Below are 71,757 nucleotides of genomic sequence, written 5' to 3' on the forward strand. Positions count from 1 at the left end.
ACCATATCCTTCTGTGTTAGGTCTCAGGAGTGCTGCAGAAAGGATGGTCACAAATTCTGGCTTTGGCAATTCAGATTTTCTCCACTGAAGTTAACCTAAGTAACAGAGCAAAACAAGCCAAGCGGAGTGGGGGAAGTTTGCATTGGCTACAGAGCACAAACACATGCACTGTGCAAAATCGACTGTAGGGTTTGTTGTTTTTTTTTTTTGTTTTTTTTTTTTTTCCCCACAGACTTATGAGGATGTTGCAATGGAAAGCATTTTCTCGTGGATGGAGGGAAAAGTTTTAAAGAGCTCAGAGAACGCTTTAGAAAGATGGAGGAGCTGCATCCACGGGCTTGGATCACCACGTGTACCGAGTCCTGGGCCAGGGAGCACAGGGTGCCCGAGGGTAACATCTGTGTAAGCCTGCGTGTGAGTAAAGGCTTCAGCGCCGAAGCAGGCAGGATTGTAGAGAGGAGCCCAAAAAAGGGCACTGCCCGGGAGCTTTGCACCCTCCCGGTGCCACGGGCACGCAAGCACATACAGAGCACTTATCCCTTAAACAACAAAAACCACAAAACGCCCCTCTCCACAGCGCCGCACCGCACACCAAGAAGCGCCCATAAACCCCAGGGGCCGCCGCGGGCCCCTCCCCATCCCCCAGCCCCCCGTGACCGCCGCGGGGCCTTGCGGAGCCCCCGCACTGCCGCCGGGGGGCGCTGCGCGGCCTTGGCGGGGCGGCGCGGAGCGGGGCGGGGCGGGGCGGGGCGGGGCGGGGGGCGGCGGTGCCGATATATGGCAGGGCCGGGCAGCGCCGCCGGACAGATGGGCGCAGAGTCGCGGAGAGCGGAGGCGGGAGGCAGCCAACAAAGAGAATTAAAAAAGAAGGGAGCCGTGTTCGCTTTATTTTTATTTCCCCCCCCCTTTTTTTTTTCTTTTTTCTTCCCCCCCACCCCTGCTCTTTTGATTTTTTTTCTAAGCATTTTTGAAACAAGTTTTCTTCAGACCGTCTGGGCTTTTTTACTATTATTATTTTTATTTTTTAATTATTAATTTTTTATTTTTTACTTTTGGAAGCTTTTTTTTTTTCAGTGTTGTGTGTGGAAAAAAAAAAAAAGAAAAAAGCCATCAACGTTAGTTTCAAGCCAAGTGGTTGAGGCGCTCTGCAGGGAGGAGGGGGGGAGGAAGCAAAAGTTGCCTTTGTTGTCAGCGAGTTCTTCTATTACCTTTATGTTACCAAAGGCCGGCGGCTGAAGAGAGGGGTCGGTGCGAGCGTGCTGCCGGCACATCCTTCTTCCCTCGCGCCGCCCGGGCTGCGAGAGGCCGGTGACTTCACCTGCCCGCAGCGTTCGGCCGCGGGGCCCTCCTGCGGCGCCCGCCCTGCTCCGGGCGAGGAGAGGCGGCCGGCGCTGCCGCCCCGAGTCCCGTGAGCGGCGCAGCCCGGGGCGCTCCCCCCGGGGCGAGCTGCGCGGGGGCGCCTCCCGGCGGCCCCGGCTGCCGGTTGCCATGGTGCCGCGGCCCGGCGTGCTGTGGGCAGTGGCGGCGGCGGCGCTGGCGCTGCTAGGCCGTCGGGCGGCGGCCGCGCTGGCGCTGGCGGGGCCGGTGGTCCGCTGCGAGCCCTGCGACGCGCGGGCTCTACAGCAGTGCAAGCCTCTGCAGCCCGACTGCGCCGAGAGGGTGCGGGAGCCGGGCTGCGGCTGCTGCCTCACCTGCGCCCTGCGCCTGGGGCAGCCCTGCGGGATCTACACGGAGCGCTGCGGCGCCGGCCTCAGCTGCCAGCCGCAGCGGGAGGAGGCGCGGCCGCTGCAGGCGCTGCTGGAGGGCCGCGGGCTCTGCACCAACGCCACGGCGGACGGCAAGCTGCGGGCCTTCGTGCTGCCCGGGCCGCTGGCTGAAGGTAAGCGGCTGCTTATTTCTTTCTTCTGGAAGTTAAAAAGTAACCACCCGCTCCAGGGAGGTCGGGCGGGGGGGCACTGGTGGTCCGCCGGGTGCCCGCGGCTGGCTCCTGCCCGTGCCTCTCCGGTAGCCGCGCAGCCAAGGCTGGGGTCGCGTTTGAAGGAGAGATGCTCTGTTTTTTTTTTTTTTTTTTTTTTTTTTCTCCTAAGTAAAGGGAGGTTAACCTCTTGTGTCTCTTACCACCGTTATTTATTTATTTTCTTCACCCCTGGTGCGGTGAAGTAATCCTTTGCGAAACAGGCGAAGTTGCTCTTTCTGAAAGTAGTCTTGGGGAGGGAAGGAGTTGCGTGTTCCTCGCATGGGTTCCTGAGGCAGTCGGGCTGAAGAGGAGACAGATGAAATCCTCACGATTTGTGCCTAGTATTCCTGGAAAGAGCATGTGAGAAAGCTAGAGGGTGTGGGCTAACTCTTGTGCTGCAGCGTGATTACATCAGGGCAGTGATAAGCCCAGGATTTTTTTTTTTTTTTAAAAGTTATGTTTTCCTGGCCCTTGAAGGTGGTTGTTCAGAACAAAGCATTTGCACAGCGGTGTTTAAGAGGATGTTGTTTTTCCCTGCATTGCAAATAAACCTTCGGACAAACGAAAGCTTTCCCATACCTTACACATCTTGTAAATGAGACATTCACCGGGCAAGTTCTGTTTGGTTTGAAGAGGAAGGGGCAGCTGGAAAAAGTTCTGTTAGCATGCACATTTGGAAACTGTGGAGGCAGGAAGAATTGGGATTCGGATCAAGAAAACTCAGCCCTGTGCAAACATTTCATTAAACTGTTTGTTAGCCAACAGCAAGTATGTTAACATTTATTTAATAGAAAAGTGTGTCAAAAGGCTTTCCACTGTTTGCATTTTTAAAAAGCCAGGAGTTTTTTTTGCTAGGTTACAGGGACTCTTTGGCTGGCCTTTTCTTAGCTGAGGAAGTGGCACCAGTGTTCCAGTTAACTGGCTGCTATGAGACTAAGAGATGCCTTATTATAATTATTTATGTGCTGTTCCCAGGCTGTTCATACTCTAAATGAGCAAGAGTTCAGAGGTACTCACTGAAGTTTTAAATCTCATTGGAACATGGAACAGCTTCCTTCGTCACATGAACTTGGCTTTGACTATTCATCCTTCAAATGAAAAACGGAGGGAGTCTCCTCGATACGTGAGACTTGGCAGTGTTGCGTGAAGGGGCAGTGCTTTTAACAATGACTGTTAGAGGAGGGGAAAGACAGACCTGAACGTTGGTTCCCTGGTGAAAATATTTCCATTTTCAGGCTAAATAGTCAGAATGCTGAGTTCCTGTTTTTGCATTCTTGGCACAGGGAGAATTCCTGTTTTGAAGTCAGTAGGAGCTTTGATTGCTTAAAGAGTGCAAAGTAGGTCTCTACAGTTCACATTCAAGGCATGAAGATTGAAAATTCAGGGTGCAAAAAAGAAGTATTATGCTGAACCTGTGTGTACACGTAGTATCTGCCTCCTTGTGGGTGCTGCTCCAGTTTCAGCTCTAAATCCAATGCTTGGGAACTGAGACTGCGTGGTACCCTCCCTCCCTGAGCAGGATCACACCTCCTCCCTTTCATGTAGCTTCGTCCTGCAATATGTGCTACGCTTTTGGTCTTTACTAGAAATTGCTAGAAATCAGTATGGATGGTGTGTATTGCAGGAACTTCTTAAATGCCAGCTAAAGTAGGCCAATGACTTTACAGTTGAGGTTTTGGGGCACAAAAGTCCTAAGTATTACTGTTCGTATACAAACCTCCTCATCTGTTTCTGAAAGAGACGAGGTAACTTTTGTAGCAGTTTTGTTTCCGTTACAACAGGATGTAGAGGTACCATGACACCAACTTTTGTAGAACTGAGTTAGTGGAATATGCTTTAAATAATAAATAATAAAGTGTGGCATTATGACCATTCTGAATTCAAGTGTAAAAAAAATCCTGTCGTGATGGTCTGTACAAACTGTGAAATGATCAGAGTGCTGATTAGTTAATGCACATTAAGAATACTTTCTACTTTTTTTTGTAGTAGGTAAACTAAAAAAAAAAATAATGAACAGACTAGAGAAAACACAGTAGGCACAGTATTTATATCTAGAAGATTTAGGTTTATAACATTTTTTGTCATTTATTGCAAAATTCACTGAGAATGTGGAAAAAAAATACCACTGTTTAAAAACAGGACATTAAACCACCAAAAATATGTTCAAATACTGCTGAGAGTCTGAGTTAAACCCGCAAAAGCCAGGAAATTTAGACTTAAGACTTGAACTTCCTTAATCCATTTGCACTAGGAGTTGGATTTTCCCGGTCAATTATGTTCATTGCCAGCAGTGGCTACACTAAAACCACCAGTACCAAGATGTTAACTCTGATCCCGCCGCCTCCTCCTTGTTTTCCCTCCCTGGTTCCTGTGTATGGCCAGTGCCAGGATGCTGTATGTGTTGAAATAACGAGACTCAAATGAGCTATGTGAACATGGGCTTTCAGTTTTAGCACTAAATTTCTTGGCTTTTGTGGTTTTCCAGTAAGCCATCAAGAATAATTTTAATACAGATTTTCAGGATGCTTCTTGCACATGTTATCATTGTGTGCTCACAAAGTGATTTCCTTAAAGGAAAAAAAAAGAGAGAGAAAAAGTGGCCAGCAGCCAAGGCACTGAAATGCAGCAATCAGTGGGACTTAGCTGACAGTAGCGGGAGTATCCTTACTTGAAAAATTCCATGGAGGAAATGCAGCCAGTTACTGTTACATTGCAAGAGTCTTCTAAGAGAGAGAAATGCTGTGTAGACAAATACCTCAGAAGGTACAGGAACGCTGGGCTTATGCAGTATTTTGGAAAAATAATCCTGTAGTTTCCTGTAGTTTTGTAGATGATAGTTTAAAGAAAAAATATTTTTGAAGCTCATAATGGAAGTAGATATTTGTCCTGTGACACCACTACAGAATGAATGGCAAATTTTTTATCCATTACCCCTAAAATATATTTTATACACCTGGAAATATTTTTGATTTTAATAGCAGAGGAATGAAAATGTGCTATTTTTTTTCTTTCCTGTTCTGTATGTGGAATAAAACTCAGAGAAAAACAGTGTTAAAAATAGTTAATTAGAACCATCAAACTCAGCATGGTAGAATTTTTTTAACACTTTTTTAAAAAAATTTACTCTCTTGGGGAAGATGAAGAGTTGCTCTCCATCCAATAACTTAACTCATGTTAGCTGTATTAAATTAAAGTTGTTTAAATCTGTTCTGGGTCAGAAGTACATGATTTGAATGCTCTGGGTGACCCATGTTGGTCAGGCTGCTAACAGAGCTCTGACTCGGGGCCAGGTGCTGGCAGGGCTCCATACCTGGCAGACCTGCCTCCTCCTGCCGGGAAGGGAAACCAGCAAAAAAACAAGGAGTGAGAAACTTGGGCGGTAGTGGTTTGCAAATAGTTTGAAATGAAGTGAATGTAAATACTTTTCAAGTGATTAGCAAGGCAGGATGTACATTCATAGGCACCTAGCACAGGTGGTGGAATAGTATACTTGACAGGTTCACTAGGATTGAAGAGATTTTTCAGTCAGAAAATTCACTGCAGTTCTTTACACTTAGCCTAGGGAGATCCTGATGCATGCAGAATACTGAATTGCTCATGTTTTTATATATGATTTTTGTACAGAAAAACTAAAGATGTAGACTATTCTAGTGGTCTGTTGCCCTTCCAGACTCAGCTGGCAGTTGACTAACTTTTTCTTCACTGAATTTGTTCTTTTCATAGGAAATTCCAGTGATTCAGAAGAAGACAGGAGTACCAGTAGCATAGAAAATCAGGCCATCCCAAACTCCCACAGGGTGCCAGATTTGAAATTGCATCCACCGCACATCAAAATAGATATCATCAGGAAAGAGCAAGCCAAAAATACACAGCGCTATAAAGTGGAATATGATTCACAGAGTACAGATACACTGAATTTCTCTTCCGAATCCAAACAAGAAACCGAATATGTAAGTGATTTTGTAAAAGCTAAGACATTTCCCTGTATGTGAGTATGTGCCAGTGTGTGTATGTACATGTTGTACACTTGACAAGATAAACAAAAATGGTTATTGTTGTACCTACTTAGGGTGTTTTGGTTGTTTGGCCAATATAACCATTGGATCTGCAAATGCAGATAAGCAGCTGACCAAACGGATCATGTTCGGAAGACACAGAGGCCTAATGCACTGGTGTTTATTTTAATATAATTTTCACTATGTTAGCTCTTGTTAAAAATTCTTGTTTCCACATGTTTCCATGAGTGTTTTCTGTGACATGTTTAGTAGTGTCATTGTTTGGTAAACTTGGTTGCAAACAACATTATTGGGTTGCAAAACAATGGAAAAAAGGAAGACATTTGACGTTTGGTGTGGTAGCCTTGTGTTCATACTCCATGAAGCAAATCAAGGGAGATGACTGAGCTTCAGTTGAAGCTAAGTCTCGAGTCATTATTTCTGTGACGTGCTGAACACCACTTCCACTTGCAGTAGTTGTTTAATGCCACTGCATAAATGTAATGGCTCACAGCACACAAGCTGCTATTGCTTCCAGCTTACTGTGCCCCGTAGAAAGAGTATTTGCAGGGCAGCCAGAATGTGGTGAATCTGATGGGAAAATAATTCCTGTTTGTGCATTTCTTGGCTGCTGTCATGGTGGATATCCTTATGCCTATGCCAGCTGACTCCAAAATATGGATGGATATATTTTGGAATCTCATCAGAACAGTTGCAGTGAAACCAGACAAGGCTTCCCACCTGCAAGAGAAGGTTTTGAAACCTGTGTGAGGTGGAAAGCTGTGTCTGAAGAGTGTGTGGCCTCCAAGTTAACACACTTTGTTCAGTTTGTCATTGATGGCCAGCGGTCTAGTAAAAACACTTAAGTATCCAAGTTTTAGCATGCCTTCCTCCCAAAAACTCGAAATAAACCTCTTCCAGTAAAAGAATGAGCTTTGGTAGCTCTGAGGAAATAAGGTTCTGGCCTTAACTAGGATAAATGTTTCACTTACATGGTAATCAGGCCCTGTGTGTGAAGGCACACTGATTTACTAAAACTGCTCATATCTGTAGGAACCAGAACCAGGTCCATTTGAGGCAGGTACCTTTGCAAGCAAATGCCCTTCTGCCTATGTCTGTCTTAGCTTCTGACAGTCATCCCTTTTACTTTTGAAATCTGCGTCAAGATAATAGTTAAAGAAGGCTGTTGTTCTTTTTGTAGGCCTAGCTCAAAACCAATCTTTGAGTGTGTTATTTCTAGTTGGTGTCTGAACAGTTTCATTTATTTAAGGAGTTGCCAATTTAAATAGCTTATTTAGAGCTTGTGAGATTGATACTGAACAAAAATGTATGAAAGCAGCAAGGAAGAATTTTGTGTACCAAAAAATCAATTTTAAACTTCAGCAGAGCTGTGGAGGTTATATGCTTTCAGACACTTACATGAAAGGCACTTTATATCAGCAAACCTAACTTTTATGCTTGCAAGTAGTAATATCATTACTAATTAAGAATTGTACTAGTGGGTCTCTGTGTTGATAGAACAACTTAAGCATTTTAAACCCCTGCAACTGTGAAAAATAATTTTTGGGGGTCTCTATTGAAGAACCAGGCTGGTGGATTAAATCAGTAGTGTGCTCAGAGCAGCATGTAGCTAAACACAGTATATAGGCTGTGATTCTTGAATTCTGATCCTTCTGCTGATAGTGGCTGCCGCCTTGGCCTCTGGCAAAACTTGAACTCTTCTCCTGGATTTCTGGCTGTAAAATTGGTCTGGTAATGTTTTATACCGTACCCTAAAGGCCTGCAGTGAGAAACAATTAGTTTGGTGTTTGAGACATGCTTTTAGAAGTGGTTCTGGAAGTTTTTATGTCATTGTCTTAGAGCTAATCCACACTACACCATTGTCTTCCTTTTGCATATGGAGAAACTGGTGCAAAAAGTTATGTACTTATCTACTGAAAATGTTGTGTGCAACCATTAATTTGCATGAGTGCATACATTTGGTCCAGCTGAAATTTGGAATTGTTGTCCAAAGTTGCAGTATATTTATAAAGGCATATACAGTATGCCAAACTACATGTTTTCAATTTAATCCATTGCATTCAAGCCTTTAAATCCAGCAGAATCACAGAAATAAAATGACATTAGTGAAGATTTACAAAGCAGTTTGTTCTCAATTGTCTGCTTTCTTTTTCCACTTGGTGAAGATCAGCTTTTCACAATATGTTATGTATGACTGATTTACATAATGGTCAAGTCTTCCTTGCAGCTGTGATTTCAGCTGGAAATGCTAGTCTGATTGTGAGCATGGCATAGGGCCTTCAGTGCTTAGAAATCAGTTTTATCCTGAATAATGTCAGAATTCCATCTGATTGTTTTGCTTTTTGACATTTAACAGATTTGGTTTTGTGATTCTTACCCTTTGAAGATTTATTAACTCTCCTGTGAAAAACAGGATTCGTAAATGAAGTTTCATATCTGTTCTTTCAAATGTGCTTACTAACAGGGTCCTTGTCGTAGAGAAATGGAAGACACTTTAAATCACCTAAAGATCCTGAATGTCTTGAGTCCCAGGGGTTTCCATATTCCAAATTGTGACAAGAAAGGGTTCTACAAGAAAAAGCAAGTAAGTACAATGTCTTGAGCATTTCAGTGAATACACTTATTCTGTGTTTCCATTGAAGGATCTTGCCAGCAAAGTGCATTATATATCATTTTATATATCACTTTAAAAAGCCAGTTTAATCCCAATTTTAGGTCCTGATCTGATACTGTTGAACTTTGTCAAATGGGGATTGTGTTTTTATTTTCTGTTGGTTATGACAGCAGATTAATTTGAGAAACTTCATACCTAATCACACACAGGTTGGCCAGTGTCCTAGTTACTAATGCCCTTCAGTTTAAAAAAAGCAATGCCTCTGTAATAACCCACAGAGCTAAATGTTGCAGTTGCCATATGACTGCAATAGATCAATGCTTTGAATTGTAAATAGCTGCTTGAAAGTTCCTAGAAGAACTGTGTTGGTTTATATTACAAAAAGCAATTTGAGAAAGGCATGTGTCTGTCCTTTATGCACTACACAGATCACTTCCAAAATCCAGGTCATGTTATCATGGAAGTCATACATCTAGTAGTTATTCTGTAGCAAGGTCGGCTCCTCAGCCCACTCTAGTTTTCCTCCTTTTTTTAATATTTTTTTTTTCTCTTCTGCAAATGCAGACCTCAGTGGAAGACATATATGCAATGCTTTCATGCTCTAAAGCAGCATTCTCCATTTGGTGCTACCCTTGAAGCTTATTCAAGAACTTGCAGAATTGCAAGACATAACATTCTTTGCTTTGTATGCACATTTCATCTAATACCATTGTTTAGATAGTGACATGTCTCCAAATATATTTCTTGTTATAATTCCAAAATTTCCAGAATTCAAAAGTCTTTGAGATTTTCTTCAAGGCAAACCTCCATAAGGACAGATCGTGTTTTATGTCTGGTAACCAAGAGTGTCTGACTCGGTGTGTTACTGCATAATAGTTTGTTAGAAGTGAGAGACCAACCTCAGAGGAGGCAACCTTATTGCAAGAGTGTTAGCTCCACGTTGTTTGGCTTCCAGCTTTCTTAGAAACAGTCTTAACCTTTCAGGTATTCCCTGGAGCTCTGCAATGAGCTGGCAGTGTCAGGTGGGCTGTTTGAAATAGGGGTGAGGTTTCCAGTGTTCCCTTCTGCCATCAGTCCAGCAATTGACTCTGTTGTTTGCCTGTGGCTGCACATTGCTGAATTTGTTTTACTCCCAAGCTTTTCCCAGGCAGGTGCTGGTAACTCCCAAGCAGGGTGAATTTCTTTTTCTTTAGTTTTGGGAACCCACTGTCAATTGATGTCTCACTGCATGTAAATTAGCAGACGGCAGGGCACAAATCCCAGTCTGCAATCATTCAGGAAATGCCACAGACTACAGTGTGAACTACTCTATGGAGCATGGCTGGACTGTTTTGTGGCTGTGCTATAGAAGTATTTGCTTAGCTACTTCAGAACAGCATGTTGTGTAACTGCACTGAAGATATGCAAGCATCTTGTAGTACTAACCCTCCTCTAGGTATTATAGAAGACAACAGATTGGTATTTACTTTGTTCAGTAGATGTTCTTCTCATCTGTCTTCAGACTTCAAAGTTTTAGCTTTGTCAGCAAAAATGTGGCGGTTTGCACACTGTCCCTAGTGTGTATATATGGTAAATGAGATCCACAGTGAGCACATATTAAAGTGCCTCTCTGTGCAGTTGTGGTTCTGTAACTGAGGCAGAAAAAAATTAATATGGATACTCTTTTCTAGTCTTCATTCCTGGAAGTTCATTTACCTAAAGTAAGGTGTTGGTACAGAGCAAAGACAAGCTTCTGCACAGCACATAGTCTCCATGTTATCTAGAAACTTTCAAGCTGCTTTAGAAAAGGTTGATGTGCTATGTTCAACAGCCCCTCTGGTCAGCAAACATACATGCTGAAGGAGCACTTTCATACTTGGCCAGCCTTGGCAAGCACTGTGCCAATTTGCACAGCTCCCAGTAGTTTCATGATAGTTTGGGACAGCTCAGGATCTTGTAAGAGATGCCTACAAATTGAGTCTATATCAGTAAATGTTATATGTGTAATGTAGTTCAAGTGCTCTTCCTCTAAATGAATCTTAATCAACCCCTGGCACAAGCCTTCACAGATAGGACTTACAGAGAGAGGCTGCTTCTCACATTTAGAAAATGTAAAGCAAAAAGAATGTATTTGAGTTACCTTTGTATAGTTAACTCCTAGGAAAAAAAAAGCATCCATTTTAGAAGTGAATGAGTCCTGGTCAGATTGAATCCACTCTCTGCAAGACAGTACAGCAATATCATTTGTTTTTCTTTTTGGAGGATCAAAATGTAGGCCTGATTTTGGTAACTTTGAGCAGGTGTATCTAATCTGATTAACAGAATGCTAGGCTATTTTATTAATTTCCTTCATTGCTATTATTAGAAGCATTCAATCTGTAATTCAGCTTAGTCATGACAACAAAATTCAGAAAAAAATGTTAGGAAACAGTAAATATATTGAGAAAAAGGAGCTTTTTGAGCACTTTTAATTCTGGAAATGAATGCTAAAAGCACTGCCTAGGATGTTCATGTATATAGAGGTATGATGGTAGGAATCTGATAAATTATGATTGCTTTGGAAACCATGAAAACTCATTCAGGAGGTACTTTGTGTTTTAGTATATTCTGCCTTCCTGGTCACCTGCTCTTGCGGTCAAGTTGAAAGCAATTATTTTTCTTGATATTTGTGGACATCTAGAGAGAGACTTTTCAGAAGTAACCATAGGGAGTAACTTGCATATGTGCAACAATTTCAAGAACTTAAATTCATCTGTCAAAGTATAACATGAAAATAACTTCAGACCTTGTGTATAATATATATGCTTTGTTAAAATCAAACATACTAAAATTTAGATTTCTTTATCTTAATAAATCACACACATTAGCTTACACTATTCTAGTATGGTGTATTTACATGAACTAGGTTAATACAGGCATGGTTTTGCCTCAGGCATGCAAAGAAAGTTTTGATGAAATTATAATTATTGCCCCACATTTGTATACCAGAACCAGATATTCCTAAATGTGTGCTGGCATTGTTCCACTGAAAACAACTGAGGCTTGGCAGGAGCCAGCATGGCCTGAGGTGTATGTCAAGGCTGTCTGCACTCTGCTTCAGGAGACCATGGTTGTAGCTCCATGGAGACCTCTGGGCTGATCAGGAATTCAATGGGATACCATATGCTTTGCTGTGCCCCACAAATGCCTCTGGGGTACTTCTTTGTGGAGGGGAGATGGGCAGGTGGCATGAGGCTGGCAGCTGGTACTTCTATCAGAAGTAATTATTGACTGCACCACTTGGGCAGTTTTCCAGCTTTTTGGACTTCTGAAGTCATACATAAAAGCCTTAAAACTTGTGTGCAGTGCAAAATTCAGAAGAGCGAATACTCCTATCTAAACTTTTCCCATATGAATTGTCCACTAATTCAGTATGGAATGCAAGCTAGCTGTTTCAGGGTAAAAAATATCACTTTTGAATCAGAAGCACTTTACTATTGACAGTATGGATGATCAGGTAGTACAAAATAACAGACTGCAAAAGGTAACTTTTCTCGTTTCTTCAGAGTGACATTTTAGCTGTAAAGCTCTAGCCCAAATAATCTAAGGGTTTCATTTTTTTATTTCTTCTAGACAACCTGTTTGGGGAAAAAATAACCATTAGTTTCTGCAGACTAACTTTGTGCTATAGTTAATTCTAAAAATTGATTATGCAACTGTAAAATGCAATCAAAACCTCCAACAACACACTAACTTGAATTGATCATATGTTTTGACAGTGATGCAAGCCTATGAATCAGTAAGAGTTGTGTAACATATAGTACTTCTAAAAGGGGAGGCTGTGTTACTATTATTAGTAGAAGTGTAGTTTCATGACCAGAAAACCAGGCCAACAGCCAGAAGCCCCATGCTCCAATTCAGGCCCCATCTGTGCCTCTACTCTTGGGAAAAAACAACTCCATAACTGCTGCCTCATTTTCCTTATCTGTAAAATGTAAATCATGCAAAAGCAATTGTTTATGAATTACTCAAAACTGAGCATGAAGGATTTAGTGTGCTAAACATGAATACCACTTAAGGTAGAGTCCAGTCCACTTACCACCAAAAATTAAGAATAACATCCTCTTGGTGTTGGTGAACTTAAAACAGCTATTCGCTGAAACCGTGAAGAGCACACACAAGTACTAGTCTGGCTTTTGAAATAATACATGATTCTAAATTTTACATTCTTTTTATATTTAAAGATTTGATGCAGGGAAACAACTGAGCAAGTGACTAGAATTCAAACAAGTTAATCATGTAGTTTAGCAAATTATTAATGTAGCTGTCCTCTCAGTAGGGTTGAAATTCTTCACCCTCTCTTATAAAAGCTGATATTCTTTAATTTTGTCATCCACTGGCAGGATTGCTGTACACTTGCATACAGCTAATGCCGAAGGACTGCACATTAAGAGAAGGCATTGTATTATTTCTGTGTTAGACTTCCTACTCAAAAATATATCACAAGGCTAGATTAATTTTGAGTTATGGTGATTAATGTTATTACATTTATTTATATATTTACAAATAAGCAAGCTGGAAACTTGGGTTTCTGCCAAGACGGTATGTTCAGTGATTGGTGTCTAATGTGTGATCTGCTCTCATCTCTCTTTCACAGCTTCCTAGTGAGAACTGTCTACACTAATCTCTGCTGCCACAAATTAATTGGCTCAGGGACCAACCTGCTGCTGCAGGCAGTTCCAGGAGTGGCCCATATTCACACTTATTTTTGACGTATTGCCCTTTCACCAGAGGTCCTAAACTAGGCATCGAAGGGTCAGATGCTTTGTGCAACATGTAAAGCCTAACACTTACTTGATGTTTTCTCATGTACCCATGCTTGGGAAAGAAAATTAGCTTTGTGGGCCATTGACATGGGACAGTGAGATGTATGAAACTCTGGAGAACTATGCAATGGAGTGATAGTAGCAAAGTTTAAATAACTGGTGGCAAAGCCACAGCTGGTACCCAGCATAAACTTCTGAAATACCTGAATTGCTCTGATGTCAACTCAGAGAGCTCATTTACTTTGTATGATAGCTTTTAGAGTATTGAGGAATATACGTGGCTTCAGTGTGTCTAGTCTGTTCTTCCTCCACATGATGGAACAACAGATGAAACACCAATCTTTGAAAAACTCTCTTGGAGTCAGAATTCCTTCTGTCCTGACTAAATGACCTTCTTTGTTAGCATTTGCAGTGAATCCTCTAGCATCAAATCTCAGAAACTTGTGTTGTGCCATAGTGGAGGCTATGCCTTAGCAAGGAGGTTGACCATTGCAAAAGTGTGCTGTGGAGATGTGCCTTTTGAGGGAGTGAAAACCTTGCAGTGTTCCAGCAATACCGTTAGGCTGAACTATGACCAGGATTACATACCAAATGTAACCTGCAGCATCTCATCTCCTTTAGTTTAGCTTATACCATTTTTTGTTTCTTAGAGACCATTACTTAGTACATGACAGACTTTTTCAATCTACTTTTACTGCATTAGTATTTCTAAAGAAGTTCAGCATCTTTGCTTGTTTAATGACAGTTTCAGGTTGGTCGGTTTTGTTAACAAATTCCAATAAGCAGCTGATTTCTAACATTGACATAGGTTGTAGACTAATATATAAGCAAAGTCATTTATAGCAAAATAGACATGTAAAGTTCTAGGACACCTAGCAGTTGTTGAAGTGATAACCCCATTAGAGAGGGATTATGTATATGTTAATAAATGTCAGTGACAGTATGGAAATTCTTCCAGCAAACAGATGCAAACCAAGGGTGTTTCTTGCTGTAAGAGCTGTCTTTGACCTGTGCTGTAGTGTAAAACAAATCTGTTGACTTTCTTTTCCAAAGATGGGTCTCCATTGTCAGTCCATGCTGTTTTAAGTAGTCCTGGTATTCAACAGACAAAAACTGTTCTGCCTAATATAATAGGGAGTAGTTCATTATGCTGTTTTCTGCTAACTCTCAGAGCAGTTTTATTATGGAATAATTAGATCCAAAGTGCTTGATGGGCAGGCTGTTAGACTACATCTTTTATTGTAATACTTTGCAGTGGTGTTAAATCTTCAATTTAATTCAAGCAATGTCTTCTATCAAATCTGTGTGATTCTATATATGGCCAGGATATAGCAGTGCAGATATCAAACAAGCAGGAATCCCTACTGTATAATGCTAAGAGCAGAGTAAAACAAAAAATATGCTAACTGGGTCCTCCATTCTGTTTCAGTGTCGTCCATCCAAAGGCCGAAAAAGAGGTTATTGTTGGTGCGTGGATAAATATGGACAACCGCTTCCTGGATATGATGGCAAGGGAAAAGGAGATGTCCACTGCTATAACTTGGAAAGCAAATGAGGGCTGGATGCCAGCTCTTCTGGCATCTGTGTGTGGCAGCTGGACCGAGCAGAGGCCTTCGTGGAGCTGGGCAAACACCATGCACTGCATTGCACAAGGAGTTATGAGCACCGCTTCCTGTGGCGGTTAGGGGAGTAGAGGCCTATATGGACTCTGCAGCTGCACCCTGCCACTAAAATATGTTGGGCTTTCTACAGAATGTGTAGGGAGCTCTGAATTCCCCTGTCAACCTGCACTATTGATACCCAGAGAGAAAGAAAAACACAAAGCACTTCAGAATGGATTCAGGGAGTCTCCACTGACTTTTTAAAAAACGGCCTGTGACCAATTTGATCCCAAAAGATTCTGTTTTTTATTTTTAAATTTATAGATTGTAAACTTGTAGAGTTGTTAAAGCAAAACAAAAACAAAGGCGTGCGCACACAAAAAAAAAAAAAACAACCCACAAGGATTTAAAGGCTAAGGTTAAGCTTTTTTTACAGGTCTGATGGGAATCTTCACGGGTAAAATTTTATAAAAATCTCAAAGAACTTTTTAAGAAACATATTTCTAAAATAAATACATGACTATTTTTTCTGTAAAATATATTATGAATATTCTGTTAGTCTGTAATATAATTGTTTTTAAATAAACTTTATTTAAATGTAACATGTGAATACCAAATATTACACAACAATTCTAGTGTATACTTCTGTATGCAAAGAGAAAGTGAAAGTATGGGATGCTTTACAAATATGTATAGATCCATATGCATAAACACTGACCTGTTCTAGGTAACAGAAATGAACTTGTGGAGTGAAGGAGGTGTTTCCAGAAGAGATTAAGTTTCATTATTTGATGTAGGTACAAATACTCCAATAATCTTTTAAATTCTCTTTAATTATTTTACTTTTAATGTATCCATCACTGAATTATACCACTGGAAAGAATAACAGTTGCACTGAAGCTCTCTGTAAAACATTCTTCTATCTGTCCTTTGCTTCGTTTAGTGCAACAGAGCTTAAATTTCTTGTTTCCTTCATGCTAACATAGAATATTTATGGACAAAAAATTTCCATTACACTACCAGCCTTTCTATTTGCTTATTTATTTTTAAAAGCTGTATCTATTCTATGTGGTCTTCATATACTCTGCCAAAGTATGCATTCTGTATGAGGATCTTTTGTTTAAAACAATGCGAACAAGATGGGAGGATTGTGGGCCTCCACAATTGTTGAGACCTGTGTGCTTCATTTATGCTACACACAATTGTTGCTTCCTTTGACTTTGGTAGAAATTACTTGCCTGCATTGAATAAGATCCATAGGTTTTAAATATTTACATTGTCTGCTATGATACGTCCTTTTAATATGAAGATAAGTGTGATGCTGTTACATAAGGAAGTTGTTGGCAGCATTTTTTTTAAGGCTGATTGTTTATTGAACTTCATGACAAATTCTGTATGACAGTGAAATTTGGATAAGGAAAGATGGCCTGTGAAATGTAACATCTCTCTGGAAAGTAATGCCATATTTTGTATATGTATTTATTTATATATTTTATATAAATATTTTATATATTTATATAAATATATAATATATTCTTATATGTGTCACTATAAATGTTTGTCACTGTAGAAAAAAGAACCAGCAACACTGTAATTTCCTGTTGGGTTGGGAATTCGATGGAGAGTGATAGCAGTACTCTCATGCAGCTTTCTAGCCATTGGAAACAGTGGTTGTCCTGATAGAGGGGAGACCATGGAGTCAAGGAGCCTGTTCCTCTCCCACCCTGTAACAGCCACCTGTGTTTCCTGCGATAGCATATGTCTTGAAACTTTATTGTGGAAAGATTTGGATATGCAGCTTGCAGGATTGAGGTGGCTGATCACTATAAATCAAATGTTTAATGCCTTACCCTGAAATGTAGCCCCGTGTGTATTCTGTGCATACTCCTAATTTATATCTAATGAAATAGGTTTACAACATTGTTAAAACTGAAATTTTAAAGCTAAAAGTAATAAGAAAAAGTGTATGTGAGGTGGTGCTCTAGTTCAGGTTGATACAGACTTCCTGACAGATAGTTACAGAAAGCTTTGTGAGTTGAAGATTTATTGCAATATTTTTACTGCTAATGCAAATGTAATGCCTGCGACTATTTGTTGGCAAATTAAAATAAATGCTGACTTTTTTTTTAATTGTAAACCAGTTTATTTCAAATAGTTCCACATGGGGAATAAAGCTATATACAGCATTTGAGCACATCATATATAAAAATTAACACTGGGGTCACAAAAGTAGTATTTCACATTTTTTTTCCTTCACTCCTTCACTATCTCATGAGCCTTCTCATAAAGAAAATGACCTATCGCTGAGAGGGTGGACAGCTGCCTTCCGAATCACATTTGGGAAATGAAGAAATGTTTTAACAGGCCATGGTAGCATTTCTGATTTGTGTTTTTCATTAAAATTATAGCTCTTTGTTTTGCTCCATTGTTAAAAATAAAGATGTGTCTGGTATGGATCCTTAAGTTAGTTTGTCTATCTTGTTCTCAATAGATGTCTAAAAATAGTAAATATTTCTTAGCTATGATTTAAAGCTTCCCCCTTATTCAGCAGCTCCCTGTTACAGACACTTCCTTTATGCATCTAATGTTCTTGGTAGCTGGCATTCTTGGTATGAAATACAAAATAATTAATCTCCCCATGTAACAAACAAAACATTAGAAATTAGAGGATCAGCAGTGATTTTTTTTTTTTCTTTTTGCTTTAACATACCTATTTCTATGGAGACAAGGGCTCAATTCATCAGACAAGCTGCATGTCTTTCAAAGATTTTTTTTGTGGATATGGCATTCAAGCTGCAATTCAAACAAATTATTTCTGGGCTAAGTTCAAGCAGCAGACTGCAGCATGAAGCAAATGTATGGGTTAATATCAGTTCAGAATAAGATCTCTTCCTGCACACACAGGTTAGAAACGTTTCCTGTTAAGCACTGCAGCAAGTGGAGGACTTTGGTTTTAGTGACAAATGGAACCTAAGTATTAGAAAAATACCTGCTGTTTCAGTGCCTTTGCTGCCTTCAGCTCAGGTGGTGGTTGTTTTGTTTTGTTTTTCAAGTAAACATTTGATAGCATTTTTGTTAACAAGCTCTTTCAAGAATCTTAGGCAATCCAGGTGACCATATTGAAGTCTCATAAAAATTCTTGTAACTTAGTTATCATTATTGACATGTTAAATATTTGCACAGGAGGGCACTACAAAAGCTTAATGTATATACTGCAAGACTCGCTAATTTATTTCTGAGAATACTTCACCCCTAGATGCTACATGGATGCCTTATGTAGCCCATATTCATGTGGTATTTGTTTTAACCAGAGTAGTAGTTGCATAAATCCCTCTAATTGACAAGAATGCAAGTTAAAGCTGCTTGCAGGCAGAAATACTACCTTTCAAACTGATTGAGAAAGTTTCCTTTAGTAGATTGACTGTGCTATAGTCTTTTGACCTCAGAATATCCTTTTCCACCTTTTTGGCATGCACACTCTTCAGGGAATAATGTTAGCTATTTGTGCACAGGGGAAAGCAGCATAATTCTTTATTGAACTGAGCCCTAAATTAAAGTAACGGTTTTAAAATCTTTTAGGAAATCATTTTTTGGTATCTGTAGTTACTCTCTAAAACTGGGTAATCAAGGATGACTCCACAGAGATTTTACATATTAATGATATAAATTAAATTATGAAAAGTTCTTAGCAATTTTTGTGGGTGTCAATGCATATTAGTATTCAAAATCAAATGTTTATATGGGTAGCTATATTGTATGTGGCCCTGCTGTGCCTTTAGAAAGGACCTCTTTTTTCTTTTTCTTTTTGCCTTTTTTTTTTTTCTCCTGCACAGTCCAAAAGTAAGATCCAATAATGGGTATTGGTGTATTCTAAGGGTAAGCTTTTTGTGGGCAGTATCAGTAACATCTTCATCTGCGAGTATGCAGAATTCATTCTGTTTAAGGTTTTTAGAAGAGCAATGTTTCCGTAGGTTAGTGTCTGCAGTTCTAGCACATGAAATTGTTTGAATTACTCAATACATCAGTTGAGAAAATACATCTTTCTCTGCTAAAAAGAAAATTTCCCAGTAAAATGGTAAGTAGTACAAGTTTCTTGTTCATCAGAAGTTCTTGTTTTAAAAGTTTTTCTGTATTTTATGTTGTATTATTTCTTCCAGTTCAGCTTTTGCAGCTGTAGAAACATAAACGTTTGCTTTTGCCCTATACATATATTAAAAAATGCAAATGACTACAAGGTTGAAAGTTAGGTTGAAAGTTACCGCTAAAAAAAAAAAAAAAAAAAAAAAAAAAAAAACAGAGACCAGGTATTAGGAGAGGCAAAGGATAATGTTGCAAATCTCAGTTTATCCTTGCAGAATGCTTGTCCTTCTGTAGTATGTATCCTGGCCTTCCACTTCTGCTGACATACCCAAATTCCTTGAGAGCCTTTCTCTGTCATAGCTAATTTCACCCCACCGCTTTCTCCATGAGTGGTGATGGAAAAAATAAAGGCAGCAAAGTTATTGCTACAGAGAGCAGCTGAGATTTCCACTAGAAAAATCTGTCAAGCTGAAGAAAATGTCATTTAGAAGGACTGCTTCCCACAGCCATTTGCAGTAAGACCTTCCAAAAGTGGGGCAGTGAACAAGTTTGGTTACAAGTACCAGGCTGAGGGTACATTTCCCTCACTTCCTGCAATTGGAGAAGAGAGGTTATTTTTGCCTGCTTATGCCACACAGAGAATATTCAAGGTGAAGGCATGTTTCCTATGTCTGCTACATATCACATAACTTGCACCCAGTAAAAAAGACCTAACTTACTGAACTTGAAAAGTTGATTATTGCTTTATCACAGAGGTGCCACATGCAACCTTCAGCCCTCAGATCTTGCCATATATTTCCACAGCTGCTACCACTGACATGCTACTACTCTTCTTTCTCTGGTCCCTTGCTGGATCCAAATGGTGACAGCTCAGCTTCTGAAGCATCAATAAACAGAAGATGCAGACCATGAGAAAATATGGAAGAAGATTATGATATAGCTTGCATTTGCTCCAGAACTCCAAAGACATCCCTCACTGAGATGCTTTCCCAAGCAACCTCAACAGCTATATATCATCCAACTACAAAGCACCATCAGTGACAGAAAAAAATAATAATAATAATAATCACACATCATAATTATGCAATTAAAATCTCAGTGTAGGCACAAATGGACTGTTCTTTGTCAGCTTAACAGCAGCTGGAGGAGATAGAAAGCAGGAGGTTCTGTGTTGGGCATCTGCAGCAGGGGGCTCTGCCAGAATAGCTGTGCCTACTGGCCAGGCACCCTCCCTACAGGGAAGCATGGTTCATAAAAAAGCAAGGAGCCAGGCATGTGCACAGCCTTGCCTTCTGCTGAGTGCCCTCACTTCTGCTGAGATGCCCCTACTGCCACTCAGAGATGATAATCTACCACTGAGTCTCAAATGGAGAACAGAAAGTTTTGCAAAATGAAACACACAGGATCTGGAATGGGCTAGATTTAGATTTGTTCATTTGACCTTAATTCTACATCCATGAACAAGCTTGTTCCTGCATCAGTCCTCCAGGAGGTTGCTCCTTTCCCTGGGCCCTCGCAGTAGCATACTTGCAGGTAGATTTTGCACCCTGGTGCAAAAGGAGGCAGGTCAAGGGAGGAGGAAAGGAGAGAAAATAAAATAAAGCCTTTGTTGACAGACCTATCATCAGAGCTGTTTTCATTAATCAGAAAGCAAGTGCTGGTGTGTCTGGTGTGTCTGGACTCCTGCTGTGCTTTCTGGTAATACAAAACTAACTAGCTGCACTCCTGTAGGACCCTCCCCTTCTTTGTCCCACCACCTCTTTACTTAAATGTGACTAGATTATATGTGGTGACACATCAGTAAGAGAATCCCTCTATTGACCTCCACCCGGCTACTGTGCTGTTCACTCCATCCCATCCACACAAATATTCAAGAAGGCAAATGTGCCAAACACAATTAAGTGTTGGATAAGGTTCATAAACCACACTTTCCTGTGCATTCTGAGTCCCTGTCTGATTCTCAGTGCAACATCCAAGAAGGGTATAAGTACAAAATGTTGGTAAATAAAAAGTCTGGTACCTGTCTTTGTCCCCACCACCCCCTCCCAGTACTAACCAACGCAGATGTGTCTCCACTGCACCCCAAAATAGTGAGCAGAACAGACAGTATGAGCAGAGCCCAAAACCAGATAGGTTGTCTTCAAAAAAGAGGGTAGAAAATGAAGTGCAGAGAGCACTGACCTCATTTCTTTGCTATGAGCATTTTCCAGTTGGCAGTAGGCCAGGGGCAGGAGGAAGCATGGTTGGAACAAACCCTGCTGCAACAAACCTGGCAGGGTTTTGGCAGCAGGAAGCACAAACTATGTAGTGTTCTCAGATAACATGAACCAAACATACAGATGCTTACCTTATACCTTCCCACCACTTAATTTATTTCAAGTTGGGTGGGAGTAGTGCAAGAAGGTGTGAAAGCAGGGAGCTGAAATTACTAAGAGTGGTATATTCCCTTTGCAAATCCAGCTGTATTCCAGGTGACCTGAACTGCTCAGAACATCCTGCAGCACCTTCCTTGTTTCCCCACAGAGTCCCACCAGGATGAGCTTGCTAGCACAAGTGTGACTGGTGCAGTGGGCTCATGCTGGAGGCAGGATTGCCAGCTGACACATGCCAAAACACAAACAGAAAAAAATAAAAGGTAAATAATAAATAAATAAACAAATAAAAATAATATATTTAGAAAGAGAGGGAAATTAAATAGGGAGAGAGAAATTACAGGCCTTTGATTTTATTTATTTATTTATTCATCCTATTACTGAAGCTGATCATAAACATCAGGACAAATCACAATGCATGCACCTATGGTCTAAATGTAGGCCAAGCTCCTGGCAGCACTTTGACAGGAGAGATATAATATACCTTCTTTGCCTCCTTGCATTAGTCCTAATCCCAGCATACAGAAGAGTCTGGGCCAAGTCAGACAGCCTAGCCTAGAGAAGCTCAAATGAAATCTGTCCTGGTGAGTCCTGGCAAGATGTCACACAAGGCCAGATTGCAGATAAGGAGACACCCATTCCTGTTGTTTTCAGTGTGATAAAAAGAACTAAATTCCCCTAAGAAACTGGTCTGTCATGTCTGAATGCTGTACAAGGTAGCTTTCACTCCCGGTGCTTACCTTTAAAGGAAACAGTTTCCTAAAACCTTTCTGTGTTAAAAACTCTAATTTCTTGCAGCTAGGATGTGAACCTGCCACCCTGCAAACATTAGAAGTAGCTGTCCACTGGATTGCTATGCTGCAAATATACAAATATATGCAAATATATCAATGTACTATTAATATTTATTAATACGATAAACATTTCCCCTATATATAAAAATCCCAACATAAAGAACCAATTTCCGCTGTTTAAAGATCAACACTATACAAAGCTGATGGGGTGACAACCTTACGGAGCCAGTGTGCTCTTGTGTGCTACAGCTGTGAGTATACAATTTTTCCCTTCCTTTCCTCACCATTTTCCCTTAGCAAAGCCATATGACCATTGTTCATTGCTGTGGGTGTGGTCTGTGGAAGGATTCTCAGGTTCTGCTCAAATTCATTGATTCTTCATTATTTTCATCCAGTGATTGCCAAATATTTTTACATAGTGAATATAGTTTTACAATGAAGTTTAGCCAGGTCTCACTATAGTTCATTACAGGAAGGTTACATTTGTAATTATTTATAATGTCAATGCCATCAACAGCTTTTGCAATGTTTTCCTGGGAAGATCTCAACATACTCAACAAAGCAATGCACCAGTATATCCATACTTTCAAATCTGGGGCAGTTTGAAATGTATTTACTAGACCCCAATAGGATCAACACTGACATATAAATACTGCCAACACATTCAATAACTAGTGTGATGCCACTGAAATGTAATACTCAGAGCAGGGATTTCCATGCTTTAGCTTCGCTGCTTCTGCAAGCAACTTCCCTCTCTCATTTTAAAACCAAAGCTCATGCCAAGAAACTGCTGGAGGTGTTTTTTTTTTTTTTTTTTTTTTTTTTTTTTTTTTTTTTTTTTCCTGAGTTTCCTCCCAGTCAAGCTTTTAAAAATGCCCCTCAGGCCCTTTTCTTGGTAAGGGTTGGTCCAGCCATTTTCCACCAAAAAAAAAAAAAAAAGAAAAAGAAAAAAAAAAGAAAGAAAGAAAGAAAAAAGTTTGAAGCAGGCAAGGCAGTCACTTGCTTCCCTCTCTTTCCCTGCAGCCACTAAATAAACAGAAGAAAAATCTGGGAGAGGGAGAGGGACTGCATGCTAAGCACAAGGGACCCTCTTCTCTGCTTTCAGCAAAAAGAGTAAGGCTGGGCTTTTCCCCAGCCATCCTTTTCTTCTTTCCAATCTCTGTTATATTTTAAACACACTAATATTGCTGTGTTGGGCTTTTGAATTGAAAAAGTCATACAGCTTTCCTATTCAGCAAACCTTTTAATAAATTTGCTTATGGGCTGCTACTTTGCCCAAAACAAAGGTTTGCAAGGCACAGCCAGGACTGGAAAGGACAGGAGAAAGGGAATGGGGAGAGGAAGAGCAAAAGAAGAAAACGTACTGAGGAAAGATGGAGCTGGGAGCTCAGGAGGCAGATTTAGAAGGGCTGTGTTTCCCCCTACTCTCCCACCCCCTGCTACAGTGTCCTGCCTGCTGTCTACTGTTCCCTGTCTGCTCTCTCCAGAGAGCTGGTACTTAAGTGTGCTGTGCTGCAGAAACATGCAGAACACAAGAGACTGGGGCTGTGTAGAAGAAATTATTTAATAGCTTATTTTAAATAACATTACAATGTCAACATGTGAACAATTTACACCTATGGCACAGAATATCCTGTTGTTCTGCCATATGTCCTGTGTGGAAAAAGAAACAAATACTGTCCCATACTGAGTTTCAGTATATATTCAAGGTTTAGACTTTCTTTTTTAAGAAACAGTTTGACATTGAAACAATGCAATGTTATATAAACAAAACAAGTTTTAAATAAGTTCCTAACCATGTTCTCTACTGAAAGTTATTTTTTGAAAATCAATTTTACATTTATAAATACATAGTACAAAAATGCAAGTTTACAAGCCATTTTTCCCAAAAAGATTTATGCCACTTGAAGTTTTAAGTAGCAACATTTCTCCAACATGCCACATGCATTTAAGAGCCATAATATTAAGTATTTACACATAAAGTTATGAAGTGTTTGGGAATATAAATTAGTAACAAGACACTGACAAAAATACACTCACTATAAAATAAATAATTCAACAGCTTTACATATGAAGGTATCCATAATATTATACAAACATAATATACAAGACTGTAGGAATTGATCTTGCAGTTGCTCATATCTGTCACTTGAGCATCAGAGTAATGCCGGCACAGTAAAAAATCTACTTTATGCAGCTACCTGTATGCTGAAAATCAGGTGCCTATAACTAGCTTACTGGAATGAATCCTGACTGAAATGGTTCCTGATGAGAACAAGCTCCACAGAAAACCTAGTGTGAATGAACGTGTGTAGTTTTATTCTTGTGAGTTGAGATACTGTTGGCATTCAGGGTCTCCTTTCACTTCTGGAGATCCAGGAATTTTTCTTCCAGTTTTTGGATAGACACACCAGCACCCAGCAGACTCTCCATCTAGTGAAGTTTCACACTAGAATTATTAGGAAGAAATAAATAAATAAATAAATAAATAAATAAATAAATAAATACTTTATTTGAGAAAACTCACTATGCGACGCTACAAGTAGAGCTGTAGAACTAGGACTGGAAACTCAGGAAATGCCACACATGGACTCGTTTTGAACATAGTGAGCCTTGCTCTGACAAAGCCCCTAACCAGCACACTTGATTAGTGAGCCTTGATCCAAGCTCAGCTACCATATGAGCAACAACAAATGTAAAACAGTTTGCCCACTCCTTGATAAACAATAGTATAAAACAGCCATATCTTCTAGTGTAAGAAACTGAAGGAAGGCAGAATATATAAGCTAGAGAGATGAAAGCAATGGCTTGATGTCCTGACACTTCATGCACAGAAGAAAATAGGATTCTTTCTTGGGATGGAGGTAGTTAGATTTCTGTTCATGCCTGGCTAGATCCTAGGTCACAGTGAGTCACATGGTTGTGCCATGCTCTAAAACAAGGAGTCTCAGTGACATAGATTTATGCAGACCTACTAAATTTGTGTGCATGACCTGTGGTTACTTTTTGTACTTTTAGAAGGCTAATGTTGCTCCAGAGAGTTTTGTCACTGCAAATGTATTTTACTGTGGGAGCTGAGAACCTCCTATCTCCATAGTGATTTTTACACATACAATGAACAACGCAGGCAATGCGGTGGATATTATGCATTAACATCGCCTGTGAATATGCTAACAAATTAGTTACATGGAGCTTGACTTGGCCTGGGAACAGACAGAGTTAAAAGATTTTAGAGAAGGCTTTGCATACACCTGTTCTGTGAATGGAGAAGACTCCTGCCTCCATTTTTATCAGCCCAGAGCACGCGGCTCACTTTTAAGAGAAAGACAAACCATCTGTTCCTACTACAAAGTATCCCTGTTTTCACGACATTTTCCAGCAGCTGCAAACTTGTGAGCTCAAGAGCAGGGGGCTATGAAAGGGCTATGTCAGACTACTCGTAGCACTGCTGTGAGCAGACAGGAAAAAAGCACGTACCTGTTTACTGTGGTAAAATCCATTCTTGTTGCAGTTGGGCAAATAGAATTTGTAAATGTCCCCTTCTCTTCTCTGCTGAGCCTTTGCCAATTTATACAGGGCTCTGTAGAGCTCTTTCTGACAAGGTCCCTGCAGGAATATCATTCAAACATTCAAAAATTGTCAGTACTGAAATCACAAAGAAGCCAACCAAAAAAAAAAAAAAAAAAAAAAAAAAGTGATGAGCATAGGAGTAGAAAAAAGCTGAAGATAATTATTAGTCATACAGTCTGCACCAGGCTGCTTTGCATGTAGTTTCTACATGTTTCAATAGGAGCACAGCCAGAAAACTCTGATGTTCCATTTAGGCCTTTGTTTTTATTCTTTGAAGTATTTTCTGTCCTCAGAAACATGAGGATTTAAGTCCTTAAATTGCCACACAAGGAAATTTAACCTGTACTGAGTAAACACATTACTGCTCAGAGGGTACAATATCTCCTATTATGGGGAGGTGCGTGTTAGGAGGCTGGTGTACGTGAGGCTGGCCACGTTTTCTGGGTTGCCATGGTCTGGGTTGTTCTGTTGATGTATGGAGAATAGGTGCAAGACATATATAGACAGTACAAGAGCAAACATCTGAACGTTTGTTATCTTTTGTACAGGACATGGCCGTCACCAAAGCAGAGTGGAGAGCACTGCTGTGGCTCCGAGACCCAGACTCAAAGTACCTGGAACTGGGAATGAAAAACTGTTTGCGTGTCTCTCTTTCCCAGCTTTTTGAAGTCACAACTACTACTTCATTAATAGTGGCTAACATGTTAAAATGAATGAAAGGGGAGGAGAAGTGACTGAACAAATATTTATATTTGGGAGCAAAAATAATCTCATCCTCTACTTTTGCAAAACCTCCCTTCACATGAACAGTCCTATTCAAGTCAGTGGGTTTATCTGTAGTTCTAGGTCAGAAAAGCAGAAGCCTAAAAATCAGAATTGGAGCTAACAGCACTTAATAAGCATAGTCCAAACTAAATTGGTGCTTAAATTCTGCTTTGGGTGTGGAGTGAGGCTTCCTACATTTTGGGGATGGGAAGTGGGGGTTGTGTATTATTTCTTTTTTTTTTGGGGGGGGTGCGGGGGCTGAGGGATGCGTGCGTGTAAGAGAGAGAGAGAGCATTATGAAAGTGGGCTTTCCGTCGTGCACAATCCTAATTCAATTTAATGCCGCCGGGGCGCGGGTTTATGCCGGCTGCCCCGGACTACTCTAACGGTGGTTCTTTGGTGCCCTCAAGTGGCACCAGAAACTACTTGCTCACATCCCATATGCCCACTAACCACTGCAATTTTGCGGTGCTGAAGGTAGAAGTGAAGTTTAATTATTGAGCTTTCTGTCTTTTATGTGCATTTCTTGTGAAAGAAATAAATATTTTGGTTTGCATTGGTGTCTCATCAATGTTTTTATGTAAGTATTCCTTTTTACTTCACTGAACACTGGACCAGGCACAAATAACCTTTTTTTTTATTATTATTTTTTATTTTAAATTAAAATAAGAAAGAATTCCAAGATTGTAATATGGGTTTCTGGAAATTAAGGAAACATGTAGTAATCTGATATTAATTGCAGAACAAGATTCAGACTCTACAAGGACTCTGTATTGGACAGATCTGATGCACACCTCTTTTTATAGCTCCTGCCATTTTGCCTGTTCCTCAGGCATCTGATGAAGGCATTCCAAAAGAAATCTGTTTGCTAGCTATCCAAAATTCCAACATTTTGGTGTTGCTGTTGGACTTTTATGCACATTTTCATTTTGTATTCAGAATCAGTAACTTCTACTGAAGTGTTCTATTAAAAGCTTGCAAACAAAACCCAAAACAACAAAAACAACAACAAAAAACCCTACCTGCTCTTTCCATTTCTTGAGTTCAGATATTCTCTTTGCTTTCATGTTTTCATATGCAGTGATGGCATTCCAGGGGATGGATTTGTCCTGGCCTATGGGAAACATCATCTGATAGTTCAGCATCTGATCCTGTGTCATTTCAGTGCTTTCTAAAGGTATATCCTCAGGTTCGATAGAGTCTGGAAATGAACAATATTTAAGTGAGATAACGAAAAAGAAGAAAAATCAAAACCACCAACCAAAACATATAATGTCTAAGACAGATCCACTTCACTAGCTCTTGAAGGAGTAATAATTTACATTAAACATTTTGTTGTAAATTCATATAAGGACACGTGAGCTCTAACAAGTTGGTTATTTTATGAACATTCGGAATCACACTAATACCAAATCACACTAATACCAAAGATTAAGCTCCAGCTAGTCTGTTAAAAATTAAAAATTTTTATTGACTGCAGTGGGTTGTAGTCACTTCGCTAAATGAGCAAAGACTGGAGTGAAACTTGAAATGGATTTAGATTCTTAACAGCATTATGTGTTTCAGTTCTTATTTAGGAGATGAATTAGTACAGATCTGATCCATGACATCCTGTACTTTGTTCTGTGGCTTGCTTCACAGAGGGCTAGAAATTCACAAGCTATGGCAGAAGCTCCTGGTGGCCTGCAGTGGAACAAATAGCTGGGGAGTGGAAGAAGCTGTTTGGATCTCCCTGAGCATGGCCCATGTGCCCATGCCTAACTTAGTGTGTGAACTCTTCTGCTGGAAGCAAAAGTTCCTTCTCTTAGCAGGAACTCATCATGGGATAAAAGTTTGACATGTGTAAATAACCTGCTGGGTCAAGGCTGTAAATAATTATCCAATGGAAAAAATAATAATAAAAAAAAAAATGGAAGAGAAAGATTGAGGAGGGAATGGAAAAAAAAGAATAAAAACAAAGAATTAATAAAAACAAATATTATAGCTTTTCAACTGATGGAGGTTTAAACACTCAGTTTAGTTGCTGTTCTCTCTACTCCCCACCTCAAGTACAAGAGAAACTCAATTTACTACCACCAGTGGCCATTGTTATTTTGAGTCAACCATGATTATTTTTGTAATGCCTACTGAGTTATCTTCATCACCACTGCATGAACATAGCAGCAATGATGGTGAGAATGTTAATAAACAGTGAAAATAATAATAAACACTATTAAAAAAAACAAACAAACAAAAAAACACAATAACAAACACTGAAAAAGTTTCTGGTCATTATCGTTTGACATAAGATGCTTGATACAGCTTTTTGCTCAAAGAAATTTGGTTAGCAATGAACTATTTAATATACTTTTCATTCTGAAAATGAACCTAAATGCAATGCCTGCTTAGGTCTTTTCATTCTCTCTCAAGACTTTTGGAGTTGGCCATCAATGACGTCTAGAAAACATTTGTAGCACTCTAGTTGCTATTTACTATTAAAGCAGAACAGTCTCTAGAGTCCCAGAAACCTCGATCTGATTAGCCTGCATCGTCCCATTGCAACACTTCATCTTCTTGTCTGTGGCATAAAAGCCTGCTTTGCCGGCCTCGCACTGATCTGAGCGTGTTCGCCTTGAAAACGCTGCCTGCCTTCCCTGTTTTTCTAGCAAGTGCCTAACTTTGTCCACTTTTTTTTTTTTCCCAGGCTTGTGACTTTCAGCGCCTTCAGCTTTTCCCTTAGCACAAAGCACATCCCTCCTGGAAAGACCTCGTTCCCCCGGCCGGCCGGGAAGGAGCGGGGCGCAGCAGCTCCCCGGCACGGAGCGGGGCCGCGACCGCGCCGTACCTGTCAGCTCCGCCGCGCGCATCCCTCCGGCCTCGCTGGCGGGCAGGCACGTCCCGTGCCCCCGGATGAGGGCGGAGAGGGGCCGAGGCTCTCCCGCAGGGACGTGGCAGCGGAGCCCTTGGCGGCAGCGGGCCGTGTACACCCCGCACGGCTGGCCCGGCCCGAGGGCGCAGGTCTGGCAACAACCGCAGCCGGGCTGCCGAGCAGCCTCCGGGCAGCCGGGGGCGACGGGCGGGCAGAGGGCGAGCTTCTCCTGGGTGCATGGGGCGCAGTGCACGGGCTGCAGGGCCACTCCGGCGGCGAGGCTAGGGCCCAGGAGCGCCGGCAGCAGCAGGGACGGCAGCCAGCCGCGGCGCAGCAGAGCCCGCAGGCTGCTCATGTCGCTGATGAGGAGGGACGGCAGAGAGGGCAGCTCGGCAGGCTGGGGAGCAGCAGGCAGTTTACATACATTCAGCTCGGCCGAGCCATTTATACAATGCTTTGCCTGGCTATTAATCTTTAACCCCGAGTTAACTATTATCTGAACAAGAGAGCTAGAGAAACATAATTTCACTGGCGGTTCAGATCCCTGACCATTCTTCCCCTCCCCTTTCACTTTCCCCCTTTATCTTTTTTTCTTTCCTCCAGACATTCAGGAATGCTTTTATTCCCTCACCCCACCTCTGCCCTGGCATAGTTAACAGGAAAAAATGCGGTGGGGGTGGAGGGGAAACGGGCAGAGGGGAATGGATGAGTGGGGGGTATTCCCTCCCCTTTTGCCTGTCACAAATGTCTCATGTTCTTGACATTTGATAACAATGTAAATGTTTAAAAAAGAGGAGGGGGAGAGAGGGGAGGAGGGAAATCCCATTGAAACTGAAGCAGCTGACTTCATATTTCCACAGCAACAAATGCAACAAACCCTTGTTGAATTTTCATCATGTGCCTGCAGGTTAGGAGGACACTGACATACCAAAGAGGGGGCCCCAAGGGTAATAAAGCCATCGGGATCCTGTAACCACTGTACACATGGACACGGGAGTCCTTGTATTAACCTGTCAGAGGGGCTGCACAGCTGAAACTAAAGGGGTCTTCTGCCTCTGCTGCTACTGCTGGGATGAGGAGTATCAGTCCTCAAAACATACGCTTGGGGTAAAATAATGTTGGTCAAACAAACTGGAGAGAAATGAAATAATTCTGCTTTTCTCTCTGTCCTGTTACCCTCTCCATCTACTCATATTTCACTTTTTTTTTTTTTTTTTTCTTTTCTCCTTTGTATGCAGTGGTTGTCCCTATAATAAAAGCAAAAGCATTCAAACTTCACTGTGCTGAGCAGATAATTTTATCCTGGTATTTGCAGTATGTACTGAGCTTGAAATAGCAAATTCCACTGTCAAGTAATCTAAAGTAACATGATTTTTGTTTATTTGTTTTTGTTTTGTTTTTGCATTTAGTTCTTAGTTCTCTGTTACAAATGTGTCATTTGTGTGAAAGAAAATGAAGCAGAACTGCAGAGCATCCTCTAATATTTTATTTTTTTCACTTCTGTTTCTCTGGTACTGATGCCAAAGTTTTTTATTTATAATGTAGTTTTTGTTGCCTTTTTAACTCCTGGTATTCTTAAGTCAGTTCTTGAAGTATTCTTATTAGTTACAGATTTTTACAACTTGAAGAGATTTTTTCACCTTACTACTTCATCTAATAGTTTTATTTTTCCAATTTTCAGCCTTTTAATGGAATAAAAAAAAAAAAAAAAAGGTAATCTTCAAAAGCTCAGGATATTTGAGAAATCTCCAGCTGAATATGCAAAAGATAGCAGCCCTTCAAACTCACTTTCATTTTTAAGGATTTTGAACAAAACTTTTTTTAAAATAATTCTGGAGAATTCATATGTCTATGTGTCTATGACTGGGAGAAGATTCTGGCTGAAAAACTGCAGTATGACAATTTCTGTACAAAAAACACAGCAATTAGACTTTTCAAGCTCTAATGCTTATTTTCCCCTTTCATCTATATTTTCTTCATGTACATCTGCCATGGGAAATGATGATCCACCTATCACTCAATGTGAAGTGAAGAATATATAAAAGTATACCTTCTTCCTTTCCTCCCTCTTTTCTGTAAAACAAAACAATGCAAAACAAAATCTGTTTTGTGAAGAAACATGAAGGGAAAAAAAATTATAAATGACCAGGTAGACCCAGTTGTAAAATGACAAAGACCCAAAATCTCATATACATTTGTATATGTGCATGGATGTATTCATTCACTTACCTATCTCTAGATAGCTAGAGTCTCTGCTAGATAGCCTTGTAGCAACAGAATCGAGTATCATAATTCTATTGACTGCCTATCATAAGCTTCTTGCCTATGAAATGACTGTACTCCAGAGTGACTGCTATGGTCCTGACTGCAGTTTTTCTTCCTTTGCTTTAAAAAAGGGAACATGAACTGAGAAGAAATTGCTTTTAATGATACATTTAAAACACATCTGTAAAAAGTTTTTTAACTCATCATCATCATTTTTAATTGACTGGATAAAGAGAAGCTTAGTGCAAGACTCGAATCTTTGTCTGATGTGCAGGCCTATGTCACAAAATTTCCATTAGTTTGAATGGAAGTTCTTCCAAACCATAATTCTGTTTCCAGGTCTTTGGCATACTTATCATTGCTGGGGGGCAGCTGGCAATATGTGAACTGCCCAGACAATTCCTAACAACTGGCAGCCTTCTAGAAGACATATTTTCTTCAACTTACCCTGTAATGATAAACAACCCCCAAGCACCCACTCCAATTACAAAATATTTTGAAAGTGTGTTTATTTTGCTTCCTTTATGATTGCAGTTCAACTCTAAGTGATGGGTTAACCTTGTTTTATTGTTGTTTTTTGTTTGTTTGTTTGTTTTAATTTGCTGTCCTTTGTACAATCAAAGTGAGGAAACCTCATTTTCCTAAAGCAAAATTTGTAAGCAATTACCTACCCACACAGAAGATAGACACTTAAAATCTATCCCTTAATCTTTCATTTGTAGAAATGTGATGAACATACTTTAGGACAGGTTATAATAACGTAGGACAGTATCAATCAACAAAGCAGTGTATTCGTATAAGTTGTAAGACATCAGTGAAGGCAAAGTAGTGTATATGTTTGTGTAGACTCTGTCTGATGTAATACTACAACTCACCTACCAATCTCCATCTCTGACCCTAACATTGCCTTAAAGAACACAAACAGATAAGAGTCAGGAGGTTAAAAACATCCATAATGTAAAGCTATGTTTACTGAAGATTTTTGGTGGTAATGTTTAGATGTTCCAACTGGCATCCTCTAATATGAACCACTAATCAAGAGACACTACATGAATCCTAAGTAAGGGTTACTTTTCTACAAGACTTTTCCCACTGATTTCTCAAAAATTCTTAACCAATGACCTCATATTTAATGTTATTTTTTTCTTTAAAGCTGCATGAAATGACTCATAAAACTTAAAGTTTTATATGTTTATGTACAAGTGATCTTTATCCTCTAATCACCAAAAATTCAACTGGCTTGCCAAATAATTTCCTAATGGGACTGCTTCAGTGGAATGTTTAAAATACCCCAAACAAACAATGGAATATCCTTATAATTTTACCTTTTGTAAGAAACTTGTCCTGAATTGTAAGTTTAATATCTAAATCTACTATGTGATGTATGTACATACAAGTACACATGTATATATATGGCATCTACCATGTGAAGAGAAACAGCTTTAGAGACATGAAAAATCCACTCTCTTCTTTCTCATCTGTCCCATCAAAGATACTTTGTGACAGCTCTATGGATTATTAGGATTTTTTTATTTTTTTAATCCAAGTAATTCATAGTACTGAGGTAGCTGTTGAACAATTCGAGTGTTTATTGATTGATTTTTTTTTCATAATTTTCACTTTTCAACAATGACATGTATGTCTTTTGATATTATTTTTCTATTATGGTTGGATAAGCACAAGTTAGATTCTGGATGCAGATAAGAACATGTTCCACATTTGTTTTGCACTGATATTCTCTAATTTTTTCAGACTGACTTTAGGCATTTTTTCCCAGCAGTTATTATTATTATTTATATATATATATAAAAATATTTTAGAAATAACTAGGTGATTTTGGTGCAGAAGCGCCAGTGAGAAAAGTGAGGTATGTCTCATGGTAATTCTAGCTAAGGAAGCCTCTCTGTGTCATACCATGGGTAATCTAGTTAAAAGGGGAGAGAAGAGAAGGAGTCATTCATTTCAGTGGTGGTACCTGAAGCATTTGTGCATAGAGTAAAATGTCTGGTTTCCAAAGTTGTGTGTCCACAGAACAATCAGATAATTATTTTCAAAAATAGTGATCTCTGCTGGCAAGAAAGGATAAAAAACAGTCTAATCATGCCATAGGCCAGCTGCTCCATGCAATGATGGCACAAGTGAGAGTTTGCCCTACCAGAGAAATAATCCAGACAAGAGGTAAAGCTAAAGGAACTCCGGAGAGCATTAATTCCTATGTGGAGAATTAATATAAAAAAGCTTTGGATTCACTTCATTTACTATTGTCAGCATTACTAAACCCAGGTAGGGATATTCCCTGGGGCAACCTATGGAAATGAAGGTTCTCCAGTGCCTACCAGAGTAGGCTGTAGCTCAGCAGGGACTTTGAAGAATTTTACTGATCCCTTTAGTGTTTCCTTCAGGAACACAAACTAGCATCAGCTGTTTAAATCTCTGTATGTTTCTGACCACTGTGTCTCAGCCATGGACCCAGGAAGACAGAAAAGCACTATCAAAGAAGTAATGTGTCCTTTACCATGGTCCCTGAGTGCTATAGGCACTTAAGACATGAGTATCCAGACTTCACCACCATTGGGTTAACTTCTGAAGTGTTTGCTATCTTATGCTGATAAAACAAAAGGTAAAATCTCCAAAGTTTTTCTTTAAAAGCAATGTAAATAGATTTTTCAGATGCATATTTAAGCATCTTATTTAAAGGACAATTTGAGACAGTAAGAGAGAGCTACAGCTTCCTTTAATGCCTGGGTCCATCACATCGGCTAAATGCCATAATCTATATGAATCCCTCTTTTCTCCCCAAATAAATAATTGGCTTTCCAGGAACAAAGCTTTCCATTTGAAGTAGAGAGGGAAGTAGGCAGTATTGACAGAAACAAAGTGAGATCCAGACCCAGACTGGGGGCAACATTTACTATAGCCAGTTACACAGCTATGGAGAAAAGTGGCTGTGGAAAAATAGCCAATAATAATTAATTTATACTGGTTTATGCATCATCAGATGCAGTGTTGGATGTTCCTTTTCACACTAAAGAGGCTGTGTTTTTAAAGACATCTACTGGTAACCCAAAAATTCAGTGCCATGGGTGCCACTGAGGTTTAGGATAGGTTCAAATTCCTGATCTTTTCTTCTGATGTGCAGGAGGCTTTTCTCCTCCATGACAATCTTTGCCTGTTAGTGCTAGAAACTAAAGGTACTGTTCTTTCCTCTTTTTATCTTTTCTATAATGTTAATAAAAGTAGGACTAAGTCATAAGACCCAGATCACAGTAAGCCAAGAGGTCCATTTTCTTGGGTATCCTGTGAAGTGGGAAACCAAAACTTGGGTACAAACATGCCTGAACTATGCGTACTACAGGAAGAGGGGCTAAGCTGCAGACTGCAGCCTGAAAGTCTCAGCAAGAAGGTAAGAGAGCTGCTCCATACACCAAAATGATAAGCTGTTAAAACAGGAGATCATATTTCCCTGAATTATTTACAATTGTCTTCTACATTTAGGCTGTTCACCCCTGCACTGGTTCTTGCAGAAATAAAACAGTTCACTCAGCTGCTTTTGTGAAAAAATCTGTCCCTGCTTTATGTCCTGGGGTATTTCTGATTTCAGCAATATCACTTAGTTATTATTATCAATAGAGTTGCTAGGAGTACCAAGAGTACTTTTCAAGTTTCAGAGCTTCTAATTGTTTCCCCAGAGCATGAGGGACAGGACTTCAGGGTTTCAGTCAATTCTACAGATGTCAAGGCTTGCACAGAGAAATGAAACCAGGAAACCTGATACTGGAATTCAGGGTAGCCTTAGCTATTCAAACATAACTACCATTGAATTAGTATCTGATAGTTAGCAAGAGTGAAATTTTGATGCTCAGTGCAACCTAAATCTATGTGTATTTACAGTTTCTAGCTGTTTCTAGGGGACCCACAGTGAAATCTATGCAAGTTCATACTGTCCATAGGGAAAAAAAGATGCCAAAGGTTGTGGCCTTTACTTGGGACCCCCAAACCTTCCTCTGAGGGGACAAGATTTGTTTTCTGGGGGGAAAGGTAGAACAGGATGAAGATGAACTAACTGTGGGACACAACATTCTTGTTCAGGAAGTTCACCCTATGTGGCACATACTTCAGCAAGCACTTCAGAGAAAACTGAAGCTGCTGACTTGAATTGTCCGCAGAACACTTAAAACTGCGTAGGCTCCTCGAAGAGGTGCACATTTTGCAAATAGAGACCTGAATTAGTTAATCCTACCTGTGATTATATCAAAATCACACTGGAGATAAGACTGAATATTACACGAATATTTATCTGACCTAGTGTACAAATAATCTCTGCCATCAAACACAGAGATCACACAGAGTTACTGGATTAAAAAAAAAAAATCAATAAAATTAATGTATAATGAAACAAAGTAAAAAGCCAAGATTAGGTTTCCAAGGCACTTTGTTACAGATGAAAGCAGTGCCTCACTTTACAAACAGAAACTTGACCATATTTAATATTCAATAAATTTTGCCTTCTGTAGCAAAACCATGTAGAAAAACATAAAATTTCTAGTGACCCACAGCTCATTAATGATATTTCAGTCATAAAAATTAAGATAGTCACAGAGAAGAATTATTTGATGTCTCAAAAGGTTTGTTTCATGAAATCTAATTGAGCTGTTGTAGAATTGTCTAACTATGTAATAATAAATTTATAACTATGTAATAATAAATTTAAGGTTTTAATTTGAATTTTGGTTTTGCTGTTGCTGTTATGATTAGTGACTGAGAGACTATGACATGTTTGTTCCCAAAACCAAACAATCCCCCCAACACAACTTCCTTATTAATATAAGTTACTACTTTTATATATATAACATTGCTTTTTATCCCCTCTGATTTAATAGCTTTCTCAGTGTCAAAGGTACCTAGTGAAAATACATTCCATAGACTCCTTAAGGATATGCAAAAAAGCACACCTTTTAAAATAATACAGAACAAACTATTCCACTTTTCTCCAAACATATTCATGACAATCTTAGCATTTTGCCAGTCTCATATAAGTATTTTCCTCTGTGCTTTAATATATTTTTTTTCATCACCCAGTTGTGGACAAAAAAAAAAAAAAAGGAAAGAAAGAAAAAAAAACAACACCCCATCTGCTACTGGATGTACTAGTCAAGGTCAGGATACACTATTGATTTGTATGCTTGCATCATAACCTTTGTAGTATTATTTCCAGTCCAACTCGCTTAGTGAACTTTTTTTTCAGCTACTCACGGCTATTCAGGTTGACAAACAGCACTGCTTTCTCCTTTCTCCACCATCCCAGTTTCACCCTTTTTTCCTTTCCTCTGGCATAATTACAATTATAATGTGATTAAAAATCTTATATAGTGTGTGCAGTGGATCTTTTTTGTGTGCGAGTTGTTTGTTTCTGTTTGTTTTTCTTAGAGAAGACCAACAACTGCAAAAACACCAGTCTATTTTGTATGAATACCATCACCCAGCACCAGCACCAGCTTGATTTAGTTGTATACTGTATGGTGCTCTCTTGTCAGGGAAGTATACTTTGAAAGCTACTTTATCTAGGCATTTTTTTGATCCAGTTCCTCTCCCAGTAAATTTATCAGCAGTGCTGCCCACACTTTTTTTTTTTTTTTTTTTTTTTTTCCCCTCTATCTGAATCCACATCTTCTTTTCATAGTAAAAAGCTGGAATATTCTGTTTCTATGAAGAAAACTCTTTGTTTTTCTACCTGAAAGGTGAGAGATATTTCTTTTTCCCTTTCATTTGCAGGCATGTCCTGTTTAGGAGAAGTTTAAAATGTAAGCTTTAGCAACTTACAATATCTGACAGTAGAAGATGGTCACTTCAGTAGACAAACTTGCAATGAGATGAGGAGCTGAAAGCAAAAGGCAGCCAGAAGAGGATATGCAGAACTAGGAAAGAAAGAAAAAAAAAGAAAAAAAAAAAAAAGAAAAAAAAAAAGGATGAAATGGAGAACAACAGAAGTGATAAAAATGTCAGCAATGGTAAGAAGAAGAAAATCCTTTCTTCCTTACTTCCATTTTTCCTTCCTGCCTTCCTACTTTCATTTTTCTTTCCTTCCTCCCTTCCTCCCTCCCTCCCTCCATTCTTTCCTTCCTGCAATTAAGGTTGTTTTTCTCTATTCCTCTTTCCATTTTTCAAGAAAAATGAATTAAAACAAAGTAAAAACAAAAGCAAAGACAATGAGTCATTAAGTGACACTTAAAAGCCCTGACTACAAATTAAGTCTAAGATGGTGATTACTGCCTTGCAACCTAGGAGACTTGTTTTCAAAGTCTGGTGTCAAAGGAGAAAGGGATTTGAAATGCATTCTCTCATTTCCTAGAGTTTTACCCTGCAGTTTGCTGAAACTAAAGGCAAATAGATATACCTACTTGTGTATCTAAAGTACTGTGAGATCACATATATAAGCAGTGCCAGGAGACTGACAACCAGGATCTGTTATCAAGTACTGCGGGGTTTGCAAGTCTGTTTGGACTGGCTGCATTATCAAAACAAAACAAAACAAGCAAACAAAAAAACCCAACACATTATGCACATAGCAATACAACACATCAGCACCAAATCTGGGGGGGAAGCTTACATCTTAGGTGGGGTCCTAGGATCTGTGCCTACCTACTTAGTTGTTGATTACATTTGAAAATGTTACCAAGTAGCTTCAACTGTTCCAGCTCTCCTAAGGTTCTGCTAAGCTCAGCTGAAACTTCAGTATGCTTGTTTATGTCTTTTGTAGTCAGAAATGTTGAGCTTGCATTGACAGAGGAAGACTGGGAAAATTTTGTGCTTGTATGTCACATACTGGAATACAAGTCAGTGACACTGCTATGTTATTTATTACTCAGTTATTTTTCTACTGTAGCAGGAATGATAGCACGTTGTGCATTGATGAAAATAAGAATAAAAGAAAATTGTTTCCCACTTTTCCTAGTTATCCTAATTTTTTTTTGCTATGATGAGTGAAGAATTAACTTGGTTACCAGTTCTCTAGCATTTACATTTTTCTTCATACTGCCCTGCTACAACATCACTCCAGCTGGGCAGCGCACTACCAGCTCTGTCAACAGGAATGTTACCATTGCTTCGGTGGGAACAAGGTTGAGCTCATAAATCTAGGGTGAAAACATTTCTTTCTCTTCCCTCTGTTCTCGGTAGTGTTTTTGTTCTTCTCCATCCAACATCACGCTTAGTCACCATCAGCAGGTAGATTGTGTAATATCCGTTCAGAAATAAGCGTAGTAAAAACAATTCCCTAGGTCAAGGTCACAGTTTAGCTCCTAAAGGAAAAATACTGGCCTAAAGGAGTACCCTCGGGGGAGGCTGTTCTGAACATGTAAACATGTTCAGTGTTATATTGAAAGCCAGGACAAGTGCAAAGCTTAAGAAACCATTTCACCCTGATTCACTTTCATCCATGCAGAAGCTGTGTGGTGTTTTTTTGTTGTTATTGTTTTTCTTGTTGTTGTTGTTGTTTGTTTGTTTGTTTGTTTTGTTCCAACATGTTTTTGAAACATGATGTCTTGAGGGTTATCTTCTCATCGTTCTCATGTCTATAGTCCCAAATCTTTTCCAGTCTCACTACCCATAATCCATACCTGGTGTTGCTACTAAAAAGGCCTATTTCATGGAGGTGTTGGATTCTAAAGACCAAGCTAAAGCTTTTTGTACACTGAGCTGATATTGCAATATAAATATGCATAAAGGAACATTGCACATGACGAGAGTCACCTACCAAACAGTAATTGTTTGGTTGGTAATTGTTGCTGCTAGAGGATGAACATCAAACAACATTGAAATGGCACAGTAGTAGTGCCTCTCTCAATTCTTATTCTTTTCAAAGTATATGTGTATACTACAACAGAAAACTAACTGTATGATTAACCTAATTAGCAGTCTGCTGGAGAAACAAATGAAAGTGCAAATCCTATAAACAAAATAAAATTTGTTCTTTTTTTTTTTTTTTTTTTAATTAATTTTCCCCCAAAGGATGTACTTATATGTGCAGTATAATAAGAGTAGCTATATATAGTTTCATATTCCTTAACATTTTGGATTTTAAAAATTTGAGACAAGTCTTTCTCTGGGAACACCAATCACTACAGGGATAATGTATAATTTCATATTATATAGTTCTGGTTGAAATCTCTTAGCATTGTAAACTATAATTAACAATAATACCATTGGTGTAGATAAAGTATCAGACATGTTTCAGCAGCCCCCTGAAATGTCAACTAATTCTGTACATTTTCCCTTGAAAAGCTATTAGAGCAACGTGATTTTTTCCAAATTCATGAGGACCTGAATTACTGTGATATAAATGCTATAAAGCCATTTGTGTTTCTTGTTAAACATTCCACAGAGAGGAAATAGTAGTTTCCAAAATCTTGAAAGCCCTCATTTTTGTGTATCTGTCTGATACAGCTTCAGGATTTGTAAAGAACCAAAGTCACTCCCATGTTAGCACTCTGGCCAACTATTTTCCCTCCACTGATTAAAGTCTCTGGGATTTTATCGGCACCAGTTAGTTCAATAAACTTAGCAGGGGGCAGCCTCGTTCCCTAGAAAACTTTCCTAGCATTTACAGTGTTCTGAATTTTAGAATGTTTCACATTGTGCTTGGCATAAACCCAAATACTTTTTAGCAGCTGTAGTCTCTGGATTCCTCTTGTATTTGATCTAGCCTGGACTAGGGCCTGAGCAAGACCTTCCCAGCAATTGCATCCCTGAGTCTTGGTTCAAGAAGCCTTTAATGACTTCCACTTAGGCTAGCATTGTGGATTTGTCAACCTAAAAAGACAAAGGCACATCAGGGCATAACAGCTGAGCCTGAGCTTTGGCAGAAGACTGACAACAGCTATCAGAGCGGACTTCAAAGACAGGCAAGGAATCCAGCAGTAAAAATCAGGCATAGAAGACAAGACTGTGTTTATAAGGAAGAAGTCACTAGAGAACAGACCAGAGAAGACATTAAATGGAGACGTTTGAAGATATGAATGGGTTCATATCTTCACTGGATGCTGGAGAGCAGCCGTGCAGAGAGGGACCTGGGGGTCGTGGTTGACATCAAGTTGAATATGAGTCAGCAGTGTGCCCTGGCAGCCAGGAGGGCCAACCGTATCCTGGGGTGCATCACAGCATTGCTAGTTGGTTGAGGGAAAAGATTGCCCCATTCTAATCCACGCTGGTGCAGCCTCACCTTGAGTACTGTGTGCAGTTCTGGGCACGACAGTACAAAAAGGGTGTAAAACTATTGGAGAGTGTCCAGAGGAGGGCAACGAAGATGGTAAAGGGCCTACAGGGGAAGACATATGAGGAATGGCTGAGGTCACTGGGCCTGTTCAGCCTGGAGAAGAGGAGGCTGAGTGGAGACCTCATCGCAGTCTACAACTTCCTTGAGAGGGGAAGTAGAGGGCAGGCACCAGCCTTTTCTCCTTAATCACCAGTGATAGGAGTGGCAGGAATGGTGTCAAGCTGAGGCATGGGAGGCTTAGACTAGACATCAGGAAGAGGTTCTTCACTGAGAGGGTGGTTTCACACTGGAACAGGCTCCCCACTGAAGTAGTCACTTCACCAAGCCTGTCTGAATTTAAGAAGTGTTTGGAAGTCTTAGTCACATGGTCTAAAATTTTGGGTGGTGGTAGCAGGAATTGGACTCGATGATCCTTATGGGTCCCTTCAAACTCAGGGTATTCTATGATTGAGCCAGAAGCCAAAGGTGACTTTGAAGGATGACTGGTAGAAAAAAAAAACAAACAAATAAACAAACAAACAAACAAACAAAAAAAAAAACACAGAAGCAAGATCAAGACCTCCTGAGACCAGGATGAGAAGCCTGACAAGGGAACAAGTGCAAATGGCTATATGGGAAGGTACCAATAAACAAGATGCAGAACCAAGACTAAAGCGACTGGATAATGTGACCAGGGTAGGAGAGGGTTTTTACACTAGTGTATGCCTTAGTTCAGGCCCTGGCACAAATCATAGGTGCGGATGAAATGCCTCCAAGCCCAATTGGAATAACAGAACATCTGCAACCCTATTTTATCTCAAGAACAGCTTGGGATCTACACCAGCCAGGAGCTCAGTTACCAGAGGAACCTGCAGGGGCCAGACAAGCAGCCTGGGTAACACAAATACCAGAATGCTAAACATCAAACCAAGTGAGTATATCTTGAACCTGAGGGGCAATATCACCTCACTGCCTGGCTACCACAGAAAGTTGGGTCTGAGGACACTGCTGTTGGGAGTAACTCTAGAGAGTTCCATTGCAGAAATCATTACTAAAAACATCATACTTCCTCTTAAATACCAAAAGAGGCTGTAAAGCCACAGCTCCACTCTTGCATTTTTGAGCATAACACAGCTGCTATGGGTGAGTGTGTCTTGTAATGTTGGCATAGACCACACTTCTGCTTCTCTGCAGTCTTGAGCAAGAGACATTACAAGTTTTGGTGTGTAAGAAGGAAAAGCAATGGCTTCCCCTGCCTCTGTCCAGAATTTGCAGCTTCTTTTGAACAATACCTCATGGCTTTGGAGCAATTAGGAAGTGGGAAACCCACTTTGCTGGTTTCAAAACTAGAACAGTCAGGAAAACACATGTACTAGAAGGGAGGTAAATCTGTTTTAGGTCTCTGTTGCTGACACCCCATTGATCACTTACAAGTTTTAAGCTCTGCCTAAATATTAAGTAACATACAGCAGCAGGAGCTAACTTGAGCATTACACTTTCAGCACTACTTCTTGACAGGTGCTTCACAAACAGCTGTTTAAACTGAACTTCCACTTTGACAACAGAGCCTCCAGGAAAACACCCCCTCCCATCCCCCTCCAGCAGCTCCAGAGAGGAATAGAAAATCAGGAGCCCCTTAAAGCAACCTATGGAGCAGTAAGGATCTCTGATATGGCTGTATAGCACATTTGCAAATACAGGGCAGAAACAAGCTCATTTAGAGCCAAACCTTCAACACAAGCCATCATTAATTAGTAATCTCCAGAAGCTGGCCTCCCTCCTTGGTGCCTCTCACTATTTCCTCATCTCCCCAGCTAGCAAAAAACACTCCTGATTGCATCAGTTATGATTACTCTTTAGATGAGGAGATTCTCCTCTGGCTAACTAGGGTTACACTCATGTGGCCCCCTAGGACTTTGCCACTTTGGTAACATCAGCAAGCCTAGGAGATTTGAATGTTATACAAAAAAAAAAATAGTGCTCAATGGCAGGATGAAGAATAATTCTTACATGAAATCTTTCTCTCCCTTGTTTATTCCAAACCTTCATCTACTGCACATTAACATTGTCTCTTATGTAGAGGCTGTATTTGATTTTCACTTGACACCTGCTATACCTAAGAGGCAAGAAGAATCACAAAACTCAAAGACAAATCAACAAAAAAAAAAAATAAAATAGTCCAGGAAGCACTATAGATTATCTAGGCATGTGATTTATTGGAACCAGTTATTCACAGAACCACCATACAACAGCATTAATTCCAAAGATATTTTGGTCACATTTCTTCAATTGTCAGCTCATGTTCAGTTGCTTCCTCAATGTTTTTAAGTTGACGAAGCACCCATTCTCTTTGTTTCTTTCTCTGTTATAGAAAAACAGAAATATTTAGTCAATCTGATTCTATGATTCATTTAGACTTCATTTTCTTTAATAAGAAAACACAAATGCATTATAAATCAATCCATCTGAATTTCAGCTGTAGATTTCACTTTAAGCTAAGAAAAGTCTGCTCTCAGAGTGGGCAGGTTTATCTGTAGATTGCTTCTTTCTCCATTTTTAGGTAAGTTGCCAATATTAAGGTATTTGAGAATTTTTCAAGTTTAACCATTATTCTTTCCCCCCATGCTTAAGTTTCTCCTAAGGAATATATATATATTTGCTACTAGTGTTCACAAATTGTCATGCAAGCTCAGAGGATGAAATAAATACCAGATTGGAAAACTGCAACCCATCCAATTAGGGATGATATCACAGATCATGACCCAGTTAATACACATTCATTCCTACTGGAAAATTGTGAAGATGCTCTGTTACCAAAATATTTCCATACTCCTAGAAAAATTTATATATACTCAGCATTAGTACAAAACTGTGTACTATTTCATAGCATATGGAGAATATAGTTACCACAATAGATTTATCAATTTTCTTCTTTTTCTTTTTTACTATTTGGACATCTTTTATCCCTGGTATTCCAGTAACCAGCCACGAAGGTCCACTTCTGGGAGTTACTGCAACTTTCTCAGATTCTTTTGTTGGAGCTTGAGTTTCCACACTTGAGACAGCCTTTTCACTTGGTTCTTCATTTGACTCATTAGAGGCCAACACAGTGGAGAGTCTTCTTCTAGAAAATACAACCCGAGAACTTTTGTTTATCTCTGTGTTTGAATCTTGCAAGTCAAACACTGTTGAAAGCCTTTTTGGAGACTTATGAGGGATGTATGCTTCAATGCTTGCTAGCGACACTTGACCTAGTGATCTGCTTAGAGTTGATTTTGGCACTGGGGATGCATAAACTCTCTTACTGCCATCTTGCTCCTTGACTGACTGAGAAGTCAGATCTGTAAGAGATGGCATTGTTCTAGAGAGCATTGAGTCCACTGGAGTGCTGTGTTTCACCAGTCGCTTTTTCAGAGATCTTTTGACATTTAGAAAAGAATCTTCTTCCTCTGACATCTGGAAGTCAAGTTTGCCGTCTTGAGAAGAAAAAAAAAAAAAATGTCATTACTCATATAGTGAGAGATGCCATGTAATGTGTTCAGTTGTAAAAATATATAAAAAAAATAAAAAATCCAAGGTGCTCCAGTTTCCTTGTTTGCATTTTATCTCTACGTGGAATATATCTGTTGTACAGATCAGCATTCTTAAGGGGCTTAAGAAATAAAGCATCTTGTCACATACAACATTTACTCCTGTCCAAGCCCTCCACATATGAAGCTCCACATTGATTAAGTTATAGCCTATCTCATTAACTCCAACTTCATTAAGGCAGTAGTTTCTCCATCGGCATAAGCAGATAATATGCTTTTGGTTTGCAGTCACTAATGCTGTGTAAGACCCTTGTAATTACTGCATGCTAAAAGGATTAAAATATGGTAGCAAAAATGAAAGCACACTGGAGAAGCATAGAGACATTTTGGATTCAAGGAAGAATCTTTTACTCCAACTACCATTTTGTATCTCTTATTTTCCTTAAAAGGGGGCTCACAAAAAATTCCTTTTCACTTACTATCTGTATTACTTCTAGCCCTGAACTCTGGTTCTACCACAACAATTTTGTACAACTGAGTTTATAATAATCACAAGGTTACTCTTACTGGTAAGGTTTCCTATTTCTACCCCTACACCAAGACCAAAAAGGAACTTGTCTCACACACAGAGAAGTCCAAGATAAATATATCTTGAAGTAGACATATTAGAAATCTCTCTATATATTAGATAAGTGTGAGCATTTCTAATAACTCTTGAACTATGTAGTTTCATGAGGAAATTCGTAAACTTCATACAAGTTGATTGCATAAAGCTAATCAAGGGGGAAAACTTTTTTTTCTTCAAAAAAAATAATAATGGTATTACATGGAAGTGAAGCAGCACACAAAGGAGTTTTACCGATGTCATATGCATCTGTTCTCCACTAATAAGAAATATTTTGCAGCTGTGTAGGGGCCATTAATTTGGTAGAACATCACCCCCCACTTCACGTTTCTAGAAGACCACATGGCCAGAGGGAAGAGTTAAGCCTCTTCAAAATGTATGTGGTTTGTATTTTTTTTGTTTTTCCTCCTCTCCTTTGGAAGGGCTAGGGAAGAGAATATTTCTATCAATTTTATTTAGATAACTATTCCTCCACTCACTCCTTAGCAGTTCTAGTTTTTGTGATATACCATAAGCAGCCTTCAGCCTACAGTTACTGCTTTTTTCCTTTCATATCCAGTCACACTGACTTCCCTTAGAGTTCATTATAGAAGCTTACTCATAGTAAGCTTCTTGGAATAAGCTTGGGAATCAATAAAAGGAGTTTGCAATTCCCCCAAACGCTATTCAGCTATACGCTTTGATGCTTTCCCCTTATTCATTAAATAATAGTTTACAATTAAAAGCTGCTTTTTGTTTTGTACTTTTAAAAGAAGATTAAAAGAGTGTTTCCAACCAAAGCTTCTGAGAACAAAATGCCGTGATTCTTTCACACTTTACTTCAAATATACAAGCTATATTTTTTCACCTAGCTGAATTAATAGCACTGTTATTAAAGGGGGGGAGGAATCAACAGAGAAATATAAACCATTTAACAATGTCAGCATCCGCAATAGGAGAACAAATCTTTGCCAAAAGAAATGATCCTACCAGTGCTACCAGATCCCATCTGATGTCCTCCACTTCTCAGGTGATCTAACTTTAGTTGCTGCTTCAGTTCTTATAGCCCTAACAACTTCCCAGCATACTTTGCTGCAGACGCTCCCTAAATCACATATTTAACATTTTTAGGAGTTTCACCAGTACTGCTGAATAACAATAATAATTCTAAAAGCTAAATTGAAATCTGGAATAAAATAGTCACAGGAAAATGGGCTAGACAACTTATATATGTGCTACATTTATTGTGATTTAGATGTGGCCTATTTCAATCACATTATTAATCTAGTGATTTATTGCCTTCACATAACTGTTTAAGGCATATTGAGGATCTGTTGCAAAATGGATGTTTGTTGATAGACTTATGTATGTTGATGGTCTAATATCTGCCACCCAGATTTTGGTTTTGTTTCTATTACCTGAAAAAATAATGACAGAATAAATGCCAGTTCTGCAATGAACAAGGTCTTCTAAGAAAAATAGGTAGTGAAAACTAACTGAAGATTATTTTGAAGCAGTCTGAATTTCATGGTGTTTGCAACTAACAGCTATGGAAATGTCAGTATTTTATATTGAAGTAAGCAGTTTCAAAACATCAGCTTTTAGATGAGAATTAGTACCGTGTTGTTATCTCACAACACTGTAGAGCAAGCACAGACGTGGAGGAGTGCATGCACAGATATTGGGGTAGCTCCTTTCAACAAAGCATGACTTGTGGACTTTTACAATCTAAGCTGATCAGACAGACCTAATTTCATGACTTCATATGGGTGACCTGAGGTTGTAGAGTGCTCCTAGCACAGAAGGCCAAAGGGCTGATCTTGCCAGGAGTTGAACTGTGGTTCCAGGGAGTCTGAGCATTTCAAGCTTAATCATAAACCACCCTCTTTTGCTGTATGAATAATTGTACTATTAATAGAGAATTGGAGCTACCAGTTCAATATTTAGGCATAACAGTCTGTCAGTATATGGGGTAAGTTGCTAGGTTTAAATTATGTGCCCCTAAGGAACAGAAAGAGAGCTTGAGAAATGGAGGCACTTTACAATCACATGGATTGCATAAGTAAACATCCTGGAAATAAATAGTCTGTCCAGGTTAAGCTATTTATTTCCTAAAATCCCCGGGGAGGTTCTTACAGGAATATTTTGAGAACTAAACAAAAATTATTTTGAGTTATTTGTGGCTGGGCAAAAGAAAAAATTCTCAGTCCTTTATAAACATAGAAGAGGCTAGACCAGCCTTTACCTCATTTTGAATATTAGTAGCTAGTTTTCAAACTAGTGGCCTTGTGGTTTCAAGAACAAACCCACCAGGTCATCCATACTGTACCTTGCAGAGCTTGGCAATCCAGTTCCTTATTTAGCACAGAGCAGAGAGTGATGGATTGACATAGTGTTGCAATGTTTGCACTGTCCTGCTGTGACAGTGGGACATACTACTGCCTCTCCCAGTAAGGCTGTGATGCAAACAATGCGGTGCAGCATGGAACTGCACAATATATATATTTTTTTTTTTTTGTGGATCTTCAAAAAAATGACATAATTTCAAAAGATCCTGGCCACACCTTCCAGAATGTAGTTCATTCTTTGTCCTCCCCTTCACATTTGCCCTCACTTTGTAGCATATCCTTTTCAGGGCTTCTCACAGTCCACCATTGATGTCTGTAGCTGCATGATTTTTATGCCTACCTTCCATGGCCCTTTCCTACATAATCCTTAAAAATAATATCTCTCTGTCTCCTCTAAAGTAATTACTTGCTTATTTCTCTAGTTCTTTTTTCAAGTATTCTTAAGATATAAATTAGGATATTCGCAAATTTTTCTCACTATTATGCCTAGTTTCTCTTTTGTGCTAGAGATTTAGCTTTTTATGAAGTGATGGTAAGGTGTTACAGAGAACAGAAAGGAAGTAAGGGTGCATAGATAAGAGAGAAAAGAGCCCAAAGCAAATGTGAGCATGCTGAACTCAACAATCTAACTACAGTGATGATATTACTATAGCCTTAGTGCATCTGTAGCCTGGACGTGAAACACATAAGGTCAGGCATGACTGTCAGCTTTCAGACTTCTTGATGCTTTCCTGTCCTTTTATGTCCTGTCCTTACTCCTATTCATTATTTACCATTATTTCACTAAACTATGGTCCTTGGTATGATCATCCTTCACATTTTCTAACTCATATTTGGAGCAATAACTCCTTATATCTGGATTCAGCTGTTTGATCTATGATTACATATGTTCCTTTCTTCTGCTGTATCATACAAGGTGGAACACAATTCCAGCATTATTATTATTATGCAGTCTCTATGCATTTTATATTAAACCTGGTATGACTTTACATTAATAGCTTAAAATATTCTTGTGTTGGTCTAATTTTAGGACATAAATTCATATACCTTTCTAAAATGGTTCAAAACTCATATAGAAAATGGTTTATATGTTTCTACTGTATTTCTCTGTGGGAAACATTAATTCTTAAAGTTTTCAGTTCCAAAACCAACGTAAGTGAGGAAAACAGAACCAAAACAATGTTTTGTTCACATTTCAAGCCTTTTATTCCAGTTCAAATGCATGCATTCACTTCAGAGACATGGAAGTTTGAGATGACCTCATTGGGAAGAAAATAAACCTAGAATTATTTTTCAGTTTACCAAGGAATAACATGTATTGCCATAGGACATCCTTTTTTCCTTAGTGCTCTGGCCTAATCTGACAGACTGTCCGTCTTCAATTGCTGCTGAATTCATTCTTCATTTTCCACTCTGATGATGTTGTCAACCAGTTCTCCTGAAGGGAACTTGGGTGCTGAACTAGACCTCAGCTCCTATGCTTCTGTAACATATTATGTTGAATTGGTTGTGTAATTTTAGATTGTGAAGTCATAAATCTTGCATATGTGTCTAAGCAGTTAGTATGTTGGTGCAGTCTTTCCTGGCAAGAAGAGTATCAGGCCTTCTCCCTGCTCTGGGGTCAGCTTGATGGCTTTTGGTGAAGAGTGTGGTTCCACAAAAAGTATATAACGGACTGTAGGAAAAGAGCATGGTAAATACAGCTCATCACTCTACTGTTCATAGTGGGATGATAACTGTTTGGATAAATGGAAGGAAGGAGGAAAAGCCAGAGGAAGAAAACAAGGGATGGTGGGGAGGAATAAAGTGAGGGAAGGGGAGAGGGGAGGGGTATGTAAAAAGAAGAAAAAATGCAGATAGGGATACAAAGATGAAAATGCTTTCCTAAATTTACAGCCATAACACAAGAATAAATTAGAGGAAAGAATAAAGGAATGGAAAGGAATAATAAAAAAGAGAAGAAATTATACTATATTTCCTAAAAGATTTTGAAGATTTAGGCCCAGATTATTTCTTGTTTACGGAAGAAATCCATGAAAGTGCAAATCTAATTCAAACTCTCATAACCTTTTCTTCCTCTTTCTGAATTTTGCGATATAGTCCGGACAAATCGGAATGTTCTAAGACTGACAATCAGACTGAACTTCCCAGTGAAAATAGGAGTGGCACATCTCATTTATCAACATGAAGGCTGAAACCAGCAGGGAACCTCATCATGAACTAACCTCTACAGCTCTAACACCTTCCTTTGTCTTTCCAGTCTTATGATACAGTGGGATATGAGAAGTAGCAGGGCCTTTGTCTCAGTGAGTTTTAGGCTCCTTGGGCAACCACAGATGTTGAAATGTAAGCAGTACAAAACTCTTGGGGATTTAGCTTTTTTAGGTATATAAAACTGCATGAAGGAACCCACTGGGACTTTTCAAAAGTGCCTTAAGCACCTTATTTCCAATTATTTCAGTAGGAATTACATGCCTGGGCACTACTGAATATCCTGAGATTTTTGATAGGGTATTCTATGGGGAAAGCCATTTAATACATATTTTTTAAGGAACTTTAATTAAATCTTCAGAAACCAAGGATTATAATCTTCTGTGGTCTGTTAAACAAACTATACACATTTATGAATCTGTTCTCTATCTGTTTTGGCCCTTTGGAAGATTTTCTCATTGTCAATATAGAATGCTGAATTAATATGATCACTGGAGGAAAAAGAAAAGAAAAAAAATAAGAGAGAGAGATTACTTATAGCATATGGAAATGTACTTTTACAGCTGTTGGAAATCCTGTGTAGCAACGATCTTTTTTCTGGCCAGTGGCAAGGTCAATGTCTTTGGCTACATTGTCCAGGGATAGAAGTAAGTGTGGTACAATTTCCACTCTAACTGCTGTCATAGAAGCATCTTATAAGCACCTTGAGGCTTTAGGGAATCCTAGACAGCTCAGTACTAGCAATACGCTGAGTCATGAAATATGTTTCAGTTTTTAGGTGGTGTATCTCTGCCATGACTGGGTCTATTCAGCTGGACAGCAAATCTGATTTTGTACACTCAAAGCAGTCAGTATGTATGCTGACTGAGATTTGCAGCTACTCAGAAAGTCAAACCTTTGTTTAAACATCTAAATCTCCTACCATATGATTAATTTCAGTGAGAGTGTAAGGAATAATGAGATTTCTTTAAAACCAAATAATTGCAAATGTTATTACATTATTACATGCTTTTAATTTAAATGTTTAAAACAGAAAATTTCCATCTAGGTCCAAAAATTGCAGGGAATTGAAAGTAATATTCTACCTTTCCTTTCCTTTCCTTTCCTTTCCTTTCCTTTCCTTTCCTTTCCTTTCCTTTCCTTTCCTTTCCTTTCCTTTACTTTCCTTTCCTTTCCTTTCCTTTCCTTTCCTTTCCTTTCCTTTCCTTTCCTTTCCTTTCCTTTCCTTTCCTTTCCTTTCCTTTCCTTTCCTTTCCTGTCCTTTCCTTTCCTTTCCTTTCCTTTCCTTTCCTTTCCTTTCCTTTCCTTTCCTTTCTTCTTCCTGCTTTAACATAGGACTGAGTAAACAAAAGCCTTAAGGAGCAGACCTTTATCCCTTTGTTTTGTATCAGAACTCATAGGCAAGTTCAGTGCCACATCCTCCTACAGCAGGGCCCAGCTCTACCATCAGATACGTGCTTGGTGTCTATGTGAGAGGAGGATTAGACTGTAAATATTTAAAGAAGCTGCTATCTTATAATCAATTGTAAAACTTTAAGGCATTAAAATTTGTTGCTTCTCTTGGTTAAACAAGCTTATAAAATACAAGTAGCCATTCTAAAACATTGTAGGGAATGTCAAACTGAGAAAAATATATTTTTATCTAAAGGTCTGGATGATTAATATTTGACTTTAAAAAGTCAAATTACCTAAGTGGTAAGAAACTAGGTACACTTTCATAGCAGTAGAGGTCAATAACCTTCATAAAATCAATGTGCCACCACCTGCCTTTGTAATTACGTCAATGACTCCTCTTCATTATATGCTTATCCACTTTAGTCTTACCAGAGTGCCACAATGTGTTCTATCTGCATGTTGTTTGTTCACTAGACGGTGTCCTATACACTTTCTACGTGTTTCTACACTCCAGAAGTCCATTGAGTTAATATTCAACTGGGATCTTTCCTCAGTGACTTGCTGTGTGTTATCTGATATGACTGCTCCTTTCTAATTATGTTGGCAATGCTGCTGAGGAGAACAAAATACTATTGCCAAAGTTCAATAAACATACAGAGTAACTATAGAGTTTGGGGGAAAACAGTCGGTGATGCTTTCATGACCTTTGGCAACAGCATAAGCACAGTTTGGTCTATGCCAAACAAATGTCTAACTTCAAATTTCTCAGAGACTAGAAAAAGATGGATTTGCTCTACTTTATTACATCTAATAATAAACAAAAAATGCCATGTTTGTGAAGTGCAGTAGCGTGGTCAGACTAAGTATAGCCCTTTGCAGGAGGTCAGGCCAGATGATTATCAATGGCTCTTTCTTATCATATCAGAATCCCACAGACAAATTCCCAGGTGATCTGAGATGAAGGAATGCTAATGAAGTCATCAGAGTCCCACTGATTTAGTGAAGCAGAGCATTTGTGATAGCTCATCCACTTTGTCTGTGGTGACATAGTAATTGATATGTCAGGTTGTTTATGAAAGCCCTCATTGGTATCTTCAGACTAGGCCTAGTAAACTGAAAGGTAAACATTCATAATAATCCTGACTACTTCTTCATCACTAGCTCTTTCTACTTATTCATCAGTAACTTGCTATGGCTAAATCTAGTAATAGTAGAGTAATGTCTGGTTTCAGGTATAGAAACAGCACAAATCTCAGAGGTTCGTATTAATGCAAAATTAAATGCCAATTTCTATCCTTTGAGCCCTGAACCTGAAAACCTATTAAAACTATTACTGTAATTAATAGCAGGAATAATCTGCACAGGACTGGATGTTTAGGATTGGATTAAGAGTCCTAGATAGCCTGGCTATACCTCAAGATCCCCATCCTCAAATGTTCTCTCCACAGTTCAGTGGGTTTTATGAGAGCCAGAATTGTAACAGACAATTTCCACTACGTGGATTGCTTTCCAGTTATGGCCTTTTTTTCCATAAGATTAATCCAAACAAGAATATGGTTCATGAGTGGTACCTGTATAATTATTTCATTCTCATGGGCAACAGAACATTGTGTTCTGCCAACAGGAACAGTGCATTAGGTGACCTGCTGACCTAGGGAATGGCTGCAAAACTGGAATGCTTTGACATAGATATAATGGCAGCGCACCAATAATGCCTGGATGATGTACACTGTGTTCTCATTTTCTGTTCTTCCCTTCCCTCTGTTTTAAATTGACAATATCCCCTGGTAACATTTTTGGACAAGAACACCAGTTCTAGTCCTGGGTGGTTTATGCTATAGAAATGCAGACCCTGAACAAGAAATTCCAAAGAGACTGTATTTCTGTAAAATAAACCACACAGGGCTAGAACTGATGTTCTTGTCCAAAAATGTTACCAGAGGGTATAAGCAACCCACTGCCGATATTACCTCATTACTGAAGCAATGCAAATTCTCATACTGTGTGATTATGTCTCTCAAGTGATTCAGCTGTGTAATGGGCATAACAGAAAAAATATTTCAATGTACCTGACCTGGGTCATTAATCCAGAATGTGTGTTAACTATTGCATTAACATGTGTGTGTACATATTTTATGTACAATATCTATATATGTGTTATATGAATAACACCCCCAAAAACAAAGTGAGAGTCAAACTTCTTAATATTAAAATTAATTTACTTTTAAACTAATTTAAAAATAATTTAATGAATTGAATTAATTTAATTAATTAAATTAAAATTAAAAAATACATAAAATACCAGTGTGGCAGAATAGCTCCAATTAAAGGTGAATGCCAGATTTTCAGTTTATCTGGGTTCTTTTGACTTTAGAGCTATTCTGATTGAAACTTATGAAGATATGGTTTGCTTTCTTTCAAAGAGGAAGAGGAAGATAAGAAATAGCTATGTAAGGCCTCAGACAATTCCTTTTGTTAGTGTAAGGGCAGACCAAAAACTGTTTCAGCACACTCACTGTCATCACAATAATTCTGTATAACTCATACTGAGCTCTCTAAACCACAAGGGAAGTGGTTGGGGAGCCTTAGTCAAGCATTTGGAAAACAAAACAACAACATCAAAATCTTACATCTGAGCCCAGGCTGTTTTTCATTGCAAGGGACTCTACATTTCCAAGTTATCTCAGAGCGTATCTGCATGGATAGACACAATAGACCTGGGCGCCTCTGCTTTTGCTCTTAGCTGGCCAGATGGCAGTCCAGTGTGATTTGGCTGTGGTACAATCAAATTACTTTGGTTCTGTGCCCAAGCCTACAGAGTCTCTTACGAGACATGTTACCTGATGCAACTTTATCAGTTTTCAACTCAATTTTAAGTTAGCATATACAATTCTGCACTTAGGCTGGTTCTGTGTCTTGCACAATTTTCTTAATATAAACCACCTACAAGACTTACTGCATCCACATAACTGACCCAAAATGGTGAATTTTTGCTGGCTTGTGGAAAGGGAAAGTGAGAGATGAGCTTCCCCTCCCCTTCTTCTGGTCTCTATGGCCAATATTTTGCTAGTATTTGTGCATGTTTACTTTGCTCTGCTTGTACAATGGATGGAGCAATTGGTTCAAGCTAGCTTTCATTGTGATAAATGCAGAAAGTCAACATGATTGCAATGGAGCTGGATTGGTCCCATAAGGTTCTGCACAAGGCAACTGTGAAAGTAAAATTAAAGGATTGCTAGATGTATGTTCATAGCTTGAAAACTGAAAAGCAGTCTTTTGGACATCTTGAAGGGCAGTTTCATATAGAAAAAAAGAATGCAACTACACTAAAACAGTCAAACACAGCAATCCCAAACAGTTGTTTATTCAAGCAGATTTTTTTCCTTTATTTTTAATTGGATTTCAGAAATTATAATAGTGCAAACACTCAGTATAAAAGTTGCAATAAGAAATTTACATTCACATTTAACATTTCAGTCCATTCACTTTTTAACATAAAAATAGGACAAATATTCAATTGCTTTTCTCAATTTAACAATCCTGAAAAAGACTGGAAGATACTCTACAATATTCTATTTACATAAAAAGACCCGTATTATTAATGCAAATCTATCATTAGAAGTTACCCAGTGTTAAGTTATTGTATTGTACTATGTATATACATACATATATATATATATAGTGTATAGTTATATAGTTACAAAAATTACATATAGGTATCAGTGGGCTAAAATAGTTGGAAAAATGTCATCTTGACTTACGAATTCATTTCTTAAAGCTAGGACTGTTCATTTTATTTATCTATCTAGATATTTCTATTATGATACAAAAGGCCTCCTCCTGGTCCCTCTGAAGTTACTGGCAACAACACATTTGACATCAGTGGGAGAGGAACAGACCTTAAAGTAAGGCCTGATCTAGCAATTCAACAATCATTTAAGTTAATATAAGCATTAACTGTACCGGGCTGTAAATCAGACTAAAAGATCTTCTGAAACCTTGTATGCCAATCAAATAAAGACAAGAGTACATTTGGTCCTCCCTTTGAGGAATGGAATATCTCTACCTGATACAAATGATACCCCCCCTCACCCCCAAATCTAAGCAGAATATTCAAGTTAGTTTGCAAACAATGCAGAATTTGCTGCTAATATATGCAGCTAAAGCAGCTGGTAAGATTCCTCTAGCATGGTTTTCTTATTGAATACCTAAATTCAACCAACATCATAAACCCCCCAAACTGTATCTTGCTTTACTCTTATATATTTTTTAATACAGTAATAACTCCAGACACAAACTACACAACCACCCTTGAAATGGGTTTGCACTTATTTTTTAAATGTGACATCATGAATCAGGCTACCAGATTCCTGTTTAACTGTATCTCTGCAGCTGGCAGGATTCAGCCTTACTTTTCAGAGTGTTGCCAGCTGCTGGAGTCTGCATTCCCACCACAGGGTTCATTTATCCACCCTCTTGGGTTTATGGTCACATGCAGCCACTTCCTAACAATATTTTGTTAAGCTATTTCTATTCCCTTTAACACCTAATATTTGAAAACACTTCTTTTTTAAAAAAATAAAAAGGTTGGCAACCATGTGATGGAGGACATACAGAGGAAGAAAAAAAGCAGTAACCAACCGCAATAAAAATGTGATGGAGGTGAACAACTGAGAGTGAGCTAAGTGCAGGAGGGTCATACTGATTTCGTAAAAGTGGTGCAGTGATTATGAGCAGGAAGTCCATTTTTTACTTCCAAAGAACTAAGAACTGTGTGGTGTTAGGCAGGCAGGCTTGCCTAACTCCTTTTTCTCTTATTGCTATGATATTTATTCTGTTTAAGTATTTCTAGGATGCCTAAAATTATGGATAAGCCTACAACGGACACTGTGTCTTCATGTGTAGGCAGACCAATATTGATCGTAGATACATGCTTCATGTCTGTTTTTGCTTCCTGCCTTAGGCTGCTGGACATTTAATTATAAAAAGAAGGAAACATACACTTGTTTATCTTTCCAATTAACAGATCAGAAAAATACTTAACATCTCATTTCCAAGCAGAAACTATGGACATATACCAGAAAGACTAAAATTCACCTCTAGACAGCAGAGTAGAAGGACTAACCAATAAGATTAAATCTGGACAGATGTAAATTGCAGTATGGGTTTTAGTGGCAGGGATTTTGAGAGATGGGTCAAATTTAGCTGAAATTGCTGAAATTATGAAGTTCTAGAATTCTCTGAATTGGGTTAAATTACTCCAGAAACAGTAACTGCTCATGGACTCTGCTTTTCTGAGTGGAAAGTCTTAAAGCCTTACTTTAGTTTTTAATGTATTCCATAACATTGTCCAAATCTACCTCTGTGTAATAATCAGGTGCTTGAACACAAAACAGAAACTTGCTTTGTGTAAGTCCAAATTTGAACACTAATATGCAAATGTAAATGGAGCAATTAACATAAGCACTTTACTTCTTTTTTCTTAATTGAACTTTTTTTCTTAATTGAACTACTATACTACTTAACTACTAATTGAACTACTATAAAATAAAAGGAGAAAGGATATATATTGTAATTCTTTAGAAATGCAATTATCATTAAACAATGTTGTGATGGCACAAGTAGTTCATTTTCATCTACATTTCATTGAAAATGCTTGATACATCACTTGAGTGGCATTTGAAATGTAAGAATAGACAACCGTTGCACCCATGCACCCTAAAGAGTAAAAGAAGTGAGAAATCACCTAAAGGACTTCAATGTGCCAACTCAAAATTGTCGTAACTGAGGTCATCATTGACAGGTCTGGAATAAAAGTAGCAGATCAGGCACTTGAACAGTAAGACACAATCTGTACTTACGTACAGAATCTTGGTAATTAAAATACACCTCAGCCTTGCCTGCAATGAAGACTGTCTAACTATAGCAAATGTGGCAGTGCAGTTACAAGCTATAGGTAAGTGTACTGGATATATTTAATCAGCATGTTGTGCAAGCGTGTTCTGAAGAGGAGGGCAGGCAGCTTTTCCAAAGGAGCTCCAAGCTATCTGGCCAGATATTCTGCAAAACTCAGATCAGCGTATACACTGAACTTTCTAGAAAATCTTTTCTTTATTTGACTCTCATATACCTGTCTATGGCCTTCATTTATAAACGCTTGCATCACTCCTTACGCTGGCATAGCTGTGCTGGTAGTAAACCAAAGTAGGAAAGAAAGTAATAAAAAAGGTTCACAGTGATGCACAGCACTGTTTGTTCCTGCAGTCTTATGCTGGTGTGACACGTCTGATGCCACTATAGGCATAAAACATGGAATCCCAGTATAAAGAAACAGATCCTCTAGCATGCAGTAAGGCACAAGTAAAAACTAGTCCCTTCAGCACATTGGCTATGTATATTAACCAATGCTAATTCAGATTTCAAAGTGCTTCCTCATGATTAGAAAATAGGCATATAAGGTAACAACCAACTATTTCTAATGATTTTTTCTGGAAATTTTAAAGCAGTTCAACAAGAGATCTTGAACACTCTTGTGAATGTGAACAGACACCTGCTAACTCTTTGCTTTTTTTCTTTTCCTCTTTATGCCCTTGCATTTGTCAGATTACAGATCACCCCAGGCCGTCCAAGCAGTTTGACATTTTGAAGTATAATTAAAGAGTGATAGGCAGGCCCCACCTAACCTTTACTCATTTTTCCATTTATTTAGATTTACTTATTTATTCATTATTTAATTTTGCTCAGAAGTGAGTGGCCTGAAAACTCTGTGAGAGATGGCATTAAAAAGAATGAAGAGGAATAAATAAATAAATAAAAGTCTATACGGAGTTATGGAAAAAAGCCAATCATCAACAGGGTTGGGGTAGAGAAGCAGAGTCCAGATTGTCATTAGTCACAACAATTATGCTGAGATGTAAAATCCACTGAATTTGAGATGAGTTAGTTTATGACTGTTAGAAACCCTTAACTGCTGTATGAAGCCAATCATCAATACAAGGTAGTTGTTCTTACATGCAAACTGGGATATGATGTATGAATCTACAGTCTGACAGAATTGCTTGCAGAAAGTGTACTGCTTAGTTAACCCCACAATCACCTGATTAATCAAACAAACCAACAGATTCCTCAGCCCTATTATAAAGCTAGCTCCAATCTGTAAAATACAAGTCCTTGTTAATCCATAATAGAAAGTATTCACAGTCCATCCCCGTTTTTCTCTGCCACCAACCTCAGTGTTATGCTCCTACAATACTCCTGATTTATCATACAGCGCTTTTGTAAGTAATTCAAGTAGTCCCTAACTGTAGTACCATAGATATAACAACTTTAAAAATGGTGAATGCCGAATATTTCCAAAATTTAAAGTTTGTTTTAGCAGCAATATGAAAAATCAGTTAAGAGGACTGGCTACTGATTTATTGATCTTATGCCACTACCAGACAGGGGGCTCAAAATGTGAGCCAGGCTGTAATATCTAAGGCATTCATCCCTGTAAGCATGGCTTCAGTAAGAGCAGGAGTTGCATCAGCACAGGAGAACCCAGGCAGCTCAAAGCCAGACTACCCAGTGAACCTTCTCCTAATAGTTCTGTTCAATATTTTATGCTTAGCAATAGAAGTTTTTTTGGAAAATGGCTAAAAACATTTTTAACAAAAATAAGGCAACAAAATGATTTTATATATATACATACATATATATATATACATATGTATGTATCTAGTAAAATAATCTATTCACATTGTGTACTTTCCACATACAATAACTTAATACCTTAAATTTACTCTGGGTAACATCAATGGGCCAATTCACCCCCTTTACCTTCCATAGTGTTGCACCTGCATACAGCAATAATGTATTTGACACTTGGTCCTGCATGATGACAATACTACATCAAATGCAGTATCACAGAGTACCCACTGAATGTCAGATATTACATCATTATGAACTAGAATATCTGCTTGGTTTTTGTATTACAGTAAGTAGAGTTTATTGCTTCTAATGACCATAAGGTACTTCATAAAAACAGCATAGATGTTGATAACACATTTCATATACTGTATTATGGAACTTGAAACACTGAGGTTGGCAGATCACAATCATTACATTATTTTTCTTCTTATTTTGCTGTTTGCATTTTGATTTTGCTTTGCTGAACACACATGCAACTAGTGGGTTTAACTTTGTGCCAGAAGTGATATGTCAAAAATATTTAGTAAAATGTACTGTTTTTTACTTTTTTTTTTTCTTTTCTTTTTTTTATCTTTTTTTTTTAACTGAAGTCAGGCATGAGTGGCATGCAGTATATTGCAAGGAAAACCAAAAGGACATCAATTTCCAAAGGATTTATAATCTCCATGCACATGTAAAATGTCTGTTACAAAAATTTGTTAAAAGTGTGCCTTTTTGCCTCTTTTTATACAAGTATACATGCAATTACCTGTCAAAGCTAAAACTATTTACAAAATTTCACACAATACATCTTTTAAAGTGAATAGTACATGAAAGGCCAATGTTTTCTGTTGTTTTGTAACACTGTACAAGATTAAAAATAAATAAGGCATTATAATACAGGTTTATCACAAATTAAAAAAATGTTGGTTTTCACTGTAATACAAAACTCTAACTTGAAAGAACATTATGGCTAAATAGTCATCCTGCCTGGGCAGAACACATACAGAATCTGGACTTGCTGATGTAGAGAAAATACTTTGATTCTGCTACAAGCAGGTATTTATTCAACACATGAAGATGATTCAAGCTAGTTACTATTGTATTTGGATTTCTCAAAGCACTGAAATGGCACAGGTCATATACTGTTCCCTTTCAAACAGTGACTCCCAAGAACTTTCTTTTGCCTTACAGACAAATTATGGGCAAAAATATGAAAGAGACTTTTATAATCTACTGTGTTACAGTGCTGTAAAATAGTGACTTCAGTTCAATACCAGAGTGAGACATCACTGTAACCCAAAGCAGAACTTGGCCTACAGAAGTTCAACTCCTGACCTTTGCAATCATGCTAAATCCCTGGTGATTTTTGCATTCTTTGTGGGTCCATAAGGGATGCAGATTCAGCCCTGTGAGCTGAAGCTTTTTGCTCTCAGTCTCACCTAGAGAAAGCAAGGGATAATTTGTATGTGTTTTAATGAAAACAAGAGTGCAACTAGTTACATTTGGAAGCATCTACAAATTACAATGCATTTTACAGGCTGGACAAAACAGGTTTCTACTCAATGTGAATGGAAAATGTTTGGAAATATCTAGCCAGGAATTCATCTGAATGCTAATTTGTAATCTCAGCAGAGAATAATAATTTAAAAATCATTTAATGATAAAGGTAGCACAGGAACACTTTGAAATTAGCTCCCAAAACAGTGAAGTAAGTTTGAACATCTCTGATACTTATTTCCTTATATAAAGAACAAAACTTCAACTCTTACTGTAATCTTAAAGAGAAAACATGCAAACTGATGTGAAAAATTGTGCTTGCTATTGACACACATTAACATGCCAAAATGGCATCACATTGTTGTAGGGCTCATATCTGTTCATTATTTCAAGCTAAGAGCTAAGATGCTATTCTACCTACAATACACCATGTAGCTACCCTCAGTTAAAAGTTAGGGACTTCTGGGTACTGTGCAGCAGAACTGACTCCTTAATAGGGCTACAGCAAGGTCACCTAGTCAACAGTTTCAAAACTTGACCAGGAAATTAATAAATGCAAGATAGGAAACACAATAGCACCTGTTGAAGTAAGTCCAAATCAAATCCCTCAGAACTATTTGTAAAGCTATTGGAGTTGGCCACATGTGATCTTCAGCCAATAAAAGAAATTACGACAGACGTCTCTAATTTGGCAGAAAATATCAATTTGTGGGGATATCAGAAATTTTACTACTAGAAAAGAGTGGAGAGATAATAGCCACCATTTAAAGCTGTTATACAAGATCTGAAATAAAACAAATGTACACAAGAAAAGGGGGGAACTTATATGAATAAAGAGGGAAAGCGTAAAGGTAAGAGCACAGCTTTGTTACATCATGATTTAAATGGATGTTTAGACTCCCCTGCTGGAATGGCTGATTAACACTGCCTATCATTTCCATATGGCTTTTTACTCATTTGTGACTTGGCTGAATTTTTTCATGAGTAGTACTTGATGCAAGACTACACAGAAGTAGAAAAATTACATCTTTTCCCATTTAAAAAAAAAAAAAATCAACAATAACCACAACAAAAACATTTATGTTAGGATAAGGAGAAAGTCTGGAAACTGACTTCAACTACACCATCACTGATAGCTTAAGATAGCACACGCAAACTGGACTAGCTGTAGTGCCAGAAGACATCCTTGTGCACTCACCTTGCTCCAGAGGCAAAAGGATCCCACAGGTAGCTAGCCAATGGAGAGCACCTGTCTGGTCCTTTCCATTTGACATGAAAAATATTATTACAAAAGACACTTCCTCATTCATTTGTTGGATAAGATCAAGCTTAGAAAACCTTTGCCCAAGGTAAAGGAGAACCTTTGCTACATGATCTTCCACTGATATTACTCCATGACTAGGCTGGGAAAGAGTCTGGGAATGAGCACAGTCCCCAAAATATTAGCACAGGGAACAATTCATTTCTGCTTACTGTTAATTTAATGACAAAAGAAACAATGGCAATATAATTATATTTTGGACCTGTTAAAAAAAATAAGAAATACTTCCGTTTTAAGATTTTAAGGTGGATCAATGTCTATATTTGGTCTATGTGGTCATGTACTACACTAGGATCTGAAGCGGCTTTGTAATAACAGTACACGTGACAAAAAGTTTTATTATTACTATCAGTGAAATTATATCAAGTCCACTGATACAAATATTGTGTGACTTGGTCTCTTTGGGTGTGAAACTGAGTGATTAATGCTATTGGACGTAATAGTTTCCATTTAGGTTAAATATGTAATTTAATTGCATTATGATTTAATTCTCATAAACCTATTAGAAAACCTAAAATATGCAGTGCACTTTGCATGGATACCTTTTACTCAGTTTAATTTTGTAAATATTTGTTCTTTTAGTTTGCGTTCTCTATGTGTATTTATTTAAATGGCTTTGAATGGCGCCAAAACAGAATTAAATAATTTTAGAATAATACCTGTGAACTGTATAACTCTTAGGGATATAAAGAAATACAGTGACTTTTCACAGGTCAGAGAGAGTGCATACACCCAATAGTTAGGAAACAATTTACATGTTTTATAGTTGTTTTAATCACAACACTATTTGTGCTATCTTTGTAATCAAGCACCTAGCTGACAAGATATATAAAAACTAGGTAAAACCTTGCTGAAAACCAGTGGAGTCCCACAGCTACGTGGGATACAGAAACTCCTGCAGATTTTCTTTAACGATTTGTACATGTCTACACAAAATTTGTCCACATGCTGGTTGCAGAAGAACCACATTCAGTATACTCTTTCCACTGAAATCAGTAACAAAATAGGAAACGTGGAATCTAGTATATATAAGTTTCCTAATGTACAATGTACAACTTTGACAACTTCTGCAGTCTTTTTTTTTTTTTTAAAAAAAAAAAAAAAAAAAAAAAAACTAAACTAAAATGAAGCTTTGCATGTTTTTCGACAATTTAAAGCTTTGCTTCTCTTTTTGAAAGCAGTGAGAGTCTGGTTAGATTGTGCATCCCCATTATGTCAGCTGTCCATGGAGCATGTCACCAGTCATCCACAGACAGGTAACTCCCTCCTTGAATACAGATACAGAGCTACGCAATGCATTTCACTTCTAGACTGGTGTTTTAAATGAAACCATTTATGATAGGATGTGGGCTCTATTACAGGAAAAAGAAGTCACAACATATTCCCTTTTATGCAGGTTAAGAGCAGCCCTCCCTTTCATGGCATGTTTACTGGTGTGCTCCTCAGTTAGGCAAAGTTTGACTGTGCTTGTTTCTCAGAATTATAGCTTTCTATAAATGTACAGCTTTGAGGAGTGAGCCTGGATAGAATCAAGATATAAAAAAAACAACAACTATGGCATCAATTTAGAAATCAATTAAGACACAAGACCTGGCAAATACACAAATAGCATAACACTAGCAACAGCATGTTTGTCTGAAGTACAGGAATATTCTTTGAGCAGCTTGGAAAGGTATAGCTAAGTCCTGGAACCGAGTTGCATGACCTATGCTGTTTATAAAAGCCATCCAATTTATAATACCATCCTTCTGCTCTTTGATAAAATCAGCAATGTACATAAAGGAATGTTTCTATGCTGCTGAAGTGTATTGCTGTATTTGGGGGGTGGCTCTTCTGTCTCACACAGAATCTAATGACCTCTGAGGAATTAACAACTTTTAAAAATCTAACACCTTTTTTTTTTTTTTTTTCCAATGTAAAAAGAAAACATATTGCTCTTCTGCCAAAATTAAAGTTCTGTTGTTTATCTACTTTATAACCTAGTGTTATTGTTTGACTTGGAATTTCTTCAGAGTTTTGGAGCATGCAAGTAGAACTTGAAAAATACTTCATTAATCTGCCACTGACAGTGCAATGAACACTTTTCTCATTGCTTTAACTCATGCATTGGGAGCACGGTTTTTCTAACTCTTGCTGTAGCCCAAGAGAACCATCATCTGCCACACACTCCACAATTAAATGCAGCTTTTCTAATCCCAGACCCAACAATGCTGGCTATGACAGAAAGAGAAATCTCTTTGCTATGTCATTGCAGGTGGATGTGTAAATAAATACATATTTTAATGTTTGTTTGTTTGTTTTTTAATATATATATAACTATATTAATTCTACATAGGAGTGTTTGTATATGTGCATATATAAATTAAAACATATATATACACACACACATAAATAATTCCTTGCACGTTTATCTATTTTTTTTTTCCATTTACCCATTAAAAATGTCAAGAAAATATTCCTTATTTCCAGAAAATCAGGTTTTGACTTTTCTAACAGAATTGCTAGCCCTTATATATTCCATCCCAAGAGTTCATTACACAGTTCCCAAGTTCTCTTTGGTTGGGTTGTAGTGGTCCTTGGTTAATGCCATGGCCTATATGACCTTTGATCTCTTGGTAAAAATTCAGGGAACCATTGATCTCCAAGTTCACTGCAAATGGCACAACCAAATCTCCTTTGCTCTACGCCTCCTTCACAGCCGGCACAGAGGGAAGATAATGCAGTGTTTGATTTGTATGAGTGGCAGATGCTTGACCTGCTCCAAGCCCAGCATTTACAGTAAAGCTAGCAACAGAGGACACTGATGGACAGCTGGTACCCAGTTTTGTTTGAATGTTTGCTTTTCCATAAGGGTATATTTTCCGCTCTAAGTTTAAAGATCGTGTTTGTGGGTTATTCCCATTGGCCTTTCCTTCCAGGAAATAGGTCAACATTTCACCTTTTCCCTTTACACTGACTTTACCCCTGCACACAAATTCATAACTGCACCTCTTTAATATCCTCTGAACTTCTTCTGTAACCTGAAGACAGGGAAAAGAAAAAGAAAAAAGTTTTTTATTAGTTTTTTATTAGTTTTTCCTATTCATATAAAGTCAATACTAAAACTGCCAACCCCTCCCTATTTTACTTATCTGTTATGAAGTACACATAAGCAGAATGAATTAACACCTACTGCTGCTCTTGGGATCACTAAAAGTTTCCTTAAGGTATTTTAAATCACTGACAAAATTGGAATCTCAGAAGCAGAAATTCTGGTCTCAAGATGAATAATTACACAGCCAAATTAAGCTCTGTCTATGTAGCCAAATTCTCCACTTTTCTAAGCTGGATCAATTCTACTGATGGTAAGTGACTCCAAAAGGCCTTTTGATCCCTGGAGACTAAACAGGTATTTTGGATAAAGAGTTCATTGAGATTTTGAGAGGCACAGCATTGCTTCTAGCCAAGCTCTAGTAGAAAAACAATATTCTGCCTGTCTAGCATCTCCAATCCAAAGGATTCGAGGAATATTTAAAGCCATACAAAATGCAGCAGGATGCAAATGGACACAGATCCCTTCCTTGTAGTCCTTATTCAGGCAAAATTCCTACAGAACACTGGCTGCCCCATGCAGTGTTGGCATTCCCGGGCTTGCCTCCAGCTGAATGCAATGCAGCAGAGAACCCTGTTTTTTTCTGATGGGAAACAATTTATCTGGATTTCATGAAGTAGTGATGCCTATCATGGAAAAAAATACTATATATCTGGTGCCTGATTCCTCTGAAGAATTTTGCTTTATTCAGAAAAACAAAACAAAACAAACAAAATCAAGTGAGGCTGCATTTTTTAAGGAGTCTTGAAATTGTAACCACATATAAAACAGCAGTTATATAAAGTTTGTAAAATTATCTTAGAATGCAGTCACCTGAATTTTCCCTTGCACTCCAGTACTATCCATCCGGCTGGCAACATTTACAGTGTTTCCCCAGATATCATACTGTGGTCTTCTGGCTCCAATGACTCCAGCCACTACAGGCCCAACATTAATACCTAAAATCAGAACAATAATGAACTTGTTTTTTCCAGTTGTTTCAAACACTACAGCATATTATTGGAGGAAAACATAAATCTTATAAAACAGACCTAACACAAGTGCCCTGGAATTCTTTTGGTCATAGGACATGATGTATGTTAACACCAACTGGACTTTTGAATTTGGAAGAGTTTTAGATACAAAACAAAGACATATACATAGATATCTAATTGGAAATGCAATATGATAAACAATATAAAAAATTAGCCCATCTGTTTTTTTTTTTTATTATTATTATTAGTTTTTAAGAAAAGAAGAAAAGTAGTGGTACTACACAATTTATCTGTGGAAAATTTCAATAAAAAAAATTAAAGATCTTTAATTGTTTGCTATGACTTCCACTGTGGTTGTTCATATAAAGCCCTTCTAGTGGGGGATTTTCCAAGCTGAACAGAAATAGTGGCCTTGAAAACACAAGGAATGGTGTAAGAGAAGCATGTCATAGTGGTTATCACTACTAGACAACTCAGGACAACTCAGAACAGGTTGTAAGAAGAGGACAGTATGTGAAAATAGCTCAAGCACTTTTTTTGGGAAACCACTGGGTTTCCTTTTACATTTCTGACAGATTTTGACACCTTGCTTGAAAGAAAAAATGGGATGTTCTTTCTTCTGAGTGCCCTTTAGGAGCCGTAAATGTGAAATCCTCCATAATGTTCTATGCAAAGCCTTTCCCAGGCAAGTTATACAGCAGAATGGGATTTAGATATTTGTCTTCTACCCCTTTCTGAACCTGGGAAAACCAGTTGCAACATGGTTCAAAAAGAATTTCAGACTTCTGATTATTAGGATATATAGAAGGGCAAAGATATAGAAGTCTGCCACTACCATCCTTGTTGTCTTTGGTCTTTCTCACTATCCTGCTGTTAGCAGTTTCACTTTTCCCCTTGTCTAGCTGGTTTTCATTGGAGATCAGTGAGACAGGAGGGAGGAAGGGAAGAGAAAATCTTGCTCCTTAAGCATTCTGGGAAAAAATACTCACAGAAGTAAGGCTTGAAATAGCATATAGAAGATTCCATGGGAAGGACTGTGCTGTGAAGACCAGATAATTTTATTTGTTGGATTAAACAGCACTCATTCACCAAGACAGGTGTGAAGACTGGCAAAAATTATGTGTAATAACAGTAAAAAAAAAAAAAAAAAAAAAAGGGTAGAACTTCTGAAACTGTATACCAAAGCCTAGAATTCATGAAAAAAGCTCCCCTGTGCACTGAAAATTTTCAAGATGCAAGTTGCTTTGATTTATATTTAAATGAAATTAAACATGTATCTATCTATCTATCTCTCTATCTATTTATATACAAGATATCTACATATTCAAATATGTATAGATCATCCACTGAATCTCTATTACCGCTATAAATCCTGGACTATACATGTGGTCAAGTTTCTCTTTCAAAACTTCCATTCATGAAATAGATAAAGAATTTTTGTTCAAACTGTGTCCTGGCAGAAAGGATTGTTTGAGGTGATTTGGAGGGGGAGGTGCTGATCTCTTCTCATTAGTGGGAGAATCAAGTGGGAGAATCATCAAGGGAATGACATGCAACTGCGTCAGAGGAGGTTCAGATTGCATATTAGGAAAAGAGTCTTCACCAAGAGGTTGGTAGGGCACTGGAACATGCACCCCAGGGAAGTGGTCAGGGCACCAAGCCTGCTGGAGTTCAAGGAGCATTTGGACAACAGTTTCAGACATATGGTTTGATTTTTGGGAGGTACTGTGTGGAAACAAGAGTTGGACTTCATGATTCTTGTGGCTCTTCCAACTCAGGATATTTTATGATTTTTATGAAAAGCTCCCACCATACTTTTAATGCCAACAAAGTCTATGCAGATGCAGGAGTACCTAACAGGTAAATACAGCTGGAATTAGTTTGCACCTGTTTAGCAATGCAAAGCAGTGTAAGCCAGAATACTAGATACAATAATAATATTGTATAAAAATATTAGTGCAGTTTCCTTTTAGGTGTGCATAGACTTAGACACAGGAATTGGACACAGCTTTAATTCTTTATTACTGATGCTGACCATTCATTCTACGTGGATGTGCACATTCTACAAGAAGGCTTTTCAGTTTTATGCAGGAATTCAGTGCAGGCAGTCTTTTCCAGACAGCACAAGAAAAGTTAAAAACCAACAGTGTTCTTCTTGTGTGATAATTGTAGAATGTGACTTACCTACTCGTAGGACAAAGTCGTTGTAAGACTGATAGTTGATTTCATCAAGAACGTCAAACATTTCTATTGCAAAATCTGCCAGTGCACTCAAATGGGAAAAAATTGATTTTTTAGCCTAGAAACAAAAACATTAGATTTGTTTGGTACTGAGAAGCAGCTGAAATACCAATATGAAAAACAATGAAAGGCCCAAGTTAGATGGTGTTTGCTAGGAAAGGAATTTAACCTACTCTGCTCTCTGTGAAAGGAACTTTTGATGGTGATTACAGCATATGCACTGTTTTCTCAAATACTGAATTTCTTTCTTTCTTTCTTTCTTTCTTTCTTTCTTTCTTTCTTTCTTTCTTTCTTTCTTTCTTTCTTTCTTTCTTTCTTTCTTTCTTTCTTTCTTTCTTTCATCTTTCTCTTTCTTTCTTTCTTTCTTTCTTTCTTTCTTTCTTTCTTTCTTTTTCTTTCTTTTCTTTCGCTTTCTTTCTTTCTTTCTTTGTTTCTTTCTTTCTTTTTCTTTCTTTCATCTTTCTTTCCTTTTCTTTCTTTCTTTCTTTCTTTCTTTCTTTCTTTCGCTTTCTTTCTTTCTTTCTATCTTTCTTATCTTTCTTTCTATCTTTCTTTCTTATCTTTCTTTCTATCTTCCCTTCCCTTCCTCCTTCCCTTCCCTTCCCTTCCCTTCCCTTCCCTTCCCCTTTTTTTTTTTCCTTTTTCCCTCCTCTCTTTTTCTGATTTCTGGGAAGAATGGAAAGCACAGTTCCCATGGTTAAGTTGTTCTGTTGCTAGAGAGCTGCAGATGTTTGTTGTGAGCATTACACAGAATATAACCTGGTTTCTTACAAAACTACTTTGCCTGATGGTTATTAATAGCTACAGTTTCTGCCCTTTTCTCCCTTTGGGGATTTTGCTAGATCCCAGCTCCATGGGTCCATGTTGTTCCCATTGACAAAATTCCTGTTGTGTTTAATCCTGCGAGATACAGAACAGCTCTATTTTCTTTCCTTTCCAGGCAAGCTGAAGGGATTTTTTATAAAACATAACTAAATGAACTACAGCAAAAGAACCAGAGAGGATCAAATAAAATAATGAATTATCAAGATAAGATGAAAAAAAGAAAAAGAAAAAGAATAAAATGAAAAGAAAAAGAAAAGAAAAAGAAAAAGAAAAGGAAAAAGAAAAAGAGAAAGAAAAAGAAAAAGAAAAAGAAAAAGAAAAAGAAAAAGAAAGAAAAAGAAAAAGAAAAAGAAAGAAAAAGGAACCCCCCAAACAAAACATAAGGAAATACTTTTTACACCTACAATCTAATTAAACTGGCACTCATTTTCAGAGAACATTGCTGATTCCAAAATTTTAGCTAGATTCAAACATAATTATACAAATTAATGGAAGAAATATTTGCTATGAACTGGTAAATAGATATTATCTGTAGATATAGAATTTCTTAAACAGCATATCATTAGAAAGTGGAAAACAGAGATTTGCATGTTTGCTCTGTAACTCATGCCCTTCCCCCAGTATCTACTGTTGGCTCATTAAAGATAGGTTACCAGGGTGGACCTTTGACCTGAGTCAGTATTGTTGCTCTCATGTTGTACTTTTATTTGAATAATAAATATGAATTCTTGAACAGATTTACAAAGTGAAAGTCGGCTAAAGGTAGGATATGGTGAAAGAAATACAGGGTCATTGGCTGTCTACCTTCAGTATGGTGTTTCACAACATGGCTGTGGTAGCTGGCATGAGATGAGAGATTACTGGATTTATGACATGATAGTGAGATTTTATAAATTGACTGTGGCTCAGAAACCTGAGAAACAGGCTGCTATTTGCTTTTCTCAGCTTAATTTGAAAGTGGTCTTCCATATATCTGGGAAAGAAAAAATAAATAAATAGAGAAAATGCTAATAAAAAATGATTGAAATGAAAAACTTGGGCAAGTCCCAGTTTTTGGAAGGATAGTTTTCTTTACATGTTTCTTGCAATGTCAGCTAGCTCCACTCTTTTCCAGCCTCACTAAGACAAAGTAAGAATAGGAATTAATTTTAAAGTTAAAAGAGCTGGTGACTACACTTCTAACAGAGAGGGTGAAGAATATTGAATGTCTGGAACAAGGAGAAGTCTATGGTTTTATTAAATCTCTAATCTTTGTATTCTTTTTCATTCCAAAGCATTCTTGCCTGATTCATGCTTTGATTTCCTGCATTGCCTTTCACGGTTGCAGGAGAGATGACACGTCACAAATACAGGATTTACTGTAGATGGCATATGTCTCTTAAAAGGGTTACTGCCACACTCTTTTGAACTTGCACTGAAAAACACATCAAATTCAGGACCCTAGTAAAATCAGGATCCTAGTGAAATCACAGATGTAATTTACAAAGACTCCACACATATAGTGAACTTACATTGTGCAGAAGATCTACAAAGAACCTGGTAAGCGTGCTGCCCTGACAGTGTAACTAGCAATGAATTATTTATTTAAACAACAGAAGAAAGGTTAATAGAAAGACTGCCATAATCATCACAGCAAAACCACCCTGACAGAGGCAATGTGAATTTGCTATAAGCACCTGCTGAAGTCAAGCTGCAGAAAAAAAAGTCTTGCAAAATATGGGATTAAAATATTTAACTTTATCTGAGTTCTTATATGTGTAAGTATTTTCAGTTAAGAGCAGAGTTAACCACATACACAGCTTTGTGCTCATGTCCTAAACCTAGCACAAAATCCATGGCACACAATTAGAGGCTGCACCAGATTTTCTTATGAAGCCGGGATACCCCTGGCAGAGGGGAGACCAGGAACACTTGAGTCTGGCATGGCTTCCAATGGACATATCTAGCTCTGTTGGGCAGTCCAGGGACTGTGTGAACATCTGGCAGTGATTGTATGGACATGGTAAGCTACCCAGGATCATCATACTTCTAATAAATGGCTGCATGCTGAAGACCTAGCAGGAAATTACCAAGAGGATATGAACAATTCCTGCCCACTTGCATCACAAAAGATAACACAGAAGAACCGAAAACCCAAGTTACAAATGAAAATATTATCTGTGATCACAAAAGATCTTTAAATTCTTGAGAGTTTGGAATGTTAAATAAGTTCTACCTGTACAGAAAAGATCAAAATTTGCCCCAGGATTTCAGAAAAAGCCAGGGTCCTGTACAAGACCATCTGCAGTGATTTAAAATACATTAATATGATAAGCTCAGAGCAGTACCTTTAGTACTGGACTAACTCAGCTGACCCTTCAGTTAGCAACTATAAAATACAAGAGATAAACATGTTTAGGTTTTGGAACATATGCTACTGAAGTTAAGCAATAACACACGTGTTTTTAGGATTATAGTTCAAAGAGCATTTATAGCAGACACACAAGTATGCCTTTGCCTGTTTGTATGAGATCATATGGAACAAAATTCAAAGAATTTTCTGCCTTCCTCAGGAACCAGGAGTGAAGCATTTTCAGCATTAACTCAACATTTTAAAATGTCTTTTTATAATGTCCAGATTTCTACACTAGGGATAATTAAAATAAATAAATAAATAAATAAAGCATCTTGCAGACCAGAAAGTAAGTTGTGATACACTCCAGTGTGATTCTAATAGTTGATTTCAATGTTGCCTTATTTGTTTATTTATTTAATAAGGTTGGTTGTTCTTAGAAAGTTTACAGGCCATCTTCTGCCTCATTTTGCTTTTACCCTCTAATTCAGTGTTATTTTTTAAATTTTAAACCGTATGCATGAGTGCATCTCTACAACACTTGTACATGTGTATCAGAACAGGCATGCATATCTACCTGTACTCATGCAAAGCATTTGGCAGTGTCCCGCACAACATCCTTGTCTCCAAATTGGAGAGACATGGATTTATGTATGGACCGCTTGATCAATAAGAAATTGTATGGATGGTCCACATGAAGAGTTGAGGTCAATGGCTCAAAGTACAAGTGGAAACTAGTCATGAGTGGTGTCCCTCAGTATAGACTACTGGGACCAGTACTATTTAACATCTTTGTCAGCA

The 71,757-nt window shown here is 38.3% G+C and overlaps 4 protein-coding genes and 1 long non-coding RNA gene across 6 annotated transcripts in view; 1 reads left to right on the forward strand and 4 right to left on the reverse strand.

Annotated features, from left to right (window-relative positions):
* Positions 1-1,361: 1,361 nt before the first annotated feature.
* IGFBP3 (insulin like growth factor binding protein 3) lies at positions 1,362-17,102 on the forward strand. Its single transcript, XM_035318705.1, has 4 exons — positions 1,362-1,879; positions 5,681-5,907; positions 8,438-8,557; positions 14,801-17,102. Exons 1-4 carry the CDS (start codon positions 1,489-1,491, stop codon positions 14,924-14,926), a joined length of 864 nt encoding a protein of 287 aa, XP_035174596.1. The 5' UTR covers positions 1,362-1,488; the 3' UTR covers positions 14,927-17,102.
* A 6,661-nt stretch (positions 17,103-23,763) lies between these two features.
* Positions 23,764-29,970, reverse strand: IGFBP1 (insulin like growth factor binding protein 1). Its single transcript, XM_035319368.1, has 4 exons — positions 29,378-29,970; positions 27,576-27,754; positions 25,696-25,824; positions 23,764-24,667 (listed from the first exon to the last, which is right to left on the reverse strand). Exons 1-4 carry the CDS (start codon positions 29,754-29,756, stop codon positions 24,536-24,538), a joined length of 819 nt encoding a protein of 272 aa, XP_035175259.1. The 5' UTR covers positions 29,757-29,970; the 3' UTR covers positions 23,764-24,535.
* A 13,141-nt stretch (positions 29,971-43,111) lies between these two features.
* LOC118162438 (coiled-coil domain-containing protein 201-like) lies at positions 43,112-46,131 on the reverse strand. Its single transcript, XM_035318569.1, has 3 exons — positions 46,041-46,131; positions 43,824-44,392; positions 43,112-43,278 (listed from the first exon to the last, which is right to left on the reverse strand). Exons 1-3 carry the CDS (start codon positions 46,057-46,059, stop codon positions 43,192-43,194), a joined length of 675 nt encoding a protein of 224 aa, XP_035174460.1. The 5' UTR covers positions 46,060-46,131; the 3' UTR covers positions 43,112-43,191.
* A 9,139-nt stretch (positions 46,132-55,270) lies between these two features.
* Positions 55,271-61,156, reverse strand: LOC118162314. Its single transcript, XR_004748388.1, has 2 exons — positions 56,526-61,156; positions 55,271-56,495 (listed from the first exon to the last, which is right to left on the reverse strand). It is a non-coding gene; the product is annotated as an uncharacterized LOC118162314 (long non-coding RNA).
* A 2,389-nt stretch (positions 61,157-63,545) lies between these two features.
* The window catches only part of ADCY1 (adenylate cyclase 1), a 163,049-nt gene continuing 154,837 nt past the window's right edge, over positions 63,546-71,757 (reverse strand). For both annotated transcript variants that reach the window (XM_035318420.1, XM_035318419.1), the window contains 3 exons: positions 67,743-67,857; positions 65,398-65,522; positions 63,546-64,513 (listed from right to left, as the gene is read on the reverse strand). In XM_035318420.1, the coding sequence (XP_035174311.1) occupies positions 64,175-64,513; positions 65,398-65,522; positions 67,743-67,857 (579 nt within the window). In that variant the 3' untranslated portion in view covers positions 63,546-64,174. The remainder of the gene's footprint in view (positions 64,514-65,397; positions 65,523-67,742; positions 67,858-71,757) is intronic.

Source organism: Oxyura jamaicensis, chromosome 2 (genome assembly GCF_011077185.1).
Source record: "Oxyura jamaicensis isolate SHBP4307 breed ruddy duck chromosome 2, BPBGC_Ojam_1.0, whole genome shotgun sequence".
In the NCBI taxonomy this organism is placed as follows: domain Eukaryota; kingdom Metazoa; phylum Chordata; class Aves; order Anseriformes; family Anatidae; genus Oxyura; species Oxyura jamaicensis.

Coding starts and splice junctions, on each gene's coding strand:
- IGFBP1 (XM_035319368.1), bottom strand. CDS start 29,756: ATGAGCAGCCTGCGGGCTCTGCTGCGCCGCGGCTGGCTGCCGTCCCTG. Junction 27,755..29,377: donor GCGCGCGGCGGAGCTGACAG/GTACGGCGCGGT, acceptor GTTCATTTCCAG/ACTCTATCGAACCTGAGGAT. Junction 25,825..27,575: donor TCAAGAAATGGAAAGAGCAG/GTAGGGTTTTTT, acceptor ATATTCCTGCAG/GGACCTTGTCAGAAAGAGCT.
- IGFBP3 (XM_035318705.1), top strand. CDS start 1,489: ATGGTGCCGCGGCCCGGCGTGCTGTGGGCAGTGGCGGCGGCGGCGCTG. Junction 1,880..5,680: donor GCCCGGGCCGCTGGCTGAAG/GTAAGCGGCTGC, acceptor TTCTTTTCATAG/GAAATTCCAGTGATTCAGAA. Junction 5,908..8,437: donor CCAAACAAGAAACCGAATAT/GTAAGTGATTTT, acceptor GCTTACTAACAG/GGTCCTTGTCGTAGAGAAAT.
- LOC118162438 (XM_035318569.1), bottom strand. Junction 43,279..43,823: donor AAATTGATAAATCTATTGTG/GTAACTATATTC, acceptor TTTCTATAACAG/AGAAAGAAACAAAGAGAATG.